General features: G+C 33.4%; 8 protein-coding genes across 10 annotated transcripts; 2 read left to right on the top strand and 6 right to left on the bottom strand.

The window, feature by feature from the left end:
- Positions 1-4,140: 4,140 nt before the first annotated feature.
- LOC108226929 (transcription factor MYB83) lies at positions 4,141-6,324 on the bottom strand. The gene is made up of 2 exons (XM_017401922.2): positions 5,929-6,324; positions 4,141-5,085 (listed from the first exon to the last, which is right to left on the bottom strand). The coding sequence occupies exons 1-2, from the start codon at positions 6,198-6,200 to the stop codon at positions 4,437-4,439; spliced, it is 921 nt and encodes a 306-aa protein (XP_017257411.1). The 5' UTR covers positions 6,201-6,324; the 3' UTR covers positions 4,141-4,436.
- A 5,025-nt stretch (positions 6,325-11,349) lies between these two features.
- LOC108192490 (ADP,ATP carrier protein 1, mitochondrial) lies at positions 11,350-14,596 on the bottom strand. The gene is made up of 4 exons (XM_017372718.2): positions 14,418-14,596; positions 12,794-13,286; positions 12,333-12,704; positions 11,350-12,232 (listed from the first exon to the last, which is right to left on the bottom strand). Exons 2-4 carry the CDS (start codon positions 13,244-13,246, stop codon positions 11,936-11,938), a joined length of 1,122 nt encoding a protein of 373 aa, XP_017228207.1. The 5' UTR covers positions 13,247-13,286; positions 14,418-14,596; the 3' UTR covers positions 11,350-11,935.
- Positions 14,597-17,577: 2,981 nt separating this feature from the next.
- On the bottom strand, positions 17,578-24,494 carry LOC108224645 (putative RING-type E3 ubiquitin transferase C3H69). Of its 3 annotated transcripts, XM_017399326.2 has the most exons (8): positions 24,357-24,494; positions 23,422-23,512; positions 22,548-23,335; positions 22,304-22,373; positions 21,108-21,196; positions 20,934-21,002; positions 18,752-18,835; positions 17,578-17,921 (listed from the first exon to the last, which is right to left on the bottom strand). In XM_017399326.2, exons 1-6 carry the CDS (start codon positions 24,365-24,367, stop codon positions 20,966-20,968), a joined length of 1,086 nt encoding a protein of 361 aa, XP_017254815.1. In that variant the 5' UTR covers positions 24,368-24,494; the 3' UTR covers positions 17,578-17,921; positions 18,752-18,835; positions 20,934-20,965. The 3 variants fall into 3 exon arrangements, with proteins under 3 accessions (XP_017254815.1, XP_017254816.2, XP_063936044.1); XM_017399327.2 differs by lacking the exon at positions 24,357-24,494 and having other exon boundaries at positions 17,689-17,921; positions 18,752-18,802; positions 23,422-23,668; XM_064079974.1 differs by lacking the exon at positions 24,357-24,494 and having other exon boundaries at positions 17,689-17,921; positions 23,422-23,667.
- An 813-nt stretch (positions 24,495-25,307) lies between these two features.
- On the bottom strand, positions 25,308-30,227 carry LOC108226801 (uncharacterized). Its single transcript, XM_017401793.2, has 3 exons — positions 29,274-30,227; positions 25,618-26,661; positions 25,308-25,523 (listed from the first exon to the last, which is right to left on the bottom strand). Exons 1-3 carry the CDS (start codon positions 30,185-30,187, stop codon positions 25,493-25,495), a joined length of 1,989 nt encoding a protein of 662 aa, XP_017257282.1. The 5' UTR covers positions 30,188-30,227; the 3' UTR covers positions 25,308-25,492.
- A 3,489-nt stretch (positions 30,228-33,716) lies between these two features.
- On the bottom strand, positions 33,717-36,296 carry LOC108225603 (uncharacterized). The gene is made up of 3 exons (XM_017400516.2): positions 35,339-36,296; positions 34,219-35,244; positions 33,717-33,979 (listed from the first exon to the last, which is right to left on the bottom strand). Exons 1-3 carry the CDS (start codon positions 36,205-36,207, stop codon positions 33,949-33,951), a joined length of 1,926 nt encoding a protein of 641 aa, XP_017256005.1. The 5' UTR covers positions 36,208-36,296; the 3' UTR covers positions 33,717-33,948.
- A 13,020-nt stretch (positions 36,297-49,316) lies between these two features.
- LOC108225429 (lysine histidine transporter-like 8) lies at positions 49,317-52,161 on the top strand. Its single transcript, XM_017400286.2, has 5 exons — positions 49,317-49,864; positions 50,315-50,451; positions 50,633-51,063; positions 51,208-51,339; positions 51,495-52,161. The coding sequence occupies exons 1-5, from the start codon at positions 49,446-49,448 to the stop codon at positions 51,981-51,983; spliced, it is 1,608 nt and encodes a 535-aa protein (XP_017255775.1). The 5' UTR covers positions 49,317-49,445; the 3' UTR covers positions 51,984-52,161.
- A 1,219-nt stretch (positions 52,162-53,380) lies between these two features.
- On the top strand, positions 53,381-56,049 carry LOC108226653 (lysine histidine transporter-like 8). The gene is made up of 4 exons (XM_017401643.2): positions 53,381-53,693; positions 53,915-54,051; positions 54,164-54,594; positions 54,715-56,049. The coding sequence occupies exons 1-4, from the start codon at positions 53,437-53,439 to the stop codon at positions 55,342-55,344; spliced, it is 1,455 nt and encodes a 484-aa protein (XP_017257132.1). The 5' UTR covers positions 53,381-53,436; the 3' UTR covers positions 55,345-56,049.
- Positions 56,050-56,212: 163 nt separating this feature from the next.
- LOC108226590 (uncharacterized) lies at positions 56,213-59,606 on the bottom strand. The gene is made up of 3 exons (XM_017401571.2): positions 59,076-59,606; positions 58,393-58,578; positions 56,213-56,874 (listed from the first exon to the last, which is right to left on the bottom strand). Exons 1-3 carry the CDS (start codon positions 59,496-59,498, stop codon positions 56,584-56,586), a joined length of 900 nt encoding a protein of 299 aa, XP_017257060.1. The 5' UTR covers positions 59,499-59,606; the 3' UTR covers positions 56,213-56,583.
- Positions 59,607-60,948: the final 1,342 nt, after the last annotated feature.

The raw sequence follows: 60,948 nt of genomic DNA, 5'->3' as shown, positions 1-60,948 counted from the left end.
GGTAGCTTTATCGGTGGCGAAACGGGATCAAATCAATTGTGCTTAAATTTTAAAACAAATTTATTTATTTTCGATACTAATCTAGTTGAGAAATAATCGAAGGGACAGGTTTTGCTTTTTCAACAAGACATGCATAATGAATCCCACCTCTCGGTGTCATGATCACCCTGCATTCAGACGTATATATTGCTTACAGTTTATATGATAATCATTCGTGAAGAGCAGCTATAATTTACAGCCTGGCCATGTCAGTACTATAAACAAACTACAGTGATTTCGTGATGATAAAATAACATCAACCTCGTGCATGTATAAAATTATTGTTTAATTATTTGTATGAATTTTTATTTATTTATTTGAGTTGTCAGAAGCACTGCACATGGTCCAAATCCATGATGTATTCCAATTTGTAAAAAATACTCCCTCTGTCCCTCTCATTTGTTTACAGTTACTATTTTGGGATGTCCCTCTCATTTCTTTACATTACCATAAATAGTAAGTTTTTCTCATCATTACACCCACTATCTTCCCCCACTATCTCATATTTAACAATAAAAACTACTATTACACCCACTACTTTCCTCCACTATCTCAAATCTATTATTAAATATTGATAGGTCCCACCATTTTACCCACTTTTCATCTAACTTTACTCATTTTTCATACATTGTCTTGGTCTCCGTGTCCCCCTCCAATGTAAACAATTGAGGGGGACGGAGGGAGTAATAATTTGTAAACTAATTAATTGAGTTTTTTTAGGTACTGTTTGGGGTTGCTGTTACAGCAACAACAGCTTTTTGCTGGAAAATAGGGGAAAAACTGTTTGATATATCTAAGAGCAGCTTTCCTGAACAGTGGCTTTTAGCTGAAAAGCTGCTTTTTAGAAAAAGTAGGTCCTCCCATGATTTTAGAAAAAGCTGTTTTCAGCTTTTGCAAGAAGCTGTTACAAATTTCACTATCAAATCTCAGCGGAAAAATTATTTTGTTTATATTTTAACTCAAAATAAACAAATATCAAAAATATTACCAAACAGTTATCTGAATTCTACAACAGCACTTTTTTCACCAGCACTTTTTCTGACCGCACAACAATTTTTAACAGCACTCCCAAACAAACCATCACACGGACTTCCGATTAAAAACATAACATGTTTCAAATTAATTAATTGAATTTTTTGGTCGTAGAGTCTTCTACTTACTTTCTTCGGGAAAACATAAAATAAAATCTCTAAATTTTAAGTTAAAAAATTATCAATAAATCAATAATGTGAGAGTTATTAACCAAAAAACCCAACCAACTTGTCATTTTTTTGCCAAAAAACCTTTTAACTTATCTTTTCACTAACAACCCCAATGAATTTTATTCAAATCATAAAAAAAATACAAAATAAACCATGGTTAAAATATACCAATCTGACTTGTCAAGTATCTTTCCATGATTCACATCTTTTTATACATTTGTACGTCAAATAGTGCATATTCATTAATTATACTGATAATTAATTATAAAATTTTAATTTCATAAACTCATATTATAGAGAAGATATTAGGGTTTTCATATTTCTATCATAAATTTATGGGGTTATCTATTTTACGTAATCAGAAGGTGTGTGAAGAGTTCAGCATATGGATGTTATTCCTGAGCTTACGTAACAAAAAATATAGTGTCCTACATTTTTATTTTAGTCTATTCTTGTGGTGTGGGGTGGATTATATGCTAGATTCAGGCTTCCCTCTGGTTCTTTTGTGGTGAGCAGCTTTGGAGAGGATGGTCCTCTCATTTTATTTGTTGGCTTGAATAAAAATAATCATTTATTTATTTTATTTTTTGATTGATTTACTATTTTTTGATTAATTGTAATCATGTTGTCCCATAAGATATGTGATGATTATAGTTAGTTCAGGTCAGTTATAAGTAACTCTAGTTAATTTTTTTCAAGGATTTAGTAAAGTTGATTGGGGTTGTTCGTGAAAATAAAAGTTTAAAGGTTTTTTGGCAAAAAAATGATAAGTTAATTGGGTTTTTTGATTAATAGCTCATAATGTGAAGATAACTTTGTAACTTCATCTTTATTTTCCGTATTGATATATAAAATATACAGGTCCGCTTTAAAGGTTAGAAATTCGAAGAAAAAGAAGAGTAGTTTCGGTCCTAGCTGTAAGAGCATCTCCAAGGGCGTTGGCTATAATCGTTGGCTAAATGGGACCTGTAACACATTATGTAAAATTTGCTGAACCTGTAAGACATTTTGCTTCAATGGTATTGGCTATATTGGTTGGCTATAATTTAAAAATAGTATGTTATTAATATTTATATTGTTAAAATAGAATATATCAGTTTAATATGGTAATAAATGATGTGCAATCTTCCTACAGATTTTTTACACACCTGTAGAGGTTCGACAAATTTAGCCATCCATAGGAGGTTGGCTAAAATTATAGACAACAGTCGGATATGGTTGGAGTTGAGTTTTTCAAGCTGTTGGCTAAAATTTTGTATTTTTAGTATGCCAACTCATCTTTTAGCTAAGGGGTTTCAATGGTTGGAGATGCTCTAAGAGGTTTAGTAGTTAATGGATTAAAGTAGTGGTTTTTTGAAAGATAATTTAGATAATTGGAGATCCAATACATATCTACTTGAAACAAAAAAAAAATTAAACATAAATTATCGAATAGTTTCATGCAAAATGGTTAAATTAATCCGCTTATCAATATAATTACCTCAACCAGCTAATTACTCTCTGCTAATAACTAATCACTAAATATCGTCAAATTAGTCATAATCCTCTTTTCATCCTTTCCGATTATAGATTGGATACACATCTAAGAAATAAGAATAAAATAAGTAAATGAATAGAATTATGGCACTTATCAATATTTAAATAATATATTAGATAAAAAGGAGGAGATTGTGGAAAATAGTGAGCACATTTGAGCTTCGACCATCTTCAAGAGACTCTTTATTTAGGCTCCTAACTTGAGATTTGAGGAAGAAAAGGAAAAATGTTGCTCCAAAAGACTTCTAGTGGCTCTTTAAATCATTAAGAGCATCTCCAACGGTACTCCTAAATCATTCCCTAAACAATAATATAAAATGTGCCTCCTAGTAAGTTAATACACCGAAAAACGTGAGAACTCCAATGCTACTCTTTATATTTGGCTCCTTATTCACATTTTATATTTATTTTATATAAATGAGAGGAAAAAGTTAACTAAAACAGAGAGAAGATTGAAGGGAAAATAATATAATATTGAGTTAGGAGCTACTAGATGCTCTTTAAAAGAAAGGAGAGAGAGTAGGCTCTTAAATTTTTAAAGAGCATCTAGGAGCCCATTGGAGCACTAAATTTTGATTTGCTCCTAAATTTTAGACTTAGGAGCTTGTTTAGAGAGCCCCTTGGAGTTGCTCTAAGACTCTCTTGTTTCTCTCTCCTCTCTCCTCAAAGTTAAGAGCCAACACATGACTCTTAACTTATTTTTTCACAATAAAAAAATTCTTCCCTCCAATCCACTTCCATCTTTCCTCTCTTTTGTTATAGTGGAGCCCAATATATGAATAAAATATGAAATAGAGAAGAAATGTAGAGAGTATTGTTGGAGTTTACACTCTTAACTTTGTCCTAAATTGCCAAGAGCCACATTTTTTATATTATATTTAGGAGCCAACAAGTAGGCTCTTGGAGATGCTCTAAACTAATTAACTTTAAAATAATAATTAATATAAAATGGATTAAGAATTGAAAGGGAGATTCCCTCCGTACTGCGCGATTCTGAATTGTTCCCATCCCGTTCCGGATTTAAGAATCAAGAATTCTTTTGAGTACTGATTAAGATCAGGGGAAATCTTATAAAAATTTCATGGATCGGATGGGTCTGGGACTAATATTTTGCACCTAAACAATATATCAAAAAATTGAATAAACCGCTAATAAATTTTGAAGCTACCTTCTATATATGTAGTTCGGACAATCGGCCGGACCTAGCCATTCTTTATTTTTAATAAGAATTGACCTGTCTATTTTACACGTTTGACCAAAAAAACAAATTCTGGTTTATGGATTAGAAGTTAAAGGCACGACATAATCAAACAATCGAAAGTTTTCATTTTTTTTCAACTATGAACAAAGGTAAAAGGGCTCAAAGAATTCGATTGCTTTAACATGAAAGTATACAGTGTCCTGGCAGCTGCTTTATTGTATAAACTCCCTATCAACACTTACCAGAATTTTTATAATTGCACATAAAATTGAAGTATGAAAATCAATTACTTCTAGTCTAACCCTTTCCAGTAAAGAATCACATTATTAACACTTTTCTTCGCACGAAACAAGAAAATGCATTATTTCACTCTAGCCAACTCCAGTTCTTGAATTTAACTGAAGTTCGCGTGGAAGCATGCATTTACAAAAAAATTTAAAAGAAATCGTCAATTTATGTCAGCCAATTTGAAAATCAAGGTAGGGCGTCAATGAAATATTTTCCAACAATCCCTCCCAATCCAGTTGATCTGATCCAGTTCTTATAATGTCTTGCCCTCCTTGCAAGTATTCACGATTTTCGAACTCGAAATCTTCCACTTTTATGCTCCGAGGATGATCACTATTAATCATATTTATGTCATCAAAACTTTTCTTATCAAACATGAAAGTCGGATCATCATTATTATCCAGCGAAGAAACGACAGTTAGGTCATTCTCAGGCGCCATCACATAATGTTCAGAACCACCGTAACCTTCAAAGATCACATCTCCTACACCGCAGTTGGATGCATTTGGTAAAGGCGGCGCGGTGGTGATATCATGGGAATTGTTGAGGGGAAGGAACGGATCAAAATTGTAATTCGCGGAAGAAGATGAAGTAGTAGTAGTACTAGACATTGAGTCCATGCAGAAGCTCATGAGTTGGTGTTCTTGGAAAGATATCATTTCTCCTGATTTAATGTCAACAGAAGGGTCTGCTGAGTTTGGTGAAGTTGTGGAGGTCATGTGGTGGTTGTTCTTTAACCTTTTCTTTATGGTAGAGTTCCACAAGTTCTTGATTTCGTTATCTGTCCTTCCAGGAAGTCGCGATGCAATCTGAGACCACCTATACAATTGTATCAATCACGACTTCTTTCAATAACATATTTACATGAATTATGTGTCTGTGTTTAATAACGTGCAGGTGTATCATGTATGTACCTGCATGTGTACTCTTAAGTGGATGCTTATTCTCGTGCGGTTATACTTGAGAGCGGAATCAAGATCTTAGTACAGTGGACCAAAAAACTATTGAACCGGTATCGATTCAAATTATTTTCAAAACTTTTACATTATGTTTAAGAACAGTCGGCAAAAGATCAGGAGGAGGAGTCTCTGCCACAAAATTGGGTACAGAATTTTGCACAAAATGACATGGCAACTGAGGTGCTGGGAAGTTTTAATTGGTGTTATTAATGCATATTCAGACGACCCATTCCAATCAAAAGTTAACGCATACTCTTTATGTGAATGTTTTTATACTCAATTTTGTGCATCTAGCATTTTTCATCTAATTATGTGAACACGCAAAGTCCAAATTGTATAAACAATATCATTCACAATTCCAAGTGCAATTAGTTCCAAAAAATTCTGACTTGAAAGTTTACAAGGATTTAGACTACAGATATAACAGGCTCGAAATTATTGCCATTATATAAGCTATATATGAATAACTCTGAACTTCAAATTAGAAATCTCTTCTTGGATCAACAGCTAGCCCGAGAATCAATGATGAGAAATAAATCTACATACTCTCTATTTAGTATTTAAAAGCGAAACACTATTCTATTCATAAGCTAAACACTTTCCAGGGCAATGCAGTAGTACCAAAGTATCGGTTTGGTACATTTGCGGGATTAATTTTGTCACAGACAATTCAAAGAATAGACAGACACATAACATAACTAACCTGTTGCCGAGGATGGAGTGCAAATGAATGATAAGTTCTTCTTCCTGTACTGAAAACGAGCCGCGTTTAAGATCAGGCCTCAAGTAATTTATCCACCGGAGACGACAGCTCTTGCCGCACCGAAACAAACCAGCATTCCTCGCTATATCCGTCCAGCACCCCTGCCCATTCCCCACCATGTAACTCATCAACTTGTCATCTTCTTCTGGCGACCACAAGCCTTTCCTCAGCTTGTTATTCGCTTTCTCTGTCTGATCTGCAGGCTTTCTCATTGCAATTATAAGTGGTTGTTCAATTTGAGTAATTAATTTAAGCTGATATGTGACAAGAGTATGTGAATATAAAGGAGGATGATAGAAAGGTGTATATTATGTGAAGTGGAAGCAAAATGTGTAGCGTTCCTAGCTAGACATACGATGATTAGCTTGTGAGTGAAGGCAAATGTATCAACATATGACTAGAGTCAAAGACAAGAAGACCAACCGTCATTCTCTTTCTTTAGCTGTCCTCTCCTCTCTCTCTCTCTCTCTCTCATGGAGGCAGCTCCCTTCCAACCGTTTTACTTAAAGGAAAATGCTTGGAGCACATAATTATGTACAAAAACATGTACATAATGACATGTGGCGGATTTTAATTGGATGACCCTCTGCATTTACACCAACCACCCCGATTAAAACTCACCACATCACTTGTCACATCATTATGTACAAATTTTATGTACACAATTATATGCACCTAGCACTACTCTTTACTAAATACATATAGCACATGCATTTGCATGTATAGATAAATATGGAGTATATTGATTTGGAATATCCTAAAGATGACTATTGAGACATGCCGCGTATCACTGCAAGAAAAATTGATAAATTTTTTGAAGGTTTTCAAAGTGAATCTCTCATATTTCTGATTATTTAATGAAAGTAGTAGTCGTTAGTCGGGAAAGAGAATTTATGGAGTTCAACCTTTTTTTATCGAATTGAGTTGAAATAAAATCTAAATTCGATCAATTTAAATTATAATATTGAGACATGTCGAAATAAAATTTCGATAGACTATTAGTTTCAAAAAATATTAACACCACAACTTCTTATACACAGAAGTTTAATTTGTGAAGCAAAACAAAACAAAACAATTCCTTTCTATGTATGTACATGAAATATATTTCTATTTAATACGATCATAAATATATATATTTTGCAATATCTATTATCTCACATATATCCCACATGTATATGTGTCACTACAACAATTTTAGATATTTACGACGAATTTTTCGTCATAAATGGTCCAATTACATAAACATGACCGTATATTTAAGCAAAATCCCCACCACCTTCACAAATTCATGATCATCATTTCCACCCCATGAAGCCTTCATTTTCTCTTTTCTTTCTTCTATCGATCACCGTCCCTCTCCATTTTGCCACGCTCACACACGTATAACTCAAGTAACAAGTTTAATTCCAAGTACACATAAGCAATTATTCGAGAACTTTTCCATTTATTTTGTGAAAGTGCATATATACTATACCTGGTGGAAAAAAAATGACTTCATTATACATGATAAGTTTTTGAATATTTTTTATGCATAATTAACAGGTGTTATTTGAGTTAACGCATTTGCTAAGCAAATTAGCTGCCGACAGAGGATACAATATGAACTTCTCTTTAAAAATAATTCAAAATGGTCCCAATGCAATATAATTGCAGTTAACCTTGACGCCAACACTAGGTGAACTTTGTGATATATACGCAGGAGTCATCATGAATCAACGTGATTAACCTCTTCAAATTATATATAGAAAACGTGACGACAAAAAACATATAATATATATGTATATAGAACAAGTTCAGTTCTTATTGGAATTCAAGAAAGTGTGGTCACAGTAGTTGTAATTTTCATTTCTCCAGTAATCTGTTCTAGCATTCAATATACACAAACACTCTAGCATTCATAGTTGTTCTAGCTTACTAGTTGTAGAAGAAAGAGCTTGTACAGTTTATCTTGATTTCTAGTAATGGATATTACATAGTTGCAGCACGAATTCGAGTACAGTAGTTGTAGATTTACAAGCAATAAAGCTGCGATTAACAGTTCTCGTGCGTGAGTAACGATCGATATAAGATTTTAATCCCTATCGCCGACTGACTCTCTAAATTTTGCAATATACCTGGATATAAATCAGTATCAGTTGTCAGGGGATTATCATCAATTTTTATGGATGAAAAGTCTCAAATAATTATTTTTTAATTTGTTCTTGTTTTTCACTCATATTCCTCTTCGTAAAAAAGTTTTATCTTTTTAGAGCTTGGTTTTTTCTTATTTTTTAATCTAATTCAATATCAGATATTTAAGATTTTGATTCGGTAATAACGGCTTGTATAGAACTGTAATTATAAATTGATATAATTTATTTTATATTTGTTGGACTCGATTATTTTTAAAATATATTATATGATTTTTTATCTTTGAATTAATTGCTCTAGAAAACATAATGTTGCAATTATAGAGCTATATCTTGCGAGTGTCGCAGCAAATATTATCCGTAAAAATATTAAGATGGACTTTTAGCTTTAGGAGATACGGGTCGAGAGTTCCGAGTCGAATGGGTTTTGAGGTTTTCAACGATCTCAAGATAGCCTGCAAAATGGGCCTAGCAGTAAATGTGTGGGCTGTCCAATATCAGCTTAAGTAGGAAGTAGACTGATGTCCATTACACATTAATTAATGCTTGGAGGAAGCATTCATTGTTAGGTGTTACTTTTATGAATTTAAGAGTATTTACTTATTTGTGGTGATCCAAAATATAATTACTATTCAATTCAATTTGTGAACTAGTTAGGGCTCAAATCAAATTTCATATTAATTTTTACACTTAAAAAATTATAATTTATAAAGTACTCCCTCCGTCCCTCTCTTTTCTTTGCACTGCTCGACACGCGTTTTAACGCGCATATAAAACATAATTTGATAACTTATTTTTAAAAAATTTCTGTTTTGTATAGAAATATAAACGTCAAGTTTTTATTCAGAAGAAAAAAAGTTAAAAATAATTTATCAAAATACGTTTTATAAGAGTATTAGAATGCGTGCCAATCTTCATCCCCAATGTAAACAAATAAGAGAGACGGAGAGATTAAACTTTTATTAAACTAGTTGAGAAGCCGCGCGTTGCGGCGGTTTATAAAAATATATTAATGATTCAATATTAATATTTGTAGAATGGAATAATTTTATGGCTGTTTATAAAAAGTATATTAATAATTAAAAATTAAGATTTGTAGAATAAAATAGATTTTATATTATAACAATCTTGATGTAATAATACCAATACTAATATATAAAATTGCAAAATTGAACTATAATTTATGGTGAAAAATGAAAATAAATTTATACACGTAATTAACAATTTAAAACACGATGAATCTTAATTTTATTTCTGTTTTTTTAATCATGTTCTTACATTGTCACCTTCCTCCAATTTTTTTTGGATTGATTGTTCACAAAAACATCCAACTTAAATCTGTAAGATAGCAATCTATAACTACCCTTGCTTGTAACAAACTTTATTTTTTAATATTGTATAAACATAGATGTATACAAAATAAATCATATAAAAATTAACAACAACAAACATGTCGATGAACAAAACAAATATTATAAAAGAATAATCAACAAACATACATCACTAATAGTTAATCTATTCATATCATCCATCAATATAATGTCAAGACTGTATTCTTCTCCCATGTTTGGATTTGTAGGCTCCCACATAGCAGTCTATAACTACCTTTGCTTACAACAACCTTTATTTTTTTAATACCGTATAAACAGCCTTCACTTATCGTTATCGTTGCAGAAGAACGACATTACCGAGTTAGAAATCGAGGAAGAGAACCATCACCAGAGAGAGGTTGGGTTGTGGTATTGAGAGAGAGTAGGTTGTGTTTAGATGATCCAAAACCCTACAACCTACAAGGATATTTATATTTATAGGTGCAGAGAGACTTGTGTGCTACTCTTTCCCATAATTAAATAATCTGAAACAAAATCAGATTAAAACTTTCAAGCTACTATATTCTATAAATAATCTGAAACAAAATCAGATTCTAATACTTGCTTCGAATATATCCGAAACTAAAAAAAGTAGTTATAATGCTTTCAAGCTACTATATTCCATAAATAATTTGAAACAAAATCAGATTCTGATACTTGCTTCGAATATATCCGAAACTAAAAAAGGTAGTTATAATTTTTGATATTTTTCATCCAAAAATTTCAGAAAATTAGAAAAATAGAACACAGCGATGTGAGAAGCGCCACCTACACGCTCCTCGCTTCTCCTTTATATAGGTATATTGATTTTGGAGACACGTGAGCTCGGAGCCCCAGATCGATCCTTATTCCACCTATGCGTACAATAGTACAAACTGTACATAAAATTGAAATTATATAGAAGATGATATTATTAGCAAATTGAAGCTACGAAACAGATAAGGTAAAAAAGCAATACAAATCATTTTCGTGAACGACCAAATGAGTCGGTTAGAAAGTGACGAGATGAGCGAACCTAAAGTACAAACAGGTGTATTAATATAGGCCATGAGATCACCTAGTTGTGTCCCAATCTTATTAATTCCAAGTTTTTTTATATTAAAAAAAATGGATCACTTTTGAAAAAGTTTCAAACTTGTGGACGGCAATAATACAAAACACCCACAAATTATTAATTCATTGGATTCCCAAGTGGCGCATTTCATTGGCCACTCATTCTCGTAAACAGGATGGTGCCCACACCTGAACATAATCATATCAAAGTTGCTCAGAGCCGTTGTGATAAATTTCGGGATAAATAAGAATTAAATAATGGACTATACTTTTTTTAATTATCTAATTTTGACTGAAAATTATAATATCACAGAATTATAGAATTTCGTTAATTATATCAATATAAGATTTATAATCTATTTGAAAAATTGTACAAAATTAATCTTTAATATTTTAGTTGAAATTTGGTTAATTTAAATCTTCAAAAATCAAATTTTATCCAAAAAAAAGAAAACTCGTCAAAAATCAAAATAAAAAGTACTATCATTTTAGGGAAAAAAAATTAATATTCAATTTTACAATTCTGTGATAAACAAGAATCGAACTGGAGCCCGTAGGAGAAGAACAGCATATGATTCATCAATTTATGATTTGTCTTGTCCCAAAAGATTAAAATACATTACCGACTTATGCCACTATATAAATCCAGCTCTGTCAAGAAAACGACCATAACATTTAACAAGGTCCAGACGCCATCATCTTCCTGTCCACACCACCTCAAAAAATCTCAGAAAAATCACCAAAAAAACTTGAAAAATACCCAGAAGAAACTAGAGAGAAAGATGCTGCACATGTTTTTCGCAGTGGCGTTCTCTGCAGTGCCATTGATTCTGTATATTCCTCCGGTGAGGAGCCTGAATCTTTTTGTGCAGACCATGGAGGAGCTGCTAAGGGAGTCCAGTGCTCATACTAACAGGTTTTATCCGCGTCTGCGGTTCGCCTGCTCTAGAATCTTGAACTGCCTTCTTTGCAATAATTCAAGGTAAATTGTCCGAGTTTTTTTCCTAATTAAGCTCAATGATCTTGTATCCAGGTTCTAGATATAATTTGTTTCGGGTTGTAAATATTTTATCAAGTCTGTAAGTTGCTCCTAGAGTCTGAAAACAGTTTTTATTTTGTTGGAGACGTGAAATTGCAGAGGTTTGATAAATTCGATATTAAAGAACACAAATTCGAACAATATGCCTTGATCAAGAAACTGCATATAACTAAAACTAAAGAACTGAATACTGTGTAGTTACAAGTTCGAAAAGATACTTAACAAGGAATTGCGTGGTTCGGGAACAACTCCTGATTTATTTAACGAATCACACATAGTGTTGGTACGAGAGATCAAAAGTCGAAATTATTTTCATCACTATCTAATGTTGAAGGGATCAGGGTGTACCCTGTTGTTTATGCACCACCAGATCCGTACTTCTTGCCAAGAACTAGCACTTGCAGCTTGTCGTAACCAGCAAGCACACCAGCACCTGCAATAGCGCGAAGAATGTTGGCACCAGCCCCTTTGAAGAGCGATTTGGCACCTTCGTTCTTCATGATCTGGGAAAGGGCATCCATTGAGCCTTTGTATTTCACTGCTTCACCGGATGTCATCATCATTCTTCTGCGGACAGTGTCAATAGGGTAGGATGCGAGGCCAGCGCCATTGGTAATGACCCAACCAAGGGCGAAGCTGGCAAAGAAACTATCCTGATAGCAACAAAAGCAATCGAGATGAATCAACAAAATTATTGCTGTCATATGCAATCATGTCAATTTATCGTGAAAGATTGTAAGCTAATGTGTTGACCTGCATTTTCCCAGTGAGGAGTACTGGCTTCAGGGAATCATACATTCCGAAGTACAGGCCACGATACACGATAATCCCAACACACGAGATAGTAAATCCACGATATAGGCCAGCAATGCCATCAGAAGCCAATGTCTTCTTGTACACATCAACCAAGCCATTAAACTGCCTTTCTCCTCCTTTCTTAGCTGCCTTCGAGTCATTTGCTAGACGAGTTCTAGCATAGTCCAGCGAGTAAACAAAGAGGAGTGATGAAGCGCCAGCAGCACCTCCAGAACCCAAGTTACCAGCAAACCATTTCCAGTATCCGTCCCTGTCTTTCTTGAAGTTGAAAAGACTCTTAAAGTAATCTTTAAAAGCAAAGTTCAAGGCCTGTGCAACAATCACAAGATTTTAAGTGCAAGAAGTTCGACATAAGGTATTGTAAGATATTGCTAGAGGGGGGTTTGATTAGTATTGACCTGAGTTGGGAAGTAACGAATGACATTAGCAGTATTTCCTCTCCATAGAGATACCATACCTTCATCCTTAATTGTTCGGCTGAAACAATCACCAATACCTTTGTACGGTTCAGAAAGCCTCCCCGACTTGAGCATTTCATCCTGGTTCTGGATCAGAAGCTTCACGCGTTCAATGGGTGCAGCAGCAGTCTTGGACACAGCTGCAGAGACTCCACCCATAAGAAAATCCGTGAGAAATCCTTTAATGCCTTTCTCTTGAGGTGCTTGAACAAAGACCGGTGATACAGACAATTTAATCGCTGATAAATCACACGTTGATCGGTTTGGCTGCACCATTGAATAATGCAGAGCAACATCACTGCAACTTCCATAATTGCGTTTCCTCTGGTAAAAATACGGGTGCTGGAAACCAAGATCTTTCTGAGTGGCCCTTGTGCGGTGTTCTTTATCCATCGAGGCTTCTCTGGCAAAAACGAATCAGAATTCTTGAAATCTGTCAGCCAACAGAAATTACAAATAAAAATAAAATCCAATATATTCATCAGAAGTACTAATCGGAGTTCATTTACAACAAGAACCGTCTGCATCATATTATCTCATACTTCTAATCATTCGCTGAATCAGAAATCTGAAGGACAATGAAAACATTTAGAGCACATAAACATAAAACATTCTTTTTCTTTTCTTTTTTTTGCACGAAAAGAACAGTACACTCATTTACTCAGACACGCACAAGGAGGAGCTAGCAAGGCTAAAGCCACGGCTACAAATATTGTTAAATACCAATCTCGAAAGTCAGTTTTAAATAAGCTCAGCTAAGGCTCATCTTAAGATGTAATCAATAATATATAATCCTGGTTCCACCAAGATATTCATACATGCAACATTCTACTATACAATCACATATATCGTTGAATACTAATCTCGAAAGTTAGTAGAAAAATTATTTAAACCCAGATTGATATCAAGAAGTCAATTAATAAAACAACTTAAATCTACAACCAAAATTATCTTGTCCCGGTAAAATCCGAGTTCTATCTAGATATTCATAGATGCGACATCCTAGAATACAATAACAACAACCAGTTCCATCTAGATATTCATAGACGCGACATTCTACAATATAATAACAACCGCGACTCCAGATTTTGTTATATACTAATCTCAAAAGTTAATAAAAAACATTATTTAAACCCAGATTGATATCAAGAAGTCAATTAATAAGATAACTTAAATCTGCAAATCAAAATGATCTGGGATCTTTAAAATCCCGGTTCCACCCAGATATTCTTACATGCGACATTTTACGATACAATAACAAAAACCACGACTAGAGATTTTGTTAAATACTAATCTCGAAAGTTATTAGAAAAATGATTTAAGCCCAAGTTGATCTCAAGAAGTTAATCAACGAAGTAATTCAAATTCGCAACACCGAATTAGTTGAGCCTAATATCATGAAAATCCTGGCTCCGCGTAGAAATCAACACATGCAACGTTCTACAACACAAATACAAAGTGCAAGACAACAACACGATGAACAAAATTCGAAAAACTTGTAATGGATCATCGAAACAGACGATCAAGAACATTAATCATCATGGTGTAAAGAGAAGGAAAATACCTAAAAGAAAAGATAAATGTAAAAATGAGAAAAAACAAGAAATATACAAGAAGCAGGTTGTGAAAAAAAGACAAGGGAGGGGACGTGCGTCTCTTTGGGCTTCCCTTGAGGGTTTCAGGAGGTGGAGAGAAATTAGAGGAGCTAACTGCCCTATTTCACTCGCACCAAGTCTCCGTTTTTTTATATTCTAAGAGTGGTGTATTGGATTGAGATTTTAAAGCATTTTTTTGCATTCATTAAATCCGAGGGTATTCGATTGGGATTGTTTGAAATCCATTAAAATCTTGAGGTATTCAATTGGGATTTTAAACTATGCTACAAAATCTAGTGGTATTCAATTGGGATTTTAAATTATGCTTTAAAATCCGATGGTATTCAATTGGGATTGTTTAAAATCCATTAAAATCTGATGGTATTCAAATGCTGATGGATTTTTTTTCATTTCATAAAATGATGGATTTTGTGGCATTCTTCAGTGTATTTTAAGTTTTTTGAAATCCCACCAAATTCAATGGGATTTTGAAGCATTGTGCTTAAATCCTATAAACTCTGCGACATTTTATCAAGAATCCGCAAAAAATCAAAATCCCATACAATCCATGAAAATCCATAGACTAAAAACAATGCATTAAAATCCCAATCGAATACACCCCCGTAAATGTGATATTCTTATAATTTAACAATTAACTAATGTCTCGGAAACTTGGTGTGAATTAACATTGTTGAAATTAAATTTTTTTCTAAATACGATATTCTTTTAATTTCATATAGAATTATCTAATTTACAGACTTCGAAACACGTGTAAAAGTTGGATAATTTGAGACGGGGAAGTAAGAAAATAATAAAATATAGAAATGAGTATTGGATTCTTAAGTATTAGAAACAGGAGTTTTAATTTCAACAATGTTAATTCATGACAAAGAAAAAATTTTGAAAAATTGTTATCAAGGAATGTTAAATGATCACGTTTCGATTTAGACGGTAATAAAGATAAGATTAGTCTCTCTGCTCAGTGATATGAAATTTCAGTTGCGGGAACTGCGGGACTTTGCCGCCTAAAATTTTATTTTTGTACTTTGCTAAATTATCACCTTTTCAACACGTCAGAGCATCTCCAACGGCGTTGGCTATAATCGTTAGCTAAATTGGACCTGTAAGACATTATGTAAAATTTGCTGAACCTGTAAAACATTTTGCTTCAATGGTACTGGCTATATTGGTTGGCTATAATTTAAAAATAATATGTTATTAATATTTTAAATTGTTAAAATAGAATATATCAGTTCAATATGGTAATAAATGATGTACACTCTTCCTACAGATTTTCTTACAGACCTGTAGAGGTTCGACAAATTTTGCCATCTAAAGGAGGTTGGCTAAATTTATAGACAACAGGTAAGCATTGGTTGGAGTTGAGTTTTTGGAGTTGTTGGCTAAATTTTTTTATTTTAAGTATGTCAACTCACCTTTTAGCCAAGGGTTTTAGATGGTCGGAGATGCTCTTAGAGCTTCTTCAATGGGGTTGGCTATAATCGTTAGCTAAATTGGACCTGCGAGATATTATGTAAAATTTGTTGAACCTGTAAAACATTATGCTTCCATGGTACTGGTTATATTGGTTTTCTATAATTTAAAAATAGTATGTTATTAATATTTTAGATTGTTAAATAGAATATATCAGTTCAATATAGTAATAAATGATATGCAATCTTCCTACAGATTTCTTACAGACCTGTAGAGGTTCGACAAATATAGTCATTCATAGGAGGTTGACTAAAATTATAGACAACAAATAGGTGTGGTTGGAGTGTGAGTTTTTCGCGAGGTTAGCTAAATTTTTTATTTTTGGTATGACAACTCACATTTTAGCTAAGGATTCGTATAGTTGGAGATGCTCTTATTCAGTATTCAAAAGTAACTCATTTTTTTTAAAAAAACATATGTTTGAGTGAGTAGGCATTCAAATTTCAAATATAAGATATCACTACATTTCAAAATAATAGTCGACATTTTATACGTATTTTGAGATGTAAAAAAATTATCTTTCTATATATTATTTGTAAAATTTAATTTCTAAATAAAAGTTTAAATCTATATTTTTAATTATATATGAAAATTCATTTTTCTTACATCTCAAATTACGTGTAAAAAGTAAAAACTCTAATTATTTTGAAATATAAAATATACTCCATATATAATAGAGTAATTTTGAGTCATTGAGAAAAGATAGGAGAAAATATTATGATTTAATAAAAAGAAAGAGTGTATGCAAATTTCTCTCACGGCCTTGCGGTAATAATTATTTGATCAGATACTTCACCGTGAAGCTCTTCTGGAGAAGCTTGTAAACAGTTCACTTGACCATATCCTTTAATCGGATAACTAAAATCATTATTTTCAAAAAATTTCTTTTTGGATCATAATATTAATCTTTCAAGACTTTTTTTTAAAAGAACAGCTACACAATCATGGACTTATAAATGCGTATCAAAAAATCAAACTACTTATATTTCAAAATAGAAGAGAAATTATCCTCAATAAAAAATAAAAATCTCAAGATAAGCAACCGCCCGAACAGATTATGATAATACTAGATAACTCCCGAGGAGAGTGATTTGGCCCATAGAAGCGAGGATTTGGAAGAAAGGGTTGATACTGGGTCAACTATGGCAACTCCCGAGGAGAGTGATTTGGCCCATAGAAGCGAGGATCTGGAAGAAAGGGTTGATACTGGGTCAACTGTGGCGGCCTTACCTCAGACTCTTGACTATGATTGTTAGTAAATACTGTTATTTCAGATTCATTTACTACTGTAAATCATCATACACACACATTTATGCACAACAAAAGTAATACCCATAACATAAAATTTCGGAGAAAAATGGAAATCTATATCCATTTGTTATGTAGGGAGATTTTGCAACAGATGTGCTACAACTCCAAACAGTTACAAGATGCTAAAGGTAAATTTTGTTCACAATAGGCAATAGCTACCTAATTGGTGATGATCTCACATTTCACTTGCTGCATAAACAGTGCAAATGAGAGTGCATGCTCTACATCCCACAGAACATGGCCACGACAGTGAAAATACATGTTCTTACCAAACAGGAACAGAAATAGGAAATATGTTCCTTGGGAACAAGATAACTGCTATGCTTAAAGTCCAAAAATCATCTGCAGTTGTATATATATAATTAAAACATGATTAAAATCCTTAATTTTGTCTTGCTGTTGTATTTGCACAAATTTTAGACGGAAACAACCCAATGTTATATACAGTTTTCATTATAGGGTAGAGCAGGCAAGCGGGCGGGCTGGCAGGCAAGGATACATACAATCCTCTATTATTTATCAAGTTCTTTTATGTTTTATCCCATTATATGTACCTTCTTGCATTATATATTATTACAGTAATTTTGTGTATAAACACTCCACTGTCCCTGCTCTGCCCGAGGTCGACAATTTTGTTTCCATCGCAACAAGCACTTGACAATCCGAATCTGCGGACAGCAAAAAAAAAAAAAAAGGGAAAGTGTCAGTAGAAGGAAGTCAAGTCAGTGTAACAGTAGCTGTAGAACTACCAAACTGCAGAGAATAAATAATTAAGCCTCTAGTAACCGACTGAGAGAAACACAACTTTCAGCGACATATATGGGTAAACTTTTGCATGACGTATTTGAAAAGTAGAAAGAAGTTGTCAGCAATTCTAATGTGAACTTGCACAACAAAAGCTATTATCAGGCTATGGGATACCTAGCTTTGTATCAGACAAAACTGCGGTAAGGTTTGTACGAAGTTGTGAACGACGGATCATAAATACTTATCATAATGAACGACTGTATGCTACAGTGAATATGTACGAATAAGAAAGAACACAGTCAATTTCAGGCATAATGTGAGGAATATTAAAACCTAGGAGATGAATGATCGAGAAGGAAGATGAAACTCCAAAAGTTCATTGCGCCTCTCTTAGAATGTTTCACTATACTAAGAATGATAATTCACTACGTCCGATAAAGGTATTTACTTTTTCCAGTATCGATTTATTTTTCTTTTCTGAATAAGATCTACAGTCTACTTCAGATTTTAATGCAAATTTCGACCTATTTTTTAACGATTGAAGTCAAATTATGCAAAGATTATCTGTTGCCATGGCTACAGATACAATAGGACCTCCTGTATTCCCATGACTGAGCAAATTGGTCGTAATGCTTGGTAGCATGTGACTGGTAAGTAGAGTATGGTAGTCGACTGAGTAAAATCTGTATATATAGAAATAGAAATCATGAATATATAACCATATTTATACACACTCTTTAAAGAACTTCACCTGAAGAAAAATTTGCACTCTGCAGCAGCTTATTTGATGTAATTTGTTTTCCTGCCATGGCACATATTCGTTCTATCAGATATCCTGCATTAGAAAGATATCTTAAGGTAATGAACAATCCATCTGGCACTCCCCAGTTCATAAAAATAGTATATCAATTTTTCAAATCACATCTAAGAGACAGCACAATTCACATTCTAACATCACACTGGGATGCAAAAACAATCAATACTTATCCAAACTCATTGACATTATATACTTCCGGAAAAATCTCATCAAACCTAAACTTCAGGATTTCACAGATTGACAGTATCAAATTATTCAGAAAGGACCATTTTGAAACACAAGAAAAACTGAATCAAACATTTACCAAGAAACAAAATTTAGAGCGTTAAAAAGGATTACAACTTGAGATACACTGTGCCTATGAATAAACACAAGCATACGAATAGTAAATTGGTCTTGCACACTGTACACAACAATATTAATTAATTGCCACCAGCTAGCAAAAATTCAAGACCGGTTATAATGGTGAATTTCCTAGGTATGTTGTTTGTTCCATAATGGCAAGACATACAAAGGGGAAGGTATAGAACCAAATCACACAGTTCACAGTTCTATATTGAATAAGATGGCACTAAAGTAAAACGTAGTTCGTAAAACAGAGGAATATTAACTATTGTCCGATCCCTTCCAACAAGGTCCCTATTACTTCTTTTTAGTGTATGACAGTCACACTCACACAGCTTTATATTGGAAAAAATGGCACTAAAGTAGAACTCACTTCTTAAAAAAAGGAATACAGATGACTCTCACCAGCGAGGTCAATATTATTTCTTTCTAATGCCTGACTAACTTCTAAACGAGTGATACTTGTAGAATGTAGATATAATGAACACAAGTATTACTAATAAAAGAATAAACCTCCTTTTAGCTTTAGTTTCATTCCTCATCATTTTCCCCTTATTGGCAGAAACTAGACCACCAGTTTGGTAGAAGGCAAGTATCATGCAGGATTGAAAATTTGAAATTGACCCAAGAAAGCCTATCTGCACTTTTTCATATATATAAACTCTGGCGCAGAAGAACATTGAAATCTATTTGCTTGTGAACGGAATTCAAACAGATTTCCTAAAATAAAAACTTAATGAGGTCAAACCTCATTAATATCATCATCAACCAATTTTTTTCTCTTTGAACCTTTGGAACAGTTACCAGCTACCACAAAAGATTCCAAAACATTAATAACTTTATGCTCTAAGCAACTCATAGACATGAAATAAGAAGATTATCCTCATGCGATTGATTTTCCGTAAATTTATCTTCTCACATCTTTACTTGTCTTCTTTTCGTAATTTAATGTTGTACCTTTTTAAATATTTTAAGTCAAAGTTTGCTTTATCCAAGCCACAAAACATTAAGCTCATGTTAATATAACATGTTTTGCCAGTGACGAACAAGAACTTTATACTGCAAGAAGTTACATTCATCCTCAAGAAAACAAAAGTCCTCTTTTACCATCTGAATTGAAAGAATAAGAGAAGTAGAATTCTACTATCATCTACCCCCTCGACCATTCTAATGCAGTTGCCCTTGCTTAGAGAATATACACAAGATTTCTTTCCCATCCCCTCTTTTTTCCAACATAACAAATGAAACAGAGTTTTTATTTTGGGATGTTATCTCGGGCTACAGCCAGGGGCAATATTTTGAAACTAAGAGATGTTTGCTTGTTACATTTGATATGAATGATCAATTGGAATTCAAAAGTTGTTATGTGCTACAGGTGTTCACTTTGAAAAATATTCAATCCTAAGGATGTTCGAACTTGACTTTGAATATTTAGCATATTGTGCTACAACCAAGACTTTATAAATTATGCACCTAGAGTTAATGTTTTATTAATGTTTCCTTGTTTAACTTTGATGGTTGTTAGACTTGCTCCTACATTGCAGCCCACTTGTGGTCGTTTTAACTCTGGTAAGATGCTTTTAGTGGTTGTGGTTTGTAATTCCTATAAGTTTAATTATCAGATTGGCCATATAGATGGCTTATTCAAATCATTACAGTCATTGAGTTTGCTTTCTTATATCATAAAGAACTAATAACTAATCAACGACAATACTTGGCATAGAAGGCAAAGTAAAGTTGAGCAATAAGAGACCAGAAGTCGAGTGGTTACCTGAAAATGAACCTGTGAGCAAAAGTGAGTGTTCACCTAAGCCGCAAATTGTGCAGGAAGTCTGAGAGCCTAAAGAACAAGTACATAATTCAAAGAAAGTGTAAAGAAATTGTGCATTAAAAATATAAAAGTTTAAATGCAAAATAACATATAACTAAATTATATATGGTCAACCTAATATCTTTAGCAATCACTATGTTCCCATCTTCAGCTCCAAGATGTCGCAAATCAACTTGCTCAAGACGACCATCACGGTATGCATGCTGTAACAAGACACGATATAAATGAAGCTATTAGAAACTGACAATAAATTTGAATAAACTAATCAATTCCTAAATCAAGTATATCTGCTAAAGAAACAAAACATGAAGACTGACCAAGAAGATTGCTATAAATTGGCATTGCTCATGTGCATCTATGACTTTATTAGATTATGGCACAAAAACTCTACAGTTATTAAAAGCGATAAAATACAACAAAAGCCATGACCTTGTAACATGTGTGATACAATTCTAATAAAACATCCAACTTACTAACATATGTAGACATCACTACGAAACACAAGACCAGAAACTTATGAGCATATATAGACTTTACTACAAAACAAAGAACTTTCATTGTAACTCAAGTTCACATTTGCAACTACAAAGTTCCAAGCATATGCAGAAACAGTAGGCCAACTTGAGTACAGGGATTTTATAATATTTTGCAATAATATATGGTTTGTCAGTTAGCTATATGAAAAACTTAGGGGTCATTTGTTAAATCTGGATAGGATTTTCTGAATGAGCAAAATTCTAAATCAATGATAAAACTGAATGATGGAGGGACGTTGTTTGTTAAGTTAGTTTTTTATTTTTTTTCTGAATGACACAACTTATTTTGTTTTAGTTAAATTAACTTATTTATTTATAGTTATCTCACTTTACTTTTCATGTGAGTTTAATAATCATTTCAATACCTGTATGTAATTTATTAAAAATTATGTAAATGTATTAATAAGAAATTATTTGAATAATTATAAATATAAATTAGAATAAAAAATGATATTATATATAAAAAAGGGTATAGAAGTTGATTGGCATCATATTTAACTTATAAATATAGCGCCAAAAGGATTGCAACGGTGAAAGCTTAGCATCACGAATGGTTCAGCCAAATATTTAAAGGTTTATCATCCAGCTGAATATGGAGTCGTCCAGATGGATAATAACTCAAACAAACAAACTGGACGAGTAAAAACCATTCATTCAGTTCAGTCGGGTTGGTTCACCCCTAAAGGCCTAAACAAATGAGGCCTTAGTTCACTGATAACAGGTGTGAGTAATAACATAATTTATCAGCCCTAGTACTTTAACAATTCAACTTACCTTGTAAAAGCAACTCGTTCCGAATGGACAGGAACCATCTCCAAAATCAAAGTGCCTGCAGTCAATAGACCTGGATGGAAAAACACAACAAAATTAGCAGTAAAAACATCACATGCAAATATAGAATTTATAATTCTGAATAGCTTCAAAATATATGAATCCTAAAAATATAGCATTGTATTACTTATTAGCCTACTGCTGCAACAACTACGAAATTAAAGCATAAATTATAGAGTAATTGTACCTCAGTTTTGATTTGTAACTATCTACAATTTCATTCTTTTCCTCTTTCGAGGAATACCAAATAACGCTAGGAATGACAAAGTATGAGAGCTTTCGACATATTGGGCAGGCTCTTAACGCAGAGTTCACGTCCAATCCGGAGGTTGGTGAGCTGCTACGCCAATTTCTGATACATGATACACAAAATGCATGATCACATTCCGATAGCAATCCGAACTTCCGTTCAGCTGGGGTAGGTTTTGAAAGAACACGTTCTAGGCAGACACAACATTCTATTTCTTGACTACGTTTCAATGCCTCAATCTGAGTTTGCCTTTTCTCACACATTCTTATATGATCCTCTCTCTCTTCCAATCTATAAGGATGCAGACAATGTTTTCCGCACGTGGGACATAAATCCCCATGAATATGGGGGCATTTCTCTCCACGTGGACAGTTACCAGCAGCAGCAAAGGAGCACATAGAAAGTTCAGTTGGATCCGCAGTCCCAGGTTCCTGGGTATAACTATCATATAATGAGTTAGGGAGCGCAGATAGTTCATTCATTTCTGGATCAGTGGCAGCTAAGAAAGATCTGCTTGATGCTGAAAGGTCCCCATTAACACCTACCACTTGATTTACACCACTTGCAGCATTTCTGGAAGAATGTGCTGCAGAAAAAGAACCAGAAGATTGAAGAATAACTGCTGACGAAGATTGAGCACAAGCCTGTGACCGAGAAACCTTGACATGCTCATATCTACAACGACTGCCATAAGAACAAGCTCCTTTTTGATAGAATGTGCATGCCTGTCGAGCAATTAGATAGATAAAGAGATGAGAAAATTATATTAAACAATCAAGATTTTCCAATTTTCAAGTTAAGCAAAACTTACGTTATTTGCAGGGTCCTTCCAATCATGCGAAAACTCACAATTCTCCCCTTTTAAACACGCTCCATGTGAGAAGAATTTGCAAAGAACTTTGCTGCAGACCAAAAAATACATGATAAGAACAAGGAAAAAGTTGTACCTAAGCAGTGGCAGAACCAATATCTTACAACAGTCATATAATCCAAAAAATGGCTTAATTTATAATATCAGAAAAAATGAGAAAAAAGTATAGCAATATATAGAAAACAATGATAAATATATGCCTTCTAGTCTTCAAACCCCCAAATGCAGGACAAAAATCATACAATCCATATTAGCTACTAAAACTCATATTATAACTTAAAACAATTAGTATTATTAACTATAGAATCAATAACCACAAGGGCTCAGTAAATTGGTTTAACTCATATTATCGGAAGCAATGACAAAAAAGGATAGCAAAATATAGCAAACGATGATAAAGAAACACGTTCCAGTTTTCAACTCCCCAAATGCAGGATAAAAATCGTTCAAGACATATCAGCTACTAAACCTCATATTACAATTTAGACCAATTAGTATCATTAGCTATAATCTCAATAACTCGAAAGATAAGTTCCCCCCCCCCCCCCCCCCCCAAAAAAAAAATAAAAAAAAATCAAACCAACTAAATCAATCCAACTCATAAATCCAATCCAAACAAAACGTGCCCATTATATCCCGCTTGTAAAACAAGGTCCGGAGAATCAACACAACTCATCAAACCAACAATTAACACACTTCAAACCAATGAATTAACCAATACAAGACAACATGTGACTACTCATATAGCAGAGTAAACAAACTAGTTGAAGCAAATTAGTGAGGCTAATCAAGAATTAAGTAAATCAATGTAATAAAACATGTATACATATAGACTTGGGATATGTTTGTGTAATGAATTAAGACATCAAAGTTACCTCTTCGACATGAGAGTTGAAAGACCTAGAATTAGAATTCAGGAATGCAGGGTTGATGTTGCTCGTTCACTATTGTTAATTACATGTATGTATGTCCGGATATATTTATTTTGTAAAATAAATTTTGTTAATCAGATTTGTTGAAATAAATTAGAGAACAAGTAGTATACCCTACTTGTTTAATACTCACTCTCTTTCATATTACACGTCCATTATTGAAAACAAAAAATTGTTTCAAATTACATATCCATTTCAACTTAGAGTATAGTCAATATTTGTATTTCCAAGATGAGTTTTATACCACACCTTACTAAATTATATTTCCTAGATTAAATATATGCCACATATTATACTTGGTCAATGCAATAAATACAATAATAAATGAAAATTTTCTACAAAAGTTAGTTTTTCTTAATATGCGGAATTTGTTTAAAAGTGGACATGTATTATGAAACGAAGGGAGTATTAATTAATGGTGCACACAATAAATACAAAATTTAATGAATTTGGTAGATTTTAATTAGTTGAAGTGTGTCAATACACTTAACTCATAGAAATTAGTGTTTATTGTGTGCTCATGTGCACGCCATAACAAAACTGATAATTAATAAGCTAAGCTTTCGATAAAATAAAGGCTTCACAGGAGGTATGTCATTTAGCATTGACATAAAAGGCCCAACATAAAATGGCAAAATAGAAGCCCGTCACATGAAAACACTTTAATTGTCGGTCAAGTGTATACCCGTCGTCGAAAGTGCAATCAAAATACATTTAAGCGTCAATTATTTGACCGGCCGACATTTAAAAATGTTTAGGCGACATTTGTTGAAAACGTCGACACTTAAAATGCGATGCAAAAAGTGATTTTTTGCACTTGTAGCAGTAGCATTGTTAAGATGTGACCAAACACATATTAAAATATTATCTATTTTTTATAAGTTATTATAATTTAATTATATTTGAAAAATAATAATTAATATCAGATCATTGTACAAGCTCTGGTAACAAAGAGAAGTCATGTGAATAAGAAAAATACAAAAAAACAGGGGATGTAACTGTACAGTAAATTCAAAGCGAAATTTGGAAATCCATCTGATAGGATTATGCAATAATATTATCAAGAGCATTCAAAGTCTTCACAGCCCGGAAAATCCCACCGAAAGGAACCTGTTGAGAAAATTCAAAATGGAGTTATATGTGGATATAATTTGATGATAAAAGTTCATATTTTTAGCTTATAAGATAAAAGTAGAAAAGTTACCTCATATTTTGATCCCGCGGAGTTGTAGCACAGTCAAGATGCCAGAAATAACTGCACTCGGTACAATACAAAATCCACTCGAATTCGCCCAACCGGTGGATGCAGATTTCGCATGATATATTCGAATTACGATAAGCTTTCGGAACGCAAGAAGAGAGGATAAGAGGGTGTGGATGTTCCTCAATGAATTGCCGTTTGGTTAAGGTATTGTTATCAGCACAAGTCATATGGAATGAAAGATCACAACTACTGCAATGATAGAACCAATAATTTGCGTTTATATCTGAAGAGCAGAGCTCGCAATTGAAATCGTGCTCATGATCCCCCACCATGCTGGGATCGTATATCAAATGAAGGGGGTGAGGATCCCAGCGGTGCTTAATAGTTCTTGGCTTCATAATGCATCCTCCACATACATAGAAATCACAGCTTTTGCAGCCGTGTTTCGATGCATCATATCTTTGCCCACAGGCTCTGCAATCATAAAAAAAAGGTAAGTAAGAACGAGGGTGAGTAAGTTGGTGACGGTGAGCGTCGTGTTTGATCACTTTCGGTAGCAGGGCACATCCTACATGAAGTTTTGTATCTGCTTCGCGATTGCCAAAGATTATACCATTGCAGATGTTTCTACAAATGTTACATTTGAAACTGTCGGCTTCACTGCACTTGATTGCAGACTGCGTTTCGGGCCAGAGGTGGTGCTTAATTTCTCTCGGCAATTCTGCGCAGACTTTATGCAGAAAGTATTTACAAGATACACAGCCGTAAAATGGCTTGCCATTAGTCTCGATGGGTTTGACACAACCATCACATAACAATAACTTTTCAGCAATATCTGTGTGGTCATGTAGGTCAGAAATTGTTATAAGTTGTAGATGATGTTCCTCGTGAGCCCAATCCTTGATGCGATTTGTTGTGGCTCTGTTTCTAATGTTGTTATCATTATTCAACCTACTCATCGCCTGGACAAAATACTCAACTAGTGATGATTCATCAGTTGCAGGGAGGTGCACCAAATTGGGATATGTACTATCTTCGGTGGAGCTGCGAATGTTAAATTTTGGAGAGATTAATATATGCAAGAATTGATAGAGAGCTGACAGCCTAGAATACATAGTGGACGTTTGTTTCCAACTTATAAGTCCAGTTTCTGGGATTATAAGCTATGAGCACTTATTCGTACCATTTGTGTAATAAGTCAAGAAACACTTATAAAAAGTTAGAAATGCTAGTTTTTGTTTTAGGACTTCTACTTATTTCTCAAACATTTTAATCACTTATAAGTCTTATGTTGCTTCTAACTTCTACTCCACTTATTTATTTTAAGCAAGAAGCACTTATTTTAAGCTCACCCAAACGGCCCCATAATCTATATTCTCGGTCCCTTTACATTGTTAATAACAATTGAAGGAAGGGTTTAACACACAGTTTAACACTCTTGCATTATATAATTTCATACATAATTTTATTTTATTTTTCCTTTTTTGAACACAAATTTAATATTCAAACTTTCATTTGAGAAAAAAATTCAAGAATAAGTTATGAAACTTGGTTTTAAAAAAAAAAGAATAAGTTATGAAACTATATTTATATAGGTCTTGAATGTGTAAAAAAAAATATTAGCAACTAGAAGGGACCGAAGGAATATTATATTATTAAAATGAAATATACAAAATTTTGGTCGTCAGTTTGTAATCCTATGTAATGTATTATAACCGTTGGATCACTTAAATCAAATTTATGTGAATCATTAGATTAAATTTTTTTATATTCCACTAAAATGTTACTACAACTCTAAGGGGATGGTATTGTATCATTACTTTTAATGACAAATTTTGGGAGGATGATTTTAATAGATTTTATGAACTTTTAATGAGTCTTGTTGACTTCTTAAGATTTAAAAAAAAAATCATGACTCCTAAGACAATGACTTTTAAAAACTTTAACAGACTTTTTTTTACAAATTCATGACTTTCAAATACTTTAATAGACTTTTATTTAAATCATAAATAGCCTTTCTGAAGCCCTCTGCCCTCTGGACCTTTTGCTATACCCTCTCGATCTTCTCTTATAACCCAAGTTGGGCGTATGTTCTCAAATCTAGCGACTACAAAATCGAGTACAAGGTATTATTGTTGTATATGATATATACTATAATACTGTTTATTGAATCATATTTATAAACATAATGTTAATTGTGACCTTGTATCGGATTTTTGTATTCACTTTTGATACCATAATTTTACGGATTTTAGGGTTCAAGGATTATGTGTTTTTCACTCATCATATTTAATAATGATGCAGAGCTATAAGAGCTATATCAGTAAACACCAATATTGTTATCATACTATGTTTACATAATCTATCTCTGTTTTGCAGCCTTTCGATTACAATAATATCTTGTGTATTTTTTATTTCACTTTTTGTTTTTTATCTAACTTTATTAATTTATATAAAGTTACCAGAAAAATTAATATATAATATAAATATATATCAGGTTACCCAAAATTATCTGAAAATTAATATATAATATAAATATTATATATATTTATATAAAATACATATATTTATATTATTTTTTAATATTTATTACTAAAATTTAATAAAAAATTATTTAATTTATTTGAATCAAAATAATATTTATTTATTATTTAAAAATATATTTATTAATAAATATTATATTTCGGGTCGGGTTCGGGTTACCCACGGGAAGTGCGGGTCCTATTCGGGTTGGGTATTCTGACCCATTAAATTTCGGGTCGGGTAAAATTTTTGACCCGCGACTGTCGACCCGACCCGAAACCTGAAATTGCCAGCCCTAGGTGTAACGGATCAACTGTACTGGGTGTTATGTTATGAAGCAGCTACTTATGTACAATGCCTGGTTTCACCGGATATCCAAACATGAGTTCAAGATTTTCGTTTTCTTATATGCAACCGTCGAAGAATGTTATCAAAGCAACTCAATTACACTACTGTTTTCACAAAGGATGAACCCTAGCTTGGAGCGACTGGTTAATTGAGGGAAGATAAAGTCATGTCAACTCTTGACAATAATGGCCTGACAATTTTTTGAAAAAATATATGTAATTTTCCATAGAAAGTCATTAAAAGTCAATCAATTATATATTTCCACCCAAGTCATTGATATATTGAATAACAACTGACTTTTAATAACTCTTTAAAAGTTGTAATTCAATACCACAAATTTTGAAAGACTTTTTAAAAATCCTGATACAATACCTCTTTACTTAAAGTATTTAAAAATCTTAATTGAATACACCCAGATTTTAAAAATCAATAAAAATCATTAAAAATCATGATACAATACCACTCCCTAAGTTTCAAATCGCGTCATCAACATAATAAAATAAATTATCAATTTAAATCAGTGTTGTAAAAAGCGGGATCAGACTTAATCGATGAAGTCACAAAATAAGGATTAATCGTAGATTAATTGGATTGATTGGGATTAATCAAATGATTAATTAAATAATCAGATATTTAATCAGTTCGATGAGTTACGGAACGGTGATTAATTAACCATTATAATACACCAGGGTAATGTATAAGCCTAATGCAAGGAAAAATGACCAGACACTGAATGCAGAATAGAAAAGATAAATGTAGACATTGATATTTGAGAGCAGTAGTACCTCAGCATTGGATATGATCCGGCACATTGAAAATGAACAAAAAATCTGCATTTTCGACAATAGTAAAGCCAATCCAATCGATTCAGTGTTTCATAGCAGAGTCTGCAATACTGCGTAAATCTGTGATAAATCTTTGGAAGACAGAATGTGAGGTGAAGAGGGTGCTTGTCATGGAAATGAAATGCGAAAGAAGTAGGAGCATCCCCGCAACTCTTGTGAATCCAAAACTGACATACAGTGCATTTATAAGACAAGTGTTTAAAATCATCCTCCTCTTTGCAAGCACAACAATTGAACAAGGACGGAGTCTTGATGAATAGTAATTCGTGTTGAGTGTGGGCTTGGTGGTGAAACTTCGAGTCCTCCACGGACTGGAAAAGAAAAATAGCACATTTGAGGCAAACAAAGAAGATGTGGCCATACAGAGTACAATAGGAGAACCATTTCCAGTTTTTGCCGCAAACAGCACACATACACCTCCCCTGGAGAGCTTTATATGTGACGGAGTCGTTAAGTCCTCTGGGCCTGGAACCGGCAGCAAGGACGTTGGTGTCTCTGATAAAAGGGGCTTCAGGGAATTCGGCATAGCCTCTGAGGAGCTGCTTGTCCATAAAGCGGGGTAATTCAGCACACGTCTTGTGGAGTAAGAATCCCTGACATGTATTATAGCCAATACCTTCAAGATATTTTGATCCAAAAATTTCATCATAGGAATTAGTACCTTTGAAATAATCAGATATAAGCTGCTGCCGCGGCTTATAAGCACTGCTGCTCCCGCTGCTGCTGCGGCCGCAAGTGTAAACAAATGATTTGCAGGAGACTATTTGATCGTTGCAGCCACGGCATACATCACCCTCCTTAGCAATGTAAGTCTCATTCAGGACTAGTTCATGCTCATGGCTAAAGTGCTTCATTTCTGTAACTCTTCTTCTTTTCTCTCGGATTTAGTTGTAAAATAAGTTCAATATGTGTATATGTTAAACAACAAATTTTGTTCTACTTATAGTTCTCCAACTTTTAGTCCCGGTCCCGCATAATGTACGTACGAACATATTTGTGCTTGTAACCAAAGGCACGAATAAATTTTCTAATAGAAGAAAAGAATTTGACTCTTAATTGATCATTGAGAAAGTAATTAGTACCGTACATCAAATGGAGCTTTTTTAGGGCCGGGTTCTATTCAAGTCTAGTTTATTTTTCAGTCTAAGTATATAGATAACGTAGAACTAACTCAAAAGGGCAAAAGTAAATATATAAAACTGTTATCACTTGAATGAAACTAATGGAATGAAAAAATGAAAAATTACATAGAAGTTTTAAGAAGACAAAAGGAAGTATGAGATAACAGTGATAAAATATAAATGTATTTAAATTTTTTTACGAAAATTTATAAGGAAACATGATGTAGTTTCGGAAACATGACGTAGCTTTCAAAACATGTGGGTTAGAATTATAATTAAAATAGTATGAATGGAATGATTGAAAAATGAAAATTATATACATTTTCTTTAATCAACACTATTTTGTACCGGAAAATGTTATATCCAGAGATACATTTTTAGTTGCAGAGCAAATACAATTCTCTCTCCCCTTGCATCTACATAAATCATACTCTTTTAATAAGAACTCTTGCAAATTGCTATGGATATTAAAATTTTGATCTCCATATAACATTTCTTTTTATACCATTTTAGAATACAAAATTCATTCCATTCTGCCTTCATTTCATTTAGAGTAAACTTCAAAGTTTTAGCCAAAATTTACACCGATTTTTAAAAAGTTGGCCAGAGTTTCAAATTCTCAAAAAGATGGCCAAACTTTAGCTCCGTTTTTTAAAAGTGTGGCTACCGTTAAATGTCGCTAACGGGAGCCACATTTTTGAAAAGCGGATCAAAGTTTGGCCACTTTTCTGAGAATTTGGAACGAATAGAAGGGTAAAAATGAGTTTCAAATTCTCAAAAAAGTGGTCAAACTTTAGTCCGCTTTTAAAAAATGTGGCTCCCATTAGTCACATTTAACGTGAGTCACATTTTTAAAAAGTGAAGTCAAAACTTGGCCATCTTTTTAAAAATTTTAAATTCTGACCAACATTTTATAAGTCGATGTAAATTTTGATCACAACTCTGAATTTTTACTCTTTCGTTTAATCCACAACGCACACAACCTAGTAGTATATATCCATCAGTAGCTAGGGGAAATTCCGTTTGTTATATTCATTTTGCTATGCTCTACAATAAAAATATATGTTTAAAGCATGTTCAAAATTTTAAGTATAGGATTGCGGTGTTTATGTATAGTATTCTAAAATATATTATTATATGAAAATACAAACATATTTTACCTCAAAGACCTTAAATAAAATAAAAAGTAATGGCATCATATGATTTTATGTGAAATACTTATTATTAAAATTAAAAATTAATTATATATATGTGTGCAATATATTTAATTATTTTAAAAACTAAAATGTCACATTAATTATAATTGTAATTGAATGTGTCTATTTCATATGTATATGCATTTAAAAAAATTCTATTCATCAATAAATTGATTAATTAAAGAAATCTATCATTTATGTTATAAAATTATCCACTATATTTTTAATTTAGTATCTTAACAAGGAGTCACAAGTTAAACTTACTGTTATAATAATAATTACTAAAATATTTTCTATATTGTTAAAAATCACATAAATACAAAACCGAATAATACTAACCATATATTATCATGAAGTCTTTTTCTAAACTTTTTAATATATTAGTTTCACGGAATCCGACACCATCCTAACACATACATTGTCGAATTCCCGACATTAGGGTGGGCATTCGGTTCGGTTAAATGAAAACCGAGCCGATTAATTGGAAAAAATTTGGTTCGGTTAACCAATTTAAATAATTTGATTTGATTTTTGGTAGCGAAAATCTTGTGTTTTGATTTTCAATTTTTTAACTGTGGTGAATCGATAACCGATCAGTTAACCGAATTGATAATACTTTACAAATTATTAATAGTTTAATTAATATTACATAATTACTAGAGAATTTTGCCCGCGCTTCGCGTGCGGGACCCTCATAAAAATTTATTATTTTTATTAACTTCGTTAAATTCGAAAGTTGGTAGAGAATTATATATGTGTATATTTTGCAGCGACAAAACAAAGTTAAATACTCGAAAATTTTGACCGCGCTACGCGTGCTTAGACCCTCGTAAATTTTTTATTAATTTTATTAACTTCGTTAAATTCAAAATATGATTAGAATTAGACTTGTGTGTATACTGCATAGATAAAAACACTGTTAAACAATTATACAAATTAACAAAGAGCTGGTCTGGACTTAAAAAACAATATTATTTCCCAACGCCTGACAAAAAATAAAAATATTATTTCCCAACGGTGAGAGAGAGATTTAATCGGAGAATTATTTCCCAGGCGAACCAGCTCTTAAAACCTAGAAAAAGGGGGACACAATAAAGAGAAAAGCACAAATGGGATCAAAAGAGCATTACATCTGACGTAAAAAGCATTTATAAAGTCCTAATTAAATGTAATTAAAGTAAATCGAATTATTAATAGTTTAATTAATATTACATAATTATATGTAGCCTCTTTATACTCTGTCTATCTGGCGGCCATCACTTAACATCAGTATATTACTTCATTAAACCTGAAATCTCTTTAAAGGAGATTGAAAATCGATTCGAATCTCTTCAATTTGAAAGCTCCTTCTTTGTTCTAATTTGTAATCTGCAAAGTTCTTTGTGAATCGTGAATATGAGGCTGTGATACGTGAAGCAACTATCTAACGGAAGTAACAACTCAGTTGTTTGCTATACATCTGTGATTTAGTCACTGTAAACCCAAATTTTCTGAACTCCTTTTCAAATCCAGATTTTCAATAACTATTACAACTTTCGGTTTTGCATTTCGGTTTGTGAGAAAAATCGAAATATTTTTTCCGATTTGGTTTTAAAACCTAACCTTTTTCAGTTCGATTTTCGGTAGTCCTCTCCTTGTAAATTCGGTTTCGGTTAAATGAATCAAAATTCAGTTCGATTCGGTTTTTATCGAATTCATGCTATGTAAGAGCTGCATTGTGAAAGTATACTATGTACGAGTTGTATTGTGAAAGCAGGTCGGACTTAATCGGTGAAGTCAAGGAACAAGGATTAATCGAGGATTGATCGGAAATTAATTGGATGATTAATTGAATAATCAGATATTTAATTAGTTTGGCGAGCTACAGAACGGTGATTAATCCGACATTAATCACCGACAGAACAGAGTGTACGACCTTTATTCTTTGGGAAAAATAGATTTAAAATGAAAATTGAAAATACAAGATTATAGAAAAGTAGATCTAGAAGTTCAGAAATCAATACTAAAAGTAGATCTAAACAGCAAGAGCATCCGTCATTTCAACAGCAAAACGGGAAACTTGGTCGGAAATCTAAACTGCCTTATTATAAAAATAAAAGATGCAAGAAATAGTTATAGTGTTAACAATATTAACAAGCAAGCATAACTATGAAGAGTGTTACATAATTAACTACAAACTACTACAGTAAATATGAAACAACAGCTGGTAGGGAGCCCTGATTACACTCTGGCATGTTCTTCAAATTTGTATATAGATGATTTTGAAATTTCTAGGGTAGGGCGAGACTTGTGCAACAGTTAGACGACCCACCCCTTTCCATCAACGTACCTGAGAAGAGTACCAAATAGTAGGTTTTGGTAGGTATCATAAAAAACTAACCAAACAGTTATTTATCAAGCAGTTTTATAAGTAATCGCTAATTCAATCCGCTAGTCAAAACATTTATTTCAATCAGCTAGATCTCGTATAGAACCTCACGGTTCCTAAATTTGTTTCGCTAACACAAAGCATATATGTGCAGAGATTAATTTTATTTTATTTTTAAAAAGAAAGGAAAAAAGAAGTACCTGGAATATCTTTCTGGATTGAGAGCACAGCTGAGATGCACAAAAAAATTACATTTGCCACAGTAGCAAATCCATTGGAACATATACAATATTGTGTCGCAGGTGTCGCAGAGGTGATACGATCCACGATAATTATTTGGAAGAGAACAAGATAGGTTAAGAGGGTGGTCATGGTGGTGAATAAATTGTAATTGGTTCAAGTTATTAGTAGCACAACTCTTGTGAAATGAAAGATCACACTCACTGCAATGATAGAACCAATAATTTGTGTTTATATCATCCGAGCAAAGCTCACAATTGAACTCGTGTTCATGATCCATGACCATGCTGGGATCGTATATCAATTGAAGGGGGTGAGGATCCCAGCGGTGTTCAACTGTTCTTGCCTGCATAATACAACTTCCACATACATAGAAATCACAATTTTTGCAGCCGTGTTTATGTTCATTATATTCTTGTCCGCATGCTTTGCAACGACAATAATAAGGCGTTTCAAGTTGAGTAAGTTGGTGAGGGTGAGCTTCATGTTTGATCATTCTTGGTAGCAGAGCACATCTAATATGAAGCTTTATTTTTGGTGAATCTGAATTTATACTAGAATCTCCGAAGACTATACCATTGCAGAAATCTCCACAAACATCACATTTGAGGTCGTCCGCTAATTGACTGCACTTGAATGCAAAAAACTTCTTTCCTGGCCAAAGGTGGTGCTCAATCTCTGTGGGTAACTCTGCACAGATCTTGTGCAGAAAGTATTTACAAATTATACAACCGTAAAACAGCTCACCATCAGTTCGGATGGGTTTGACACAACCACCACAGAACAACTCATCAATACCTTCGTGATCATGCAGCTCATTAAAAGTAATTAATTTTAGATGATGTTCATCATGAGCCCAATCCTTGATGCCACTGTTGCTACTATGGTCCAAAGTATTCATAGCTTTGACAAAATGCTCAACTAACGACACTTCATCAGTTGTCGGGAGGTGCACCAAATTGGGGTATGTATCATTTTCACCGGAGCTGAGAATACCAAAAACATCAAGATAAACTAATATGTACAATAGCTGATAAAATTAATGCAGACATTGAGAATTGAGCAAAGTATTATGATTACCTCAACAGTCGATTTGATCTAGCACAATGGAAATGGACGAAAAATCTGCATTTGGGGCAATAATAAAGCCAATTTACTCTGTTTAGTGTTTCATGGCAGAGTTTGCAATACTGGGAATATTTGTGATAAACTTTTGGGAGAGTAAGTGTGAGGTGAAGAGGGTGTTTATCATGGAATTGAAATGGGAAAGAAGTAGGAGCATCCGCGCAACTCTTGTGAACCCAAAACGGACATTTGGTGCATTTATAAGACAAGTCTTTGATATCATCCTCGACTCTGCAAGCATGACACTTGAACGAGGACGGACTCTGGATTCGGGCTAATGGATGATGATTGTGAACTGGATGGTGAAACTTTTCATCCTCAACAGACTGAAAAAGGTAAATAGCACATTTAATGCAAACAAAGAAATGACTTTCATTAAAAAAAAAAAACTCGAAAATATTTCTAGAAACACTATAGCAGAACCACTTCCATTTTATGCCGCATAAGGCACACATATTCGACCATTGGGAAAGAGGATTTTTATTCCTATATGGTAGAATGGGTGAGCGGAGGAGGTAAAGAAATTTGCGTGGAGGTAAAAGTGTTTTAGGAAAATCATCACAGCTTTTGAGGAGTTTCACGTCCAATTCGCGGGGTAATTCTGCACAGGTCTTGTGGAGTAAGAAATGACATCCACTATCCACAGTAGCGCTGGCATTAGTACTACTGGTGCTCGCGGTGGTGATGCTGCTGCTGCGGCCGCAACTGTAAACAAATGATTTGCAGGAGACTATTTGATCGTTGCAGCCACGACATACATCACCCTCCTTAGCAATGTAAGTCTCATTCAAGACTAGTTCATGCTCATGGCTAAAGTGCTTCATTTCTGTATCCTCTCTACTTCTTTACAAAGACATCAAACGTAGTTCCATTATATAAGGCTAAATGATCTTTTAACCTTCAATGTTTAGGGTATATATCAATGCGGCCTCGATATTTTACATAATTGCTATATACACTTCAGTTTTACTTTTTACAGTTTGGAGTGATCAATGGAGATTACTGATATAGCCTTGAGGTTAGTTGTGGGCGTCATTATGACGACAATAAGCTATGTCTTGAAACTTGCTACATTAATTCTGTTTTTGACTGGAACTTTACTTGGATAATCGAGAAAATAAAGTCCATAAAATAATTTTGTCAGAGTAAAATTGACTTAGTTGCTATATTTTCCAATTAATTATGATTTACATTATTAATCTTATCGTATCGCTTTATCAAATAAATGTAATACTGATTGTTTTTTATATTTAATTGATTTTCTCAAGACAAAAGAAATCTTTCTATTTTTTTTCTCAAATATTTTTAGATAGAGTTTAATTTGTTATTCCAAATATTTAAATATTATTTATCTATAACTTTATAAGAAAATATTAGTACATGCATGATGTAAAAAGAATAAATTTATTGACATTAGTTCAAGTATATAAATTTTATATTTAATAAAAATAAAAATAAAAGTGTAAAATGAAATTACGAAAGGCAATTGAACTACACTAATTGATTTCATCATACATTTTTTTGTTATTGTTTAAAGAGAAATTATTAACATACATATATTTCAAAATAGAATATTAGAAACAAGTTTTAAAAATTAATTAATTTTTTTACAAGGTCTAGTTACTCGTAAATGAAGTCTATTTTTTTAAGAAAATTATTTTCTGGCATAACTATTTATAAAAATATCTGGTGAGATTTAGAAAAAATATTTGATGAATGAACACATGCACAACCTTCGTTATCTTGAGAAATGGTTCTAGATGTTACGAGGAGAGACTTTCAAACGTTACTTTATGTAATACTACACGATATTGGGTTTATACGTGCTATTCATTTTTTCCAATTATGATATTTAAGACATTATTTATTCAAATTATGTTCGGACTAGTCTCGTATCTTTTATCATCATGAAAGAATAAAAATATGAAAAATAGCATAAGTCACTAAAAATAATAAAATAACATAATAATATATATTATTTCAGTTATTAAAGTATGTCATAATTAAAAGATAATTTTCGATATTATAATAACATTTGATTCGGAAGAATAATAATTTTTATAAATTTATTTAATTTGATATCAGCTGAAAATAAAATAATGGAAGAGTTAAAATATAAAACATAATAGCTCATATAATCAAATAAGGAGCAATTGTAATTGTTAATTTTAAAAAAAAAGTCCGCTTGTACCATGTATCGGACGTGTAAATTAGTGCAATGGACCTCAAATCGTGAGGATTATGTATAATCAATGCTGTGATTTAAGTCCTCATTTAATTCATTCAAAGGAGTTAAAAGGTAAATTCAGCAAACTGCACAAAATAAAAACGTAGTGTATTTAGCAACACCCATATTTTAACTCGGCTGATTCAAACGTAGTTAAAACATCGAGACCGCATCGTAACAACCCAAACATTGAGGGTTAGATCATTAAGCCATTATATAATCACGCTAAAATACTACTCCCTCTGTTTTAAATTAGATGTCCACTTTAAAAAAATCACACAGTTTAAAAAAAGTGGTTGTTCACAAATTAATTGCATTAAATGATCAAAATATGTGGAGTGAGATTCATCTAGGAAATATAAATAAGAGATATGTGGAGTAGAATTGACTTTGGAAATATGATTTTGCATTGAAAGTTGAAGTGGACAAGTAATTTGAAACAAAAAATTTTCTTGAAGAGCACGATTGGATAGCCCAGTGGTGGGTTTATCCTCTGTTGACCCGGGGCACCCGGGTTCGACTCTGGCTCACCCCGAGAATTATTAGAACAGATACTAAGTTGTAAGGCATATAAGCCTGCATTGTCAAAAAAAAAAAAAAAAAATTTCTTGAAAGTGTACATGTAAATTGAAACGGAGGGAGTATTTGCTAAGATTTTATTAATCAAAATAAAAGTTATCTGTACGTAGAACCCACTTAAAAGCAAAAGCACATGTATGATTTACAAAGCAAATGAGCAAATCTGATACTCCCTCTGTCCCATTTAATTCTATACGTTTCTTTTTCACTGCTCGACACGCATTTCAATGTTCTTATAAAACATAGTTCCGGAACTTATTTTTGAGATTTTCTTTTTCTGTATAAAAATATAACATCCAAACTTTAATTCAGAAAAGAAAAATTTTAAAAATAGATTGCACAACTACATTTTATAAGAGCATTAAAATCCGTGCCGCGTCCCCGTCCCCCAATGTATACTACTCAGGGGGACGGAGGGAGTATATGTTATAATTGTTCTTTGCGTGTGTGATTCATTTCGCCAAGTTTTATGCTTTAAAGAGAAGTACATGTACATCAATATAAATAATTATAGTACTGTATAACTCACCTTTTCTTCATTTATGAGTTCGAATTTTGTTTAGTTTTACTACCGGTATAATAAAAGGGAAAAGTGGAACATAATTATTATTATATTATTATAAAAAAAACTTCTATATATATTGATTAGTATTTTGAGTATTAAAACTTAGTTTTAAATTAAAATTATATAACTTAAAAATTATGTTACATTTTTATATCATTTTTTGTCAAAACAATTATAGACAAGAACTACAAGAACATAATAAAATTATATATATAGGCACACACTTACCTTTATGCTATTGTCTTAGATCAACAGCGGTATCAATCAATACCTTTTATTAATAAAAGATATTGATGATTTTTATTTTCTCAAAAGTTTTCTTCTCTTTATTTTTCTTACGCCTGTTGAACCCAGCATGGATTCTCTCTTTGTTGGTGTCTTTTACTTTGAGTCCTGAGCACGTATTCTTATTCTTTCTACAGTAAATCACAAAGTGTTGGTTGTAATTTTTGAAATTTTTGGCTGAACTTTAAAAATTACATAATGGTGGTCGGAGTTTATTTTCGCCTTTCAAAAAAGTGGCGACCATGAATCTCCGTTAACTCCAAAAAAAAATAAAAGAGTAAATGAAATAGTGGTGGAAATCCAGCCAACATTTTGTAAAATTTGGAAAACTACGGCCACCATTTTATCGTTTACTTTTTTGTTTTTTAGAGTTAACGGAGCAAGATTAACGGAGGTTCACGGCCGCCACCTTTTTCCTTTTTGAAAGGAGGAAGTAAACTCCGGCCACCAATTTATAATATTTAAAGTCCAGCCAACATCATGTAAAATTTGAAAAACAACGGGCACCACTTTGTCATTTACTCATTCTTTTTGTAACCTCTTTTACTTTGAATCATTATTTATCACTTGCTTTCTCAAAAGCTTTCTCGTCTGCTATCTTTTGTTGTCTTAGACCAGAAGTCCAGAACCAGGAGCGTATCTTAATGATGATATATAGATATTGAACAAAGTCCATACTTGAGTAATATCACCTATATTACTGTTGCTGTTGGCATTTGAATGTTTCCCCACTCTATTTCTGTTGAAAGTCCTTTTTGTAATTTATTTGAATTTGATTCATTTATGCAATATGTATATTTGCCTTTGTTAACTCAATAGATATATTTCAATTAGCAGTCACCCTGTTTGAAATACTACCAAGAAAAAACACACAAGAAAAGAGAGAAAAATGCAGCACTTTAGCCACCAGCACTTGCTAATCTTGAATCAGCATTACAAGCCCAGAGATGGCGACGTATGCTATGTCTGCAACGAAGATATAGTCTCACGCAAATCATTTGTTTATAGTTGCATACTCAGCAGCAATGCCAATTCCAGTGCTGTCACTAATGAAGAATGTCTGAAATTCCTCCTGCACAAGACCTGTGCAGAATTACCCGAAGAGATCAAAAGCCCGTTGAACCAAGAAATATTCCTTACCCTATATATATGCCCTTCACATAAACGGTGGGCTATTGCATACCCAAACTTCATCCTCACAGTCTCAGATTTGTTCTGAACAAAAAGTTTCGGACTTGTAAGGAATGTGACAGAGGTCAATTTGCTAAGCCGGTCCTTGAATGTGCACCATGTAAAGTAGTAATATTTTGTGCTTATTGCTGCACAATACATAGTTATAGTTAAATGTTGGGCGCCTCCCTCGTATTTAAGAGTAGGATATGAAAACTCCCCCTCACTCGTATGAGCTCTCCTTGTATTCCAGTAGCATAATGATTGACCAGCTCCTAAAGACCGCATCTTTATACGTATGGCAGGGACCGGGACCCAAGAAACTGTTACACAAGTAGTTGAAAAGGTTTACATGATGAACTAGAATCAATAATCTAACTAATTACATTTCAGTTTATCTGGTTCAAGCGTTCAACCGTTTTGCAGCATTATCAATCATCTAATTAGAAACGGTTTTTATGGGATGAGGTAGACAAACGAACGTATTTTAGTTGGCACACAGCAATGTGTTGGGTCTAGATATTAAGATATACTGATGATGGTGAGCCCAAGTGCCCAACATTTCATTCTACTTGACAGTCACACAAGAAGCAAGTCTTTCTCTAGTTTTGCAGCAGCACCGTCTGTCTGGAATTAAAGAAATCATGTATCTGATACAGAATTCATCACGCGAAATGTGATAAGGCCAGCAGTTGGCAACCCAAATTGCTCCTCGGCCATGCTAATAAAGGAGCAAACTTGGTTGTTTAGTTAAGTTAAGGGTTGTTCAAAGCGTCTACCATCTAATATGGAAGCTAATATGGTACTCCCTCCGTCCCCTTGAATAATATACATATGAAATGGACACGGAGACTAACAAAAGTGTATAAAGTAGTATGAAATAATGGGAAAAAGAATGAAAAGTGGGTATAGTGGTGGGACCCATTAATTTTTAATATATAAAAGAGTGATAGTGGAGTAAAAAGTAGTGTGAAAAAGAAAGAAAAGTGAGAAAGTGGTGGGACCTATTAACTAATTTGGGAAAGTTTTGAAATGTATAGAATTGAGTGGGACATCCCAGAAAGGAAAGTGTATAGAATTAAATGGGACAGAGGGAGTAGTTAAGAGATGACTCAAGAGATAGAGATTCTTTATTTTAGTTAATAAAGAATCTTGACCGTTGGATATTCATCCACCGTCCATAACATTGAATGTTATAATGTTATTAAATAGATCCCGACGTATGTATGCTTGGGACCTGATCCTTCATAAAAATGGTGGAAAATATAGTAGATCAAGCTGGTCCTTTCTCTAAACTATTCAACTATGCAATCCGTGAACCAAATACATCTTATTAAGATGATTCACAAAAAAATGATTATATTTTATTTATGATAAACTCCGAAAAGCCTTTATGAAAAACAAAAACTCCAAAAAAGCCTTTGGAGTGCAGGTATGCAATCCATAATCTAAATGACCTTTTAGCCTTTGAAGTTTGGGTGAAAGTTTTGATGCGGTCTCGAAGTTTAAAAACGTATCTTTCGATCTTCAAAATATCTTTGTCGTACCTTTTAGCCCTTATGGCGTATACCGGTATATAACGGGGTGGACAAAGTTGACATTTCACACGTGAGGATTAAAAGGGGCATTAAATATTAAGGGTTAAAAGTAACATCTAATATATTTTAATGTATTCTTTAGGGGATAAAAGGTTCGAGATGTATACTTTAAAGGTTAAAATTATGCCCAAACTTTACCCCGAACATGAATTGTCAAGCTTATCCCCCAATACTTTGAGGATCGAAAGATACATTTTTAAACTTCGAGTCCGCATCGGAACTTCTATCCATATTTCGAGGCTAAAAGGTCATTAAGCTTAAGTATAAACATATATCTGTTTGACTAGTATTAGCATGCTCTTAATCAGTTTGACTGATATCAACTCTTAGTATAAAACCCCGTGATATCTTTTTATCAAATACGCAGAAACACATCAACAAACAGCCAAGTGTCTACAACAGAAATGAAAAAGAATACAGAGAATATTTCATGTTTGTTTCACATTTATCACGTGTATATCGTATTCGAATAGGCACATTCGCTTTTTCCTATATTTTTTTTTTTTTTTTTGACAATGAGAATGAATCTCAATGAAAAGATTCCGCAATTCACCGTGATAATTCTTTCATTCAAGAAAGTTTATCATCTAACCATCGGACATGCAAGATGACCGGGAAAATTTAGACAATAAAATTTTAATGTCAGAAAAGAAAAATCCGTTTTCTTCCAAGCATCCTGAAAGTGTAAACAATGGAACAAGAATAATATAAGTCAATATATATAACAACTAATATATATTACAAATTAAGGATAATATATCCTTAATTTATAATATATATTCGACTTGATAATTTTTAACGACTCCCTCCATCTCATATTATGTGTCCTCTTTAACTATTAGATGGTCAATTTGTCGAAACTTTGATCATTAACTAAAGAAAATTCATTAACTATTTTAAAAATCTGAAAAATGGATTTTCGAAAAGGATTAGATATATTTCCTAATAAAGTAAGTTTTATAATCTTTTAAAGTCGGATAATATCTGTAATTTACGGTCAATATCTAATCAATTTGATTTTTCAATAATCAAAATAAGACCCATAATATGAGATGGAGGGAGTATAGTATATACCTTAATCCCTATAGTTCCGCTTCATGACAATTACCGATAAAAATTAAATTAACATACAAATTAATCTCTCCGCTTGGTAAAGTTATTATGGAGTGTCTAAGAATGATGAAGGAGTTAAATATTAGTATGTTTTTTATTCAACGATGGCTGTGACTCATGTTCATTTCTAGGTCGAGTGTTTGATGAGAGATTTATTTCTATCAATTTAGTACATGTATTGTTGGCTGATTTGAATGATTAATAGAATAATTTCCGTAAAAAAAACATACAAATTACAGCTATTCACAACTCCTCTTAGTTAATTATAATATCTAAGTTTTGTGTCAGAAATGATTATCGAATATTTGAAATTCATAATCAATTAATCATAAATTAGACATCTAGATAACTGGATGACGGCAAAAAAAATTAGTGTATAAATAATATATTCTAGTTTTCATAATTACAATGTTATCAGGAAGGGCCTCGCAATTCTATTTTCATATTGTTAGTAGAAAAATTAGATAGTAGTAAGCGCAAGTTAAAATCAAATATCATTCTAAGAATTAATAATTTCTGAAATGGTAGAATTCTTGTATTTATTACATTTTTTAATTATTTATAATTTTGTCATAATAAGACTAAAAGTACTGTAAATATCTAGAATCGAAAATTAATTAATTTTTCGTGAAGAACTATTTTACGAATTATCGAGTTACTTTTGAAATCGAACGCGTACGTGTATGTATGAGTCCAACGGTTGAATATCGGCAAGACGACCGCTCTATCAGCAAAACGACCACTCTATCACGTGGGTTTTCGTCTCTCTATCGAATCTCTAGACAGAAGTCATGGTTGAACACCGGCCTCGAATTGACAAATAAGAAAAACATGTTTAATAATTCTTAATTTGTTACTCCGTTTCGAAGATCGATTTATCATACCAAAAGGGTGTCTCGCATTCTATGCATGCAATGTATGAGCGCATTACGCGTTAGGGTTTGAGTTTAATATGGGTGTCAACCTAATCGATGTATAATTACCATCAAGGTAATAGCAGATGAGTTAATATTAAGAAAATGAGAAAAAATAATCTTTGCCCTATTATTTTTGGTTGTTAAAAAAATCATTATTATTTGAATTATTTAACAAAAAAATTAAAATATAAATTTAATTAATTAATAGAGAATTATAAAAATGATGAGTGTACTTATTTTTTTGGACTACCCTAATTAAATTATGTGTCAAAAATATATTAACTCTCTGTTATAAGAAAAACAGAAACTGTTTCGAGAAGAGAAACGGAAATTGAGACAGCGTCGAAAAGTTAGTCGATATAGTAAATATACCAAATTATTTGTTTATTAAACTTTCTTTCTTGTCAGGTTGTTTTTATAAACTTTTTGTGTCCTAATCGGTGGCTATAATTTTCAAAACGTATGAGCCAGATATTCACTAGCTAAAACGAAAAACAAATAATCTCTAGCAACTTTGTCGGAGTTTGCGCAATATAAAAATGTAGATTTAGAATAGCACTAGTCTGAAATCGAACTGACATTTAAATTAAGAAAATTTAGACTGGACTTGATTTAAATTTGGATATTAAGTGACATTTAAAATTGTCCTTAATAAATATATTATTTTCATGAAAAATGTTAGGCATTTAAAAAAAATCAATTTTTTTAATATTTAATTGATAACATAATAACTAGTTCCACTCATAATAATAATACAGAATCTCTTATATACACGTAAATTGTCCAATTAAAGTTAATCAAAATAATTATCACGTCATTTAGAAAGATTTATGAAACAAAGGTTAGAATACATAACATTAGAAAATAAAAAGGATAGTGTCTTTTCTGTTAGAATTTGTTCATGAAAAGACAGGATAAGAATGACAAATAGGATAAAAATGACAAATTTAAAGATATGATATTTTATATTCCCATATGGTAGTAATATATTTTAGCTATGGGGTTGATATTATCGGGGGTCCTAGAATGTGAATTGACAGGTATCGTATGGATGATTAAGATGTAATGTCGTTACTCTTGGCCACCACGGAGAGTAGCTGAGCTCATTTTACTCAATACCTTGTACTCCTTCCGTCCCTAAATACTTTTCCTGTTTGTACTTTTCACGTTTGCCAACACACACTTTTTATCGTTAATATCTTTCATTTCGTAGTAGCATTAAATATAAAAACTTCACCGTATTAAAGTACTCGTGAATACGAATCTAACAAGATCACTCATGATTATATTTAGTTTTATAGATTAGATGTAAATTAGTAATTTGTCTCATGCAGTACCGACATTACAAATAGGAAAAGAAAAAAGATACGGAGGGAGTACAAAACATGTTAGTGTCGCCAATTCTGGTCGATTATTGAAGACAAATATCTTCTCTTAAATAAGTACTAGTACCATACTTCTTAGTATGGGGAAAGTGAATTATTGGGCGCTTGGTCATTATTCTTGGACTGTTAATGAAAGCAAGCACTCCTGATCAAAATCTATTTTATTTGTTTATAATATATACCTCTTTTTATATTTTGATCAATATTTAATTCTTTATAAGTTTTAAGATACTAAATTTATCACTTATGAATATAATTATTTACTATAAATATATATCAAACAAAAACTTAAACTTTAAACTTTAATTTGATATAAAAATTAAAGACCTTTATTTTGGTTAGAAATTTGTAATGTAGCGACTATCACACTAGCACAATTATATCACCAACAAGAATATTTATTTAAAATTTTAAAATTCATATAACGAGGAACTTATATCAATATCATTAGGCAAATTGATATTAATATAAAATTTAACAAGCTCGGTTCTTTGTAAGAATGCGATGCGATGAAGACGAAAAATAAGGTGGTGACAGCACTCCACGAGAATTGCAAAATCCCAATAATAATGGCAATAATTCTCCATGTTATAGCATATACTCTCTCGTATCTATAATATAGGTCGTTTGACTTTTTACACGTAACTTTAGATGTTTTGACCACTTAACAAATGTTAATATTTTTGTAATTTTTATCTGAATAAAAATATAAATGTTATATTTTTATTAAAAAAAGAAAATTATAAAAATATTAACATTTGCTACGTGGTTAAAGAATCTAAAATTACGTGTAAAAAGTCAAACGACCTTATATTATGAACCAGAGAGAGTAGTATATGAGAGGAGTATAAGACTGAAACACAAGATATTCTTAAAACGATTGATAAGAAAATAGTTTTGCATTAAGAATATTCAACTTAAAGCTCTATGCCTTTTATTAATAAATGAAACCTCCGAATTTTGGATATCATTATATAACTTTTTTTATTTAACAATTTGTTTTCATTTTTTGCAACCAAAACTATTTGTTTTCATTTTTTGAACTTAAACAATATAATTCATAATACAACTCTATAAAATTATTAACATTTTTTAGAATTAATAAATAAGAATCCATATTGATATCATTGGTCAAATTTATATAATACAAAATCTAATTCAAGTCATGTCCTTTGCAAATTTGCGACAGAGACGAAGAAAGGGATGATAACACGGGCATGACAAATACAAAATCCTACGACAATGATGTCACTTCACTACTGATGACAGTAAAAGGACCGAAACACAAAATATTGTTAAAAGAATTAATAACAAATTAGTTTTAAATTAAAGTTATTTAATTTTGGTATGGAAAAAGTTATTTAACTTACAAATTGTATGAGATTTTTATATTAATTTTTCAAACAATTATTGAGACAAATATCATACAAAAAGAACTCGAACGAACTAGCATTACACATTAAATTAACTTCTTACACTTCTAAAATAATTACACATTAAAAAATTTAAATTTTACTTGGTCAAAAGAAGAAGAATTAAAAATTAAATTTTACCAAAGGTTAAAAACCCTGCAAGTTAGCAGTATTAGTTTTTTTACATATCAAAGAATCATAATTATAATGATTTTGTTAAAATAAAACATATCACCCTAAAAATCATTTAAACTCGTCCTTGACCCTAATCACCAGCTAGTCAATATATCAATAATTATCGATATCAATAATCAATAAACTTATATAAAGGAGAAACGAGGGGCATGTAGGTGGCGCTTCTCATATCGCTCCGTTCTATTTTTCTAATTTTCTGGAATTTTTGGATGAAAAATATCAAAAATTAGAACTACCTTTTTCAGTTTCGGATATATTAGAAGCAAGATTAAGAATCTGATTTTGTTTTAGATTATTTATGGAATATAGTAACTTGAAAATTTTAATCTGATTTTGTTTCTATATAAAGGAGAAGCGAGGGGCGTGTAGGTGGCTCCTCTCACATCGCTCCGTTCTATTTTTCTTATTTTTTAATTTTTTGAAATTTTCAGATGAAAAATATCAAAAATTAGAACTACCTTTATTAATTTCGGATATATTAGAAATAAGTTTCAGAATCTGATTTTGTTTTAGATTATTTATGAAATATAGCAGCTTGAAAGTAATCTGATTTTGTTTCAAATTATTTAATTATAGGAAAGAGTAGCACACTAGTTTTTGTGCACCTATAAATACCCTAGGTCGTAGGGTTTTGAATCATTAAAACACAACCTACCCTCTCCCAATACCACAACTCTACCTATCTCTGGTGATAGTTCTCTTGCTCGATTTCTAACTCGGTGGTGCCGTTCTTCTGCAACGATAAGTGAAGGTTGTTTATACGGCATTAAAAAAAATAAAGATTGTTGCAAGCAAAGGTAGTTATAGACCGCTATGTGGGAGTCGACAAATCCAAACACGGGAGAAAAATATAGTTTTGATATAATATTGATGGATGATATCAATAAATTAACTATTATTGATGTATGTTTGTTGTTTATTCTTTTATAATATTTGTTTTGTTAAGTTGTTGTTAATTTTTATATGATTTACATTGTACACAGGAAAATGAATAATTATCTGTTTGCTCCGTTCAAACAATTTCTAAGTGAATACTGTTCATAATTGTTACAAGCAAGTGTAGTTATAGACCGCTATCTCATGGATTTAAGTTAGCAAGTGTAGTTATAGACCGCTATCTCACGGATTTAAGTTAGATGTTTTTGTGCGCAATCAATCCAAAAAAATTGGAAGAAGGTGACAATGTAAGAACATAATTACTTTTAAAAAAACACAAATAAAATTAAGATTCGTCGTGTTTTAAATTGTTAATTACGTGTAGAAATTTATTTTCCTTTTTTTCACCATGAATTATAGTTTAATTTTGAAATTTTATATATTGGTATTGGTATTACATTAATATTTTTATAATATAACATTTATTTTATCCTACAAATATTAATTTTTAATTATTAATATACTTTTTATTGATAGCCACAAATTATTGCGATTTACAAATATTAATATTGAATCTTTAATATAACTTTTATAGGCCGCTGCAACGCGCGCGGCTGTTCAACTAGTTATTATTAAAATGACACTATTAAACTTAATTCACAGCCAAACTTGTTGAGGAGAATTAATAATGTAAAATTTTGCAATGTATATAATGTTTTCGAACTGAAGCACATGATAAATATTTAGGACATCGAACCACTAAATAATATCAGCAGACCACATACTACTCCATCACCAAGTCCCAGAAGTCGCAATAGGTCAGCTGCTTCAAAAGGTATGTTCCTAACTTACTTCTGCAAAAAGACATGAAGAAGAAGACTACAGTCCACGGACAACAACCCCTGTAAAGCATAGTAGTCAAATAATTAGGACTGCGATCAATTAAATTAATCAGAGCACTTAACAGTATTATTATCTTAAACCATGCACCCCACATTTTCACATGCCACCATTAACATTAACTAATCCTACATACTCCAAGCACAAACGTATCGGTTTCCTTAAAATATTTTCGCTTGCTTTTGTTCAATAATTTCAGAGTTCAATAATCTCAGAGTAGAGCATAATGTCACATGCATTCTATTTCTTAAGTAGTCAATTCATCTAAGGCTCTATTTGGATATTAGCGGTAGCGGATAGTTATTAGTGATTTGGATCAGATGTTTTGTTTTGACTAGCAAATTGAAATAGATGTTTTGATCATGGGATTAAATTAGCGGTTTCTCGTAAAACTGTTTGTTAAATAACGGATTGATTAGTTTCTCCTGACACAAACCAAAACATTTAACCCAAAAAACTCCTCAAAGTAGTTTTTTCAAAATTAGTTTTTTGGATCCAAACCTCTATTTCAATCCGCTAACTATCAAATACTAATTTAGCGGATTCCAGTGGTCAAACCTCTAAAACACTTCAAACTTTTGTTTTTCCCCCAAACATCTACCTTCCAAACAGAGCCTAAAACTTTGATGTGTGTCCGATTGTTCAATATTTCGTTATGCGAGTCTGATATCATGTTAAATAACTAGTCCGTCCATTCTATAATGGTGCGAGGCCTCATTCCAACGTGGTACAAATTTACAACTATAAAAGACACTTGTGAGAGTCTGTTCTTGGTGAAAACTAGCTACAACACAAGTGAGGGAGTTTTACAACATTTCAAGTTGAATTTGTAGCAGCAGAATGGGTCGTGAGGTTGATTTGGAGTTGAGCACAAGTACTGATACGACTCCGAAAGTTGTATCAACAGGTCCAACGCCCGGGGGCTCAGCGCCTAGGACTCCAAAACTAAAGGTGCCAGCACCGATATCGATACCTTCGCCTTACATAGTCTCTGCACCAGCTTCACAGGCACAGACTCCCCGGACCAGGGCAGCTAGAACTCCAGGATGGTCGAGGAATATGACGCCAAGGTTCTTGACTCCTTTAGGGAGTCCGATAAGGAAGGCCTTAAATTTCGTGAAACTTGATCCTCAAGACGCTTGGCTGCCTATTACTGAGTCCAGAAATGGTAATGCTTATTATGCAGCTTTTCATACTCTGTGCTCTGGTATCGGATTTCAAGCCCTTGTGCTCCCTGTCGCGTTCACCGTTCTTGGTTGGTAAGTAGCAAGTATCTGTTTTCACTGCTAGCTAGGAGCTTTTGCTTATAAGTTGTGCAAGCTACATAAGCTAAACTTATTTCGTTGGTGTCTTTTTTGTTAAAAATAATTTATGACTTGAAACAAATTATTGTGTTAAACCTTTTTGAAAAATTACTCTGACATACTTATTCTTGGCTTATCTGAATTTTTATATTTTTAGTTTTTTACCAATATCTGCAGTCTTTTGATTATGAGCTAATTAGTAAAAGGTTTTAAAATTAGATTTTAGATATAGGAATGTTGTGAACTAGCAACCAGATTTACAAACATATTGAGGTGCAGATTCTGGTTTGATACTGTGTCTGCAGTTCATATGCACAGACTCTGTGAGAGTGCATTAGTGCAGCAACTGATATGAAAACCAAAATTAAGTTCTTAAACACTGATATTTGTTCCGTTTAATTTCAGGACATGGGGGATCATACTATTGACATTAACATTCACATGGCAACTCTACACCCTGTACTTGATGGTACAACTACACGAAGACTTTGACAAAGAAATACGCTACAGCAGATATATGCAACTGGCAAATGCAGCTTTTGGTAATTAAATACTTTTACCAAAAACGAAATTTACGGAAGAAATTAGCTTAAAATCCCTGTTACATGGGGAAATTAATGAGATACGCTACAGCAGATATATGTTTATTTACTACATTTTTTGCTAACTAGTTTACATTTTCTATAAATTGAGCTAACCAACAAAATGTTTATGGATGGTTAGGTGAGAAGCTAAGCAAAGTACTAGCCTTATTTCCAATAGGCTACTTATCAATGGGGACATGTATGGCTCTAATTATCATCGGAGGATCTTCAACTAAGAGATTCTATGAAATTGTATGCAATCCCATGACATGCAGCTCGTCGCAATTATCAACTACAGAGTGGTACTTGGTTTTCACAAGTGCTGCAGTCCTGCTTTCTCAGCTTCCTAACCTGAACTCTATTGCTGGTATCTCTCTCATCGGTGCAATCACTGCCGTTGGGTATTGTACAATGATTTGGATTTCCTCAGTTGCTGAGGGCAGAATTCATGGTGTCTCCTACAACCCTGAGCTCACCGGCTCTGAGATGCAGAAAATTTTGGACATCCTCAATGCAGTTGGGATTATTGCTTTCGCTTTCAGGGGTCATAATCTTGTTCTTGAAATTCAGGTAAAGTTTATGATTGTATCCGCACAAGCACAAGCACAAGTACACATACATAAAATGGAGGAATATGCCACTGTCGGTCATTTCTGATATTTAACTCGTGAAAAAACTTATATATTAACAATGTAACACGGATAATTGTTGCAGGCCACCATGCCCTCAAGTGAGAAGCATCCTTCGCGAGTACCAATGTGGAAGGGAGTTAGGGTTTCATACACAATCATACTAATGTGTTTATTCCCTCTAGCCATAGGCGGCTATTGGACATATGGCCAATTGGTATGTTAACTTCTTACTTGGGGACTACACAGATTTTTGATGACTTAAGTCACTTAACCATATTATTTGATCAAATCTATATGTTGTTTGTGATAATTTTGGGGATAACTTACAATGCAAGGCTAACACATTTTTTGAACTTCATGGATCATCAGATTCCTCCCAACGGTGGGATCCTAACAGCTTTATTCGTGTTCCATGGCCAAGATACTGCAAAAGGCTTATTGGGGCTGATAAATTTCATAGTGGTAATTAATGGAATAAGCACATTCCAAATATATGCAATGCCGATGTTTGATGATATGGAATCAACATACACAACAAGGTCCAAGAAACCTTGTCCTTGGTGGCTCCGGGTCCTTCTCAGGTCATTGTTTGGATACTTCTGTTTCTTTGTAGCTGTGGCACTGCCATTTCTGGGAAGCTTTGCTGGTCTAATTGGAGGAATATCATTACCGGTGACACTGGCTTATCCATGTTTTATGTGGCTGATAATTAAGAAACCAAAGATTTATTCCCCTGTTTGGTGGCTAAATTGGGTTTTGGGAGTTGTTGGAATGTGTCTAAGCGTTTTATTGATTGCTGCCGGGGTTTATGTAGTGATTCACACTGGCGTCGAAGCTAGTTTCTTTAAACCTCAGTAAGTACTGGTTATAGTACAGTTAGCTCCTGTAACATATGAAGGAAGATACTTCATAATGTTGTCTTTGTAAGTTTGATCTTTTCTATTTGTTAGAAGTTTTTCTTCAGAGTGTTTTCAAAGTGTACTATCTCTTATAACATATCTTGTTATGTTAATCTTTAGTGTATTGTATCTGTGCATTATTCTGGCCATCTGCAGTACTGTTTTTATCTTTCTGCACCTTCTATTAATATTTACAATCTCGCAAAAGTTCCTGAGAACTCAAGGTATTGCTAGGAGGAAGATAAACTCTATGTACACTTAAATCTAAATTCAAATAAGATCTCAGAGCTAAGGTATAACTTGGATAAGCTTATTTCCATCTCCAAGTGAAAAAACCTTATCGCGGAAATTTTATAAGTAAATTTTTTCTGTTTTAGCAGGGGTCCTAATGCAGCTTTATGATGGCTAATTGGAACCATTAAAAGAATTAGTTAGCGTGTTGAAATTATCAGACTGCTTGATATAAAAACGTTATTGGCCATCGGAGAAAATCTTTATAATGGAAGAACAAGTTCTTCTGCCTAATGGGAGAGGATTCTCATGTTGTTCAACTGATAACATCTTTGTTAATCGTATAAACTTTAAAAACAATAATCTAGGGGTGGCAATTTCGGGTAACGGGTCGTGTTCGTGTCAGCAATCGGGTCGATTTCGGGTCAACCTAAAATCACTTAAAATTGAATAAAACCAAAAATTGAAGTTATTACAAATGAAATTCTAGTTTCGGGTCATTTCGGGTCCATTTCGGGTCTGTCGGGTGATTTTCGGGTCACTTTCGGGTTTCTGTCTCAGTAAATCGGGTTTCGGGTTGGGTCGGGTTCGTGTCGGGTTTCGGGTCGTGTCTGCTATTGCCACCCCTACAATAATCTATTCGAATATGGTAAGAAAGCAATCTTACGCTTTGATACAATATGCCATGTTTATGCTTAATATTTGTTATACATGGTGAACACGAGCAGACAAGGCGTTGAACGCATATAGCATCTAAAGCTACATATTTCCAAGTTGGCTTATCAATTTGTGAGGGCTCGTAAGCTCTTAAGGATTTTTATCAAATTTTCGGGGACACTGATTTTTGTAAAATTTATGATGGTGAAAAAATGTCAAATGAATAATTAGGGGGATCGGACACGTGCCCCATGCCCAGTGGCGACTGTTCCTATGTTCAATCTGCTGACGACATAAATCTGACATCATCACCACTTCAATCTTTTGCGTGAACTGATTTGACAATGGTGCTTGAATCTGCTCCACAAAGTATCAATTTATCACCTGACTAGGATTCTATTAATTTTGTCCAAAAGCCTTTTCTTCTTTAAGAATTTTTATCACTTTTCTTACTATATAAAGTTGCGGGATTCATAAAGATAGATGAAGTCACAGAGCTAAATAGATTGAGTCGAAGAAATATAATGGAGGACTCAGTGGAGATAAAAGTTCAAGAATTAGTACAAGCAAGATCATCAGGATGTCAGGTTTTACCAGAAAGGCGAGAAAATATTCAGGATGATCCGTGGCTTCGGACGATGGAAACTGAGAGTGTGGAGCATTGGCTTCCAATAACAGAGTCGCGAGAAGGAGGTGCAGTTTCTGCTACATTTCTTCTAATTTGCTCCGGGATGGGTCTTCAGTCGTTTGCACTTCCTGTCGCACTAGTCTCCCTTGGATGGTAGTTGCCTTTCTTGCCTTTTTTTTTTAATTACTATGGTGTTCATCTCACTTTCATGAGTTCTAATGGATTGCTTAATAAGTTTGTTTATCTTTGTTATTTGATCTTCAAAAGTGATAAGGAATAACAATTTTAATTATGCCTGTGCTCTAAGCCTGTGTGTGCAGAGATTTTTACTGTAACATCGAAATGGTATTGATGCATTCAATGAGGAATTGCAGGTGCTGGGGTATAATATCATTTACCATAGGGTATGTATGGCAGCTCTACACCATATGGCTACTCGTTGATCTTCATGAATCCGTGCCTCCTGGCATTCGCTATAGCAGATATATGCACTTGTCAGTCACCGCTTTTGGTTAGTATTGCAACTTACCATCAATTTAGACCTTTCTCTGAGATTATGCTATTATGAACTGTACATATTGATGTTTTGGTCCTGATCTTGACTAGAAATGCTACAATCGCAGGCATGAAGCTGGGAAAATTACTCTCGTTGTTCCCAGTAATGTATTTATCAGGAGGAACATGTGTAGTCCTGATTATCAATGGAGGAAGTTGTTTGAGAAGTTTGTACTTGGAAATATGGGCACATGACAGCACGAAAACAGCATCATCGGATGCAGAATGGTACCTTTTGTTTATACTTATGGCCGTTATTTTGTCTCAGTTTTCTCCCAATATGAATTCTGCTGCAAAGATAGCTGCTATCGGGACTTCAGCCTCTGTGATATATTCTACCTTGTTAGTTGTCCTCTCGCTTGTCCAGAATCGCCCTGATGGCATATCCTACAGTGTCAAACAGGCTCCGAAAGAACAGAAGGATATATATGGCTCTATCAATGCTCTTGGATTGATTGCATTTGCCTTCAGAGGCCACAACGTTATACTCGATATTCAAGTGAGTGAAGGAGTCTATAAGACTATGCCTCAATGCTCAGAGTGTGACATTTTCATTCCACATTCTAGCATACAGATTTTATCATCCTGTATTTGTTTATAAGACGTGTTAATCATGCAGGGAACGATACCGACTTCAAAAAACCGACCATCAAAAGGGCCAATGAACAAGGCAGTGTCAGTTTCATATCTAGTAATTGCAGCTTGTTTCTATCCCCTGACATTAGCTGGATACTGGTCTTATGGTAACAAGTTACTCACTAACGATAACATGCCATTGCTAAGATCATTCATGGAATATCACCGCAACAGCATGCCAAAATTTGTCAAGGCCATTATATATCTACTAGTTACGACACACTTCTTAACCATATTCCAAATCTATGGCATGGTCGTGTGGGACAACTTTGAGCGGATTTACATTACCATGAAAAACAGGAGATGTACTAAGTGTATCCGAGGAGGAATACGAGCATTGTTCGGAGGACTTGTTTATTTTGTGGCATTGGAGCTCCCGTTCCTAGGATCAGTGTCAGCTTTGCTTGGAGCGATCACAGCAGTGCCTATAACATTCATATACCCTTGTCTAATGTGGATTATGATTAGGAATCCTCGTCAGACAAGTCGGATGTGGTACCTCAATGTGGGAATTGCTTTTTTAGGTGTAGTGTTGGTTGTCTTGGTGGAAATTGCAGCTATCAGAACTTTAGTTGTCTATGGCCTTAAGGCTACTTTCTTCAATCCTAAATGACGATGCGAATCATGGACAAAATGTTGTATTGACAAAGACGATAACTTACATATTACCTATAATCTATACTGACGCCTAACTCCACAATAGTATGATATTGCCCGTTTGGGCCTAACCCGCACAACTTTATTTTTGGGCACCTCCCAAAAAGACTCATATTAATGGAGTTGTTCTTACCTGTTATATTCTACGTTTATGGCCCTCACACAACCAATGTGGGCAACTCCTAACATAAAGGAGTTGTGAAAGATCAAACACAAGTAACCGGGAGGCCGTAAAAAAGTCTGAGAAGAAATTTATATTTATCTAAAGAGATACTGCTACTCTACTCCTCTGTTAGACCATCTATTTGAACAGAACAACCTTGTTTAATAGTGTAAGAACAATCGTTTCATCAGAGAAGAGCATATAGTACTACTGTACTGGCATCCTCTTGATCGATGAATTTTAGGTCTAGTGACAGAGAAAAAGAAAGGGGATTGGAAAAAAGAATCAAGATATGATAGAAGAGGATGCTGAGCAAAGAAATGCATCAACTCTGCTGGGGAAATGCAATAAGTAGGGAATGGTCGCAGAAGCCTTACAACATCGAAGAGAAGAAAGGCTTTCATGAGACCAAAAAATTGGTGCCAGGTCAGTACAACAAATATCAAAGAGAAGACTCTGAAGCCTCCACCAAAGTCCAAAAGGGATGGCATAATGAAATGGCGCTTTAGGAGCTTATATGCAAAATTTGCTAAATATAAAGATAAAATTGAAACAAAACCCTAAAGTTATCTAAGATTACTTTAGTAAACTATAAGAACACCTCAGACTAATGCTACCCATCAAACGAAAATCTAGGACCAAGAATTTGCTCGCAGGAATATAAATACAAGTGATGATAATGGAATGAACAAGTTCATATACTTTCTACTACACCAAGATTTCCACAATGGAGCCACTAAATTTCAATTTAGGCATGTCGGATATGGTAAACATAGATCAACAATTCTCCTAACTATAAGTTTGCTTATACATATTCTTTAGTATTGTCATATCTGCAAACCTCAAGATAAAATCAGATGCCCCGTTGAGCCAAATGCTATTAAATTGCACAAAACTTTCAAATACACTGACTACAGGAATGTATATGTGATGAAAACTAGTGATGTACGGTGAATCTTCACATATGCATCCAAACCAGAAAACATTAAAAGAAAATCTAGCCACATATAAAAGTTTCTATATAATGAAAGATCAGTTTAGATGAACACAAGCATTTGCCAGATTTACCGGCTTGCCTAGTTTGCTGCCATGTAGAGTGACTTGACATCTGATGGTCCGGTAAAACTTCGGCTTCACGAGTTTTCCCAACACGTAGGCCCTCGACCTTACGCCAATAGTTAAGTTCAGTGGCAAAGATATATTGTCATGTCCGCCATTTCTGGAACTAAGACCAGGAACTGCACCATACAAAGGAAGCTGGTATGCGGAAACACTTGTTATTATGGTCCGCTGAGTCTTTCGACGTTGATGAAACTTCACCTTCTGTCACATTCACCATTTATTTCAATAAGTAAACCCGAAGATGGAAGCATAAATTAAATAATATTTGCAGCTAAGCTCTGAGACCAAGCTAATCCCATGGTCAGAAACTGAATCACAAAAATCCGATAAAATTCCGACCCGATAAAAATCCTACCCGAAATCGACCCGAGACATCTCATTGATGTCAAACAAAGGGACAAAAGAAACTACTGTAAAAATCTTCATCGACTCCTAGGAACAAAAATCTTGTACAATCCAGCAATAAATTCGAACCGGAAACTAAAGCTAGTTCGGGTTCAACAGTCGCAGAATTTACATGCAAATGGACAAGTTATACGATCATGTCACACAAAACAAGCATATCTGATTAGTTACTTGCCGTATTCATCGTCCAATAAATAACGAACACGTTGTAATCCAGTTAAGTGGGCCCAAATTTTTCGAAATAAAGAGGATTGCAGCTTTTTTGCACTTCTTTTAAGATCAAGATCACCTTTGCCATGCAGAGCTAGATTCACACATATATTGAATTTTCAATCGTCAGATCAATAATCAAATTATTAAAACTTTGATTACGTTTAAAAAATTTCAAATTCACAGATCAAAACCATCATATACATGCAAAATAGTATTTAAATATAGACCAAATTAAAAATAAAACTAAACAGGGTACGACTTGTATATTACTACTCCCCCGTCCCTTCCATTTCTTTACACTTTCCTTTTTGGGCGTCTCATCCAATTCTTTATATTACAAAACTTACCAAAAATAGTCAATGGATCCCGCCACTTCTCCACTTTTCTTTCCTTTTCACATTACTATTTTCTTTTTATACATTAAAAATTAATGGGTCCCGCCACTTCACCCACTTTTCTTTCTTTTTTCCGCTACTTTATTCATATTTCTTAACCTCCGTGTCCAACCCATTCGATAAGAAATGGGAGGGACGGAAGGAGTAGTATATATATGAAGAGCGATAATAAAAACTTAAATCAACAAAAAAATGTCTTTTCAGTAATAATGTGAGTGTGTGGGAGCATAAATAGACTCGCTGCACAAGTCCTTTTCACTGCCTTTCTGAAAAAGTAAGCTTTGATTTGATACTACAACCGATGCGTAAATAAAATAAATCTAACAATTGGAGTCATTTTTGGTTGCATCTTGCAGGTATCCTTTCTTAGCTATAGCAATATTATTATTATACAATACTACTTCATTCCTTCCATTTTAAACGATATTTAACATATACTAAGATGATAAAAATCTAATAGATACATAAAAAAAAAATCAATTCTTATACTAAACTGAAATTTTTTATTAAAATTTTTATTTCATATAAATTATATTAAAAATAATAATTCAAATATGATATTTTTAGATTTTTTTTTGAAGCGATATTTTAGAATCTTAAACACAAATTTAACTAAAAATATATTATCATAATAATATCACTATATCAGTACTAAAGTTATTTCTTCTATTTCAAAAAATAGTTGGCGAACGAAAAATTAACTTACAAGTCCATGAGCAAGATTTCGCTGGTAATACCAAAGTTGAATAGGTGCGATTTTAACATCAACTCCGAAAAATGTGCCTGTGTTTCTGTAGAAAATCTTGACCGTCGAATTGATACTCAACATATCCGTTGGCACTCCCGATATATCCATCCCCGATTGTACATTAAATCTCTCAAACACCAACCTCTGCAAAACATAAATTCAGCCGAGAGTTATATAACCAGTTAACTCACTGAGTCAACTCAGATAATAAACAATCTAAATCACAATTCACACCACACTGTTAGATAATGTTACATCAGGTTCAGCGTGTCAGACTCACCGAGTCATCTCGCTTTCGTAAATCAAATTTCACGCCTAAAAATTTAGAATGTCTAAACCATGTAACTAGTCCGAGTCGACTCGTATGTAAACGAGTAATTCCACCACGAATAATAAAACAATTTTATTCAATAAGCACAAAATTTGATAAATTTTTTTTATTTTGATTGGTTTACGCCCTTAATAATGATGAAGCTCGTGCATTTACAACAAATATATCAATCAAAAATATAAGAATTTATAAATTTTAATGTTTAGCACGAAGACACATGCTCGACAAATCCATAATAAAAATACGAAACTCAACTCGTCCGAGTGCCAACTCACTGAGTCAACTCGGACGCCGAGCTTATTACACTCACCTTGACATAAATCTCAGGAGGGTAAGAAGTACTGGCAGCCCACAAAACCAACGAGAAGACCGAGAACAAGACAACAAACGACAAAACAAAACACACAACATAGAACCTCTTGATCGCCTTCTTCTGTCTAACATCCTCTTCATCAACTTCCTCCTCCACTGAGTCGCCAACTCGCTGCAGCCTCTTCCAGTAGCCGTTATTTCTAGCCGTGTTCTTCAACGAAGCCGAGAATCTGGAAGTGGAGGATTCTCGGGAGTGGTGAATGGGCGAGGAGTGGTAGTGGTGACCGGGTGACCCGAATGGGCTTGACCCGAATGACATCTTCTCGGCTTCATGAGCAGAGGGGGATTGGACGTAGTAGAGAGGGTGCTTTGGGGAGGTTGCTTCGAGGCTTGTTAAGTCTGAGTCGGATTTTGTGTGCATTGTTTTTTTATGGAAGGAGGGAATGAGTGCATGTATGTTTGTTATGTAGACATTTGTCGCAGCTGTTTGTGCATTTGAGTTGGTTGAGGGTGTTGTTAAACGACGGGTTTATTATTCGTTCCTTTTTAAATTTTTGGGAGGTAAATTTAGTAACGAGCAAAATGGAACTAAAATCAGAAAATTGTATGGCAAAAAAAAATCAGAAAATTGAACTGAATCGTGTGCGTATTTAATTCGCTTCGCACTACAAAAAATAGGACAAACCCTACTCTTAAAAATAAATTAAGTCTGTTATCTCTCAGTTTTAGATCTAAAACAAATCAAAATCCACCATCGGTTTTACCCTGGACGATTTAGACATATTGTTTGTGTTTAAGACCTAAAGCCGATCACTTTTATAGTTGGTTCTGACTGGTATGAAAATCTTGTAAAGCTTGACTTTATAGTTTCAGTGGTGTTATTTAAAAGCAAAGTATCATGTGTACATATGAGACTGTGGATGCGGTCGTGACAATCTATGATCAAAAAATTCAAATTTGACTAAGAAAATCAACACTTTGGTAGATATCTAAAATCGATCATGGTCGTGGTCAATTTTAAATTGTTGGTCGGGTTTATTTTAGAAGTAACTTAAGCATGACTTATAAAATTGATCGACCGACGTGGTCGGTTATGAGCTCTTGGTCAGATTTATCCCAAAAGTAGTTTGAGCATGACACCATCACCATCTGTAACGTATATATTTTCCATTTTTAAATATATATATATATGTTATTTTACACCAACTATGAGAAAGATTATAGAAGGGGGGGTTGAATACAATCTTTTACAAATTTAAAAGATTCAAGAACAATACACTAAGAACACAATAAACAGAAAAACACCAAGTATTAAAAATACGGGTGGATTGAATGATCCACCCGTGAGATTTTATATAGAAGAATCTGTGGATTGTTTTACAATTCGCACAGCTGCTGGTTCATCACTCAAAACAAGTTCTAACTCTCAGATTTTTCTCTCAAGTAATTTGAACAAGTTCAACTGATGCTACTAACTTGGTTATATACTCCAAGTTTTACAAAGCTTTTAGCTAGATTACAAAATGCACTCTAATCTAAAAACAATGCTGCACAACTTTGTCTTATGCATGCTTTCTGAGATGTCTTCATCTTTGACCATCATCTTGATTTGATCCAGATTGCACTGCATGAGATAAGTATGTTTCTGCTTCTTCTTTATTTTCCTAATTAGGCTTCCATGTCTATTTTAGTGTAATTCGATCCATGTGATTTGTCAGACTTAAGCTCTAGTCACTTTCAACTGCTCTTTGCTTCATCAGTTGAAGGTTCTGGTTGCTTTCAACTGCTATTGACTTTATCAGTTGAATGCCTGGCTCATCAGTTGAATGAATTACAAACTCCATCAGTTGAATGTTGTTCCAGTCTCATCA

This window comes from Daucus carota, chromosome 6 (assembly GCF_001625215.2).
Source record: "Daucus carota subsp. sativus chromosome 6, DH1 v3.0, whole genome shotgun sequence".
Taxonomy (NCBI): Eukaryota; Viridiplantae; Streptophyta; class Magnoliopsida; order Apiales; family Apiaceae; genus Daucus; species Daucus carota.
This window is presented reverse-complemented; position numbering and strand designations above follow the sequence as displayed.

Excerpts from the sequence above, each read along its gene's own strand:
- LOC108226929 (XM_017401922.2), bottom strand. The coding sequence starts at position 6,200 with ATGAGAAAGCCTGCAGATCAGACAGAGAAAGCGAATAACAAGCTGAGG. Across the intron at positions 5,086-5,928 it reads CACTCCATCCTCGGCAACAG|GTGGTCTCAGATTGCATCGC; the intron begins GTTAGTTATGTT and ends ACAATTGTATAG.
- LOC108192490 (XM_017372718.2), bottom strand. The coding sequence starts at position 13,246 with ATGGATAAAGAACACCGCACAAGGGCCACTCAGAAAGATCTTGGTTTC. Across the intron at positions 12,705-12,793 it reads TTCGTTACTTCCCAACTCAG|GCCTTGAACTTTGCTTTTAA; the intron begins GTCAATACTAAT and ends ATTGTTGCACAG. Across the intron at positions 12,233-12,332 it reads TCCTCACTGGGAAAATGCAG|GATAGTTTCTTTGCCAGCTT; the intron begins GTCAACACATTA and ends TGTTGCTATCAG.
- LOC108224645 (XM_017399327.2), bottom strand. The coding sequence starts at position 23,532 with ATGTATTTTTTGGTCTGCAGCAAAGTTCTTTGCAAATTCTTCTCACAT. Across the intron at positions 23,336-23,421 it reads GGAAGGACCCTGCAAATAAC|GCATGCACATTCTATCAAAA; the intron begins GTAAGTTTTGCT and ends ATTGCTCGACAG. Across the intron at positions 21,003-21,107 it reads GTGATTGCTAAAGATATTAG|GCTCTCAGACTTCCTGCACA; the intron begins GTTGACCATATA and ends CTTGTTCTTTAG.
- LOC108226801 (XM_017401793.2), bottom strand. The coding sequence starts at position 30,187 with ATGAAGCACTTTAGCCATGAGCATGAACTAGTCCTGAATGAGACTTAC. Across the intron at positions 26,662-29,273 it reads GGATCATATCCAATGCTGAG|CTCCACCGAAGATAGTACAT; the intron begins GTACTACTGCTC and ends TAACATTCGCAG. Across the intron at positions 25,524-25,617 it reads CCGCGGGATCAAAATATGAG|GTTCCTTTCGGTGGGATTTT; the intron begins GTAACTTTTCTA and ends TTTTCTCAACAG.
- LOC108225603 (XM_017400516.2), bottom strand. The coding sequence starts at position 36,207 with ATGAAGCACTTTAGCCATGAGCATGAACTAGTCTTGAATGAGACTTAC. Across the intron at positions 35,245-35,338 it reads AGATCAAATCGACTGTTGAG|CTCCGGTGAAAATGATACAT; the intron begins GTAATCATAATA and ends TGGTATTCTCAG. Across the intron at positions 33,980-34,218 it reads AATCCAGAAAGATATTCCAG|GTACGTTGATGGAAAGGGGT; the intron begins GTACTTCTTTTT and ends TACTCTTCTCAG.
- LOC108225429 (XM_017400286.2), top strand. The coding sequence starts at position 49,446 with ATGGGTCGTGAGGTTGATTTGGAGTTGAGCACAAGTACTGATACGACT. Across the intron at positions 50,452-50,632 it reads ACTGGCAAATGCAGCTTTTG|GTGAGAAGCTAAGCAAAGTA; the intron begins GTAATTAAATAC and ends ATGGATGGTTAG. Across the intron at positions 51,064-51,207 it reads ATCTTGTTCTTGAAATTCAG|GCCACCATGCCCTCAAGTGA; the intron begins GTAAAGTTTATG and ends TAATTGTTGCAG.
- LOC108226653 (XM_017401643.2), top strand. The coding sequence starts at position 53,437 with ATGGAGGACTCAGTGGAGATAAAAGTTCAAGAATTAGTACAAGCAAGA. Across the intron at positions 54,052-54,163 it reads CTTGTCAGTCACCGCTTTTG|GCATGAAGCTGGGAAAATTA; the intron begins GTTAGTATTGCA and ends CTACAATCGCAG. Across the intron at positions 54,595-54,714 it reads ACGTTATACTCGATATTCAA|GGAACGATACCGACTTCAAA; the intron begins GTGAGTGAAGGA and ends TTAATCATGCAG.
- LOC108226590 (XM_017401571.2), bottom strand. The coding sequence starts at position 59,498 with ATGCACACAAAATCCGACTCAGACTTAACAAGCCTCGAAGCAACCTCC. Across the intron at positions 58,579-59,075 it reads CTCCTGAGATTTATGTCAAG|AGGTTGGTGTTTGAGAGATT; the intron begins GTGAGTGTAATA and ends TATGTTTTGCAG. Across the intron at positions 56,875-58,392 it reads GAAATCTTGCTCATGGACTT|AAGGTGAAGTTTCATCAACG; the intron begins GTAAGTTAATTT and ends TGAATGTGACAG.